Consider the following 72,089-nt stretch of genomic DNA (forward strand, 5'->3'; position numbering starts at 1 on the left):
CTTTCACACACACTTATCTCTCAGAACTGAGCATGTGGAGAGACGTTCGTTCATATAGCACAAGGGGAACGGGTTTCAGGAGAAACTTTTACTCTGGATTCTCAGTCTGTTTCCTAGTGCCGGTTTGAAGTTCCTGCAGTTTTCACTGTAAAACCAAGTTGGAGCTAGTACCTCCATTATATATGTATGGAGTGGAGTTTGCAACTGAAAAGAAACTTTGTGTTCCCAACAAGCTAGGTGAAAGACGGCTTTCACACACAATTATCTCTCAGAACTTAGCATGTGGAGAGACGTTCGTTCATATAGCACAAGGGGAACGGGTTTCAGGAGAAACTTTTACTCTGGATTCTCAGTCTGTTTCCTAGTGCCGGTTTGAAGTTCCTGCAGTTTTCACTCTAAAACCAAGTTGGAGCTAGTAACTCCCCATATATATGTATGAAGTGGAGTTTGCAACTGAAAAGAATCTTTGTGTTCCCATCAAGTTAGGTGAACAACGGCTTTCACACACAATTATCTCTCAGAACTGAGTATGTGGGTAGACGTTCGTTCATCTAGCACAAAGGGAACGGGTTGCAGGAGAATCTATTACTCTGGTTTCTCAGTTTGTTTCCTACTGCTGTTATGAAGTTCCTGCAGTTTTCACTGTAAAACAGTGTTGGACATAGTACCTCCCCATATATATGTATGGATTGGTGTTTGCAAGTGAAAAGAAATTTTGGAGTAACAACAAGCTAGGTGAAGGACGGCTTTCACACACACTTATCTCTCAGAACTGAGCATGTGGAGAGAAGTTCGTTCATCTAGCACACAGGTAACGGGTTGCAGGAAAAAATTTTACTCTGGATTCTAAGTCTGTTTCCTATTGCCAGTTTGAATTTCCTGCAGTTTTCACTGTAAAACCGTGTTGGAGCTTGTACCTCCCCATATATATGTATGGTGTGGACTTTGCAACTGAAAAGAAACATGTGTTCCCAAAAAGCTAGATGAAGGACGGCTTTCACACACACTTATCTCTCAGAACTGAGCATGTGGAGAGACTTTCTTTCATCTAGCACAAAGGGAACGGGTTGCAGGAGAAACTTTTACTCTCGTCTCTCAGTCTGTTTCCTATTGCCGGGTTGAAGTTCCTGCAGTTTTCACTGTAAAGCCGAGTTGGTGCTAGTACCTACCCATATATATGTATGGAGTGGAGTTTGCAAGTGAAAAGAAAATTTGTTTTCCCAACAAGCAAGGTGAAGGACGGCTTTCACACACACTTATCTCTCAGAACTGAGCATGTGGAGAGACGTTCGTTCATCTAGCACAAAGGGAACAGTTTGCAGGAGAAACTTTTACTCTAGTTTCTCAGTCTGTTTCCTAGTGTCAGTTTGAAGTTCCTGCAGTTTTCATTGTAAAACCGAGTTGGAGCTTGTACCTCCTCATATATATGTATGGAATGGAGTTTGAAAGCGAAAAGAAACTTTGGTTTCCAACAAACAAGATGAAGGATGGCTTTCACACACACTTATCTCTCAGAACTGAGCATGTGGAGTGACGTTCGTTTATCTAGCACAAAGGGAACGGGTTGCAGGAGAAACTTTTACTCTGGGTTCTCAGTCTGTTTCCTAGTGCCGGTTTGAAGTTCCTGCAGTTTTCACTGTAAAAAAGAGTTGGAGCTAATACCACCCCATATATATGTATGGAGTGGAGTTTGCAACTGAAATAAACTTTGTGTTCCCAACAAGCTAGGTGAAGGACGGCATTCACACGCACTTATCTCTCAGAACTGAGCATGTGGAGAGACGTTCGTTCATCTAGCACTAAGGGAACGGGCTGCAGGAGAAACTTTTACTCTGTTATCTCAGGCTGTTTCCTAGTGCTGGTTTGAAATTCCTGCAGTTTTCACTGTAAAACCGAGTTGGAGCTAGTACCTCCCAGTATATATGTATGAAGTTGGGTTTGCAACTGAAAAGAAACTTTGTGTTCCCAACAAGCTAGGTGATGGATGGCTTTCACACACACTTATATCTCAGAACTGATCATGTGGAGAGACGTTCGTTCATCTAGCACAGCGGGAACGGGTTGCAGGGGAAACTTTTACTCTGGTTTCTCAGTGTGTTTCCTAGTGCCGGTTTTAATTTCCTGCTGTTTTCACTGTAAATCCGATATGGAGCTAGTACATTCCCATATACATATATGGGGTGGTGTTTGCAACTGAAAAGAAACTTTGTGTTCCCAGCAATCTAGGTGAAGGACGGCTTACATACACACTTGTCTCTCAGAACTGTGCATGTGGAGAGACTTTCTTTCATCTAGCACAAAGGGAACGGGTTACAGGAGAAACTTTTACTCTGGTTTCTCAGTCTGTTTCCTAGTGCCGGTTTGAATTCCTGCAGATTTCACTGTAAAACCGAGTTGGAGCTAGTAGCTACCCATATATATGTATGGAGTGGAGTTTGCAAGTGAAAAGAAACTTTGGGTTCCAAACAAGCTAGGTGAAGTACGGCTTTCACACACACTTATCTCTCAGAACTGAGCATGTGGAGTGACGTTCGTTTATCTAGCACAAAGGGAACGGGTTGCAGGAGAAACTTTTACTCTGGGTTCTCAGTCTGTTTCCTAGTGCCGGTTTGAAATTCCTGCAGTTTTCACTGTAAAAAAGAGTTGGAGCTAATACCACCCCATATATATGTATGGAGTGGAGTTTGCAACTGAAATAAACTTTGTGTTCCCAACAAGCTAGGTGAAGGACGGCTTTCACACGCACTTATCTCTCAGAACTGAGCATGTGGAGAGACGTTCGTTCATCTAGCACTAAGGGAACGGGCTGCAGGAGAAACTTTTACTCTGGTATCTCAGGCTGTTTCCTAGTGCTGGTTTGAAATTCCTGCAGTTTTCACTGTAAAACCGAGTTGGAGCTAGTACCTCCCAGTATATATGTATGAAGTTGGGTTTGCAACTGAAAAGAAACTTTGTGTTCCAAAAAAGCTAGGTGATGGATGGCTTTCACACACACTTATATCTCAGAACTGATCATGTGGAGAGACGTTCGTTCATCTAGCACAGCGGGAACGGGTTGCAGGGGAAACTTTTACTCTGGTTTCTCAGTGTGTTTCCTAGTGCCGGTTTTAATTTCCTGCTGTTTTCACTGTAAATCCGATATGGAGCTAGTACATCCCCATATACATATATGGGGTGGAGTTTGCAACTGAAAAGAAACTTTGTGTTCCCATCAAGTTAGGTGAACAACGGCTTTCACACACACTTATCTCTCAGAAATGAGCATGTGGAGAGACGTTCGTTCATCTAGCACAGCGGGAACGGGTTGCAGGGGAAACTTTTACTCTGGTTTCTCAGTGTGTTTCCTAGTGCCGGTTTTAATTTCCTGCTGTTTTCACTGTAATTCCGATATGGAGCTAGTACATCCCCATATACATATATGGGGTGGAGTTTGCAACTGAAAAGAAACTTTGTGTTCCCATCAAGTTAGGTGAACAACGGCTTTCACACACACTTATCTCTCAGAACTGAGTATGTGGGTAGACGTTCGTTCATCTAGCACAAAGGGAACGGGTTGCAGGAGAATCTATTACTCTGGTTTCTCAGTTTGTTTCCTACTGCTGTTATGAAGTTCCTGCAGTTTTCACTGTAAAACAGTGTTGGACATAGTACCTCCCCATATATATGTATGGATTGGTGTTTGCAAGTGAAAAGAAACTTTGGAGTAACAACAAGCTAGGTGAAGGACGGCTTTCACACACACTTATCTCTCAGAACTGAGCATGTGGAGAGAAGTTCGTTCATCTAGCACACAGGTAACGGGTTGCAGGAAAAAATTTTACTCTGGATTCTCAGTCTGTTTCCTATTGCCAGTTTGAATTTCCTGCAGTTTTCACTGTAAAACCGTGTTGGAGCTTGTACCTCCCCATATATATGTATGGTGTGGAGTTTGCAACTGAAAAGAAACATGTGTTCCCAAAAAGCTAGATGAAGGACGGCTTTCACACACACTTATCTCTCAGAACTGAGCATGTGGAGAGACTTTCTTTCATCTAGCACAAAGGGAACGGGTTGCAGGAGAAACTTTTACTCTCGTCTCTCAGTCTGTTTCCTATTGCCGGGTTGAAGTTCCTGCAGTTTTCACTGTAAAGCCGAGTTGGTGCTAGTACCTACCCATATATATGTATGGAGTGGAGTTTGCAAGTGAAAAGAAAATTTGTTTTCCCAACAAGCAAGGTGAAGGACGGCTTTCACACACACTTATCTCTCAGAACTGAGCATGTGGAGAGACGTTCGTTCATCTAGCACAAAGGGAACAGTTTGCAGGAGAAACTTTTACTCTAGTTTCTCAGTCTGTTTCCTAGTGTCAGTTTTAAGTTCCTGCAGTTTTCACTGTAAAACCGAGTTGGAGCTTGTACCTCCTCATATATATGTATGGAATGGAGTTTGAAAGCGAAAAGAAACTTTGGTTTCCAACAAACAAGATGAAGGATGGCTTTCACACACACTTATCTCTCAGAACTGAGCATGTGGAGTGACGTTCGTTTATCTAGCACAAAGGGAACGGGTTGCAGGAGAAACTTTTACTCTGGGTTCTCAGTCTGTTTCCTAGTGCCGGTTTGAAGTTCCTGCAGTTTTCACTGTAAAAAAGAGTTGGAGCTAATACCACCCCATATATATGTATGGAGTGGAGTTTGCAACTGAAATAAACTTTGTGTTCCCAACAAGCTAGGTGAAGGACGGCTTTCACACGCACTTATCTCTCAGAACTGAGCATGTGGAGAGACGTTCGTTCATCTAGCACTAAGGGAACGGGCTGCAGGAGAAACTTTTACTCTGGTATCTCAGGCTGTTTCCTAGTGCTGGTTTGAAATTCCTGCAGTTTTCACTGTAAAACCGAGTTGGAGCTAGTACCTCCCAGTATATATGTATGAAGTTGGGTTTGCAACTGAAAAGAAACTTTGTGTTCCAAAAAAGCTAGGTGATGGATGGCTTTCACACACACTTATATCTCAGAACTGATCATGTGGAGAGACGTTCGTTCATCTAGCACAGCGGGAACGGGTTGCAGGGGAAACTTTTACTCTGGTTTCTCAGTGTGTTTCCTAGTGCCGGTTTTAATTTCCTGCTGTTTTCACTGTAAATCCTATATGGAGCTAGTACATCCCCATATACATATATGGGGTGGAGTTTGCAACTGAAAAGAAACTTTGTGTTCCCATCAAGTTAGGTGAACAACGGCTTTCACACACACTTATCTCTCAGAACTGAGTATGTGGGTAGACGTTCGTTCATCTAGCACAAAAGGAACGGGTTGCAGGAGAATCTATTACTCTGGTTTCTCAGTTTGTTTCCTACTGCTGTTATGAAGTTCCTGCAGTTTTCACTGTAAAACAGTGTTGGACATAGTACCTCCCCATATATATGTATGGATTGGTGTTTGCAAGTGAAAAGAAACTTTGGAGTAACAACAAGCTAAGTGAAGGACGGCTTTCACACACACTTATCTCTCAGAACTGAGCATGTGGAGAGAAGTTCGTTCATCTAGCACACAGGTAACGGGTTGCAGGAAAAAATTTTACTCTGGATTCTCAGTCTGTTTCCTATTGCCAGTTTGAATTTCCTGCAGTTTTCACTGTAAAACCGTGTTGGAGCTTGTACCTCCCCATATATATGTATGGTGTGGAGTTTGCAACTGAAAAGAAACATGTGTTCCCAAAAAGCTAGATGAAGGACGGCTTTCACACACACTTATCTCTCAGAACTGAGCATGTGGAGAGACTTTCTTTCATCTAGCACAAAGGGAACGGGTTGCAGGAGAAACTTTTACTCTCGTCTCTCAGTCTGTTTCCTATTGCCGGGTTGAAGTTCCTGCAGTTTTCACTGTAAAGCCGAGTTGGTGCTAGTACCTACCCATATATATGTATGGAGTGGAGTTTGCAAGTGAAAAGAAAATTTGTTTTCCCAACAAGCAAGGTGAAGGACGGCTTTCACACACACTTATCTCTCAGAACTGAGCATGTGGAGAGACGTTCGTTCATCTAGCACAAAGGGAACAGTTTGCAGGAGAAACTTTTACTCTAGTTTCTCAGTCTGTTTCCTAGTGTCAGTTTGAAGTTCCTGCATTTTCACTGTAAAACCGAGTTGGAGCTTGTACCTCCTCATATATATGTATGGAATGGAGTTTGAAAGCGAAAAGAAACTTTGGTTTCCAACAAACAAGATGAAGGATGGCTTTCACACACACTTATCTCTCAGAACTGAGCATGTGGAGTGACGTTCGTTTATCTAGCACAAAGGGAACGGGTTGCAGGAGAAACTTTTACTCTGGGTTCTCAGTCTGTTTCCTAGTGCCGGTTTGAAGTTCCTGCAGTTTTCACTGTAAAAAAGAGTTGGAGCTAATACCACCCCATATATATGTATGGAGTGGAGTTTGCAACTGAAATAAACTTTGTGTTCCCAACAAGCTAGGTGAAGGACGGCATTCACACGCACTTATCTCTCAGAACTGAGCATGTGGAGAGACGTTCGTTCATCTAGCACAAATGGAACGGGTTGCAGGAGAAACTTTTACTCTGGTTTCTCAGTCTGTTTCCTACTGCTTTTATGAAGTTCCTGCAGGTTTCTCTGTAAAACCGTGTTGGACATAGCACCTCCCCATATATATGTATGGAGTGGAGTTTGCAAGTGAAAAGAAACTTTGGAGTAACAACAAGCTAGGTGAAGGACGGCTTTCACACACACTTATCTCTCAGAACTGAGCATGTGGAGAGAAGTTCGTTCATCTAGCACACAGGGAACGGGTTGCAGGAAAAAATTTTACTCTGGTTTCTCAGTCTGTTTCCTATTGCCGGTTTGAATTTCCTTCAGTTTTCACTGTAAAACCGTGTTGCAGCTTGTACCTCCCCATATATATGTATGGTGTGGAGTTTGCAACTGAAAAGAAATGTGTGTTCCCAACAAGCTAGGTGAAGGACGGATTTCACACACACTTATCTCTCAGAAATGAGCATGTGGAGAGACGTTCGTTCATCTAGCACAAAGGGAACGGGTTGCAGGAGAAACTTTTACTCTCGTCTCTCAGTCTGTTTCCTAGTGCCGGGTTGAAGTTCCTGCAGTTTTCACTGTAAAACCGAGTTGGAGCTTGTACCTCCACATATATATGTATGGAGTGGAGTTTGCAAGTGAAAAGAAACTTTGTGTTCCCATCAAGCTAGGTGAATGACGGCTTTCACACACACTTTTCTCTCAGAACTGAGCATGTGGAGAGACGTTCGTTTATCTAGCACAAAGGGAACGGGTGCAGGAGAAACTTTTACTCTGGTTTCTCAGTCTGTTTCCTAGTGCCGGTTTGAAGTTCCTGCAGTTTTCACTGTAAAACCGAGTTGGAGCTAGTACCTCCACATATATATGTATGGAGTGGAGTTTGCAACTGAAAAGAAACTTAGTGTTCCCAACAAGCTAGTTGAAGGACGGCTTTCTCACACACTTAACTCTCAGAACTGAGCACGTGGAGGGACGTTCGTTCATCTAGCACAAAGGGAACGGTTTGCAGGGGAAACTTTTACTCTGGTTTCTCAGTCTGTTTCCTAGTGCGGGTTTGAATTTCCTGCAGTTTTCACTGTAAAATCAAGTTGGAGCTAGTACCTCCCTATATATATGTATGGAGTGGAGTTTGCAACTGAAAAGAAACTTTGTGTTCCCAACAAGCTAGGTGAAGGACGGCTTTCACACACACTTATCTCTCAGAACTGAGCATGTGGAGAGACGTTCGTTCATATAGCACACGGGGAACGGGTTTCAGGAGAAAGTTTTACTCTGGATTCTCAGTCTGTTTCCTAGTGCCGGTTTGAAGTTCCTGCAGTTTTCACTGTAAAACCAAGTTGGAGCTTGTACCTCCCATTATATATGTATGGAGTGGAGTTTGCAACTGAAAAGAAACTTTGTGTTCCCAACAAGCTAGGTGAAGGACGGCTTTCACACACAATTATCTCTCAGAACTGAGCATGTGGAGAGACGTTCGTTCATATAGCACAAGGGGAACGGGTTTCAGGAGAAACTTTTACTCTGGATTCTCAGTCTGTTTCCTAGTGCCGGTTTGAAATTCCTGCAGTTTTCACTCTAAAACCAAGTTGGAGCTAGTACCTCCCCATATATATGTATGAATTGGAGTTTGCAACTGAAAAGAATCTTTGTGTTCCCATCAAGTTAGGTGAACAACGGCTTTCACACACAATTATCTCTCAGAACTGAGTATGTGGGTAGACGTTCGTTCATCTAGCACAAAGGGAACGGGTTGCAGGAGAATCTATTACTCTGGTTTCTCAGTTTGTTTCCTACTGCTGTTATGAAGTTCCTGCAGTTTTCACTGTAAAACAGTGTTGGACATAGTACCTCCCCATATATATGTATGGATTGGAGTTTGCAAGTGAAAAGAAACTTTGGAGTAACAACAAGCTAGGTGAAGGACGGCTTTCACACACACTTATCTCTCTGAACTGAGCATGTGGAGAGAAGTTCGTTCATCTAGCCCACAGGGAACGGGTTGCAGGAAAAAATTTTACTCTGGTTTCTCAGTCTGTTTCCTATTGCCAGTTTGAATTTCCTGCAGTTTTCACTGTAAAACCGTGTTGGAGCTTGTACCTCCCCATATATATGTATGGTGTGGAGTTTGCAACTTAAAAGAAACATGTGTTCCCAAAAAGCTAGGTGAAGGACGGCTTTCACACACACTTATCTCTCAGAACTGAGCATGTGGGGAGACTTTCATTCATCTAGAACAAAGGGAACGCGTTGCAGTAGAAACTTTTACTCTCGTCTCTCAGTCTGTTTCCTATTGCCGGGTTGAAGTTCCTGCAGTTTTCACTGTAAAGCCGAGTTGGTGCTAGTACCTACCCATATATATGTATGGAGTGGAGTTTGCAAATGAAAAGAAAATTAGTTTTCCCAACAAGCAAGGTGAAGGACGGCTTTCACACACACTTATCTCTCAGAACTGAGCATGTGGTGAGACGTTCGTTCATCTAGCACAAAGGGAACAGTTTGCAGGAGAAACTTTTACTCTAGATTCTCAGTCTGTTTCCTAGTGTCAGTTTGAAGTTCCTGCAGTTTTCACGGTAAAACCGAGTTGGAGCTAGTACCAACCCATATATATGTATGGATTGGAGTTAGCAAGTGAAAAGATACTTGGTGTTCCCAACAAGCTAGGTGAAGGACGGCTTTCACACACACTTATCTCTCAGAACTGAGCATGTGGAGAGACGTTCGTTCATCTAGCACAAAGGGAACGGGTTGCATTAGAAACTTTTACCCTGGTTTCTCAGTCTGTTTCCTAGTGCCGGTTTGAAGTTCCTGCAGTTTTCACTATACAACCGAGTTGGAGCTAGTTCCTCCCCATATATATGTATGGAGTGGAGTTTGCAACTGAAAAGAAACTTTGTGTTCCCAACAAGCTAGGTGAAGGACGGCTTACATACACACTTGTCTCTCAGAACTGAGCATGTGGAGAGACTTTCGTTCATCTAGCACAAAGGGAACGGGTTACAGGAGAAACTTTTACTCTGGATTCTCAGTCTGTTTCCTAGTGCCGCGTTGAAGTTCCTGCAGTTTTCACTGTAAAATCGAGTTGGAGCTTGTACCTCCTCATATATATGTATGGATTGGAGTTTGCAAGTGAAAAGAAACTTTGGAGTAACAACAAGCTAGGTGAAGGACGGCTTTCACACACACTTATCTCTCTGAACTGAGCATGTGGAGAGAAGTTCGTTCATCTAGCACACAGGGAACGGGTTGCAGGAAAAAATTTTACTCTGGTTTCTCAGTCTGTTTCCTATTGCCAGTTTGAATTTCCTGCAGTTTTCACTGTAAAACCGTGTTGGAGCTTGTACCTCCCCATATATATGTATGGTGTGGAGTTTGCAACTTAAAAGAAACATGTGTTCCCAAAAAGCTAGGTGAAGGACGGCTTTCACACACACTTATCTCTCAGAACTGAGCATGTGGGGAGACTTTCATTCATCTAGAACAAAGGGAACGCGTTGCAGGAGAAACTTTTACTCTCGTCTCTCAGTCTGTTTCCTATTGCCGGGTTGAAGTTCCTGCAGTTTTCACTGTAAAGCCGAGTTGGTGCTAGTACCTACCCATATATATGTATGGAGTGGAGTTTGCAAGTGAAAAGAAAATTAGTTTTCCCAACAAGCAAGGTGAAGGACGGCTTTCACACACACTTATCTCTCAGAACTGAGCATGTGGTGAGACGTTCGTTCATCTAGCACAAAGGGAACAGTTTGCAGGAGAAACTTTTACTCTAGTTTCTCAGTCTGTTTCCTAGTGTCAGTTTGAAGTTCCTGCAGTTTTCACGGTAAAACCGAGTTGGAGCTAGTACCAACCCATATATATGTATGGAGTGGAGTTAGCAAGTGAAAAGATACTTGGTGTTCCCAACAAGCTAGGTGAAGGACGGCTTTCACACACACTTATCTCTCAGAACTGAGCATGTGGAGAGACGTTCGTTCATCTAGCACAAAGGGAACGGGTTGCATTAGAAACTTTTACCCTGGTTTCTCAGTCTGTTTCCTAGTGCCGGTTTGAAGTTCCTGCAGTTTTCACTATAAAACCGAGTTGGAGCTTGTTCCTCCCCATATATATGTATGGAGTGGAGTTTGCAACTGAAAAGAAACTTTGTGTTCCCAACAAGCTAGGTGAAGGACGGCTTACATACACACTTGTCTCTCAGAACTGAGCATGTGGAGAGACTTTCGTTCATCTAGCACAAAGGGAACGGGTTACAGGGGAAACTTTTACTCTGGATTCTCAGTCTGTTTCCTAGTGCCGCGTTGAAGTTCCTGCAGTTTTCACTGTAAAATCGAGTTGGAGCTTGTACCTCCTCATATATATGTATGGAATGGAGTTTGAAAGTGAAAAGAAACTTTGGTTTCCAACAAACAAGATGAAGGATGGCTTTCACACACACTTATCTCTCAGAACTGAGCATGTGGAGAGACGTTCGTTCATCTAGCACAAAGGGAACGAGTTGCAGGAGAAACTTTTACTCTGGTTTCTCTGTCTGTTTCCTAGTGCTGGTTTGAAGTTCCTGCAGATTTCACTGTAAAACCGAGTTGGAGCTAGTAGCTACCCATATATATGTATGGAGTGGAGTTTGCAAGTGAAAAGAAACTTTGGGTTCCAAACAAGCTAGGTGAAGTACGACTTTCACACACACTTATCTCTGAGAACTGAGCATGTGGAGAGACGTTCGTTCAACTAGCACAAAGGGAACGGGTTGCAGGAGAAACTTTTACTCTGGGTTCTCAGTCTGTTTCCAAGTGCCGGTTTGAAGTTCCTGCAGTTTTCACTGTAAAAAAGAGTTGGAGCTAATACCACCCCATATATATGTATGGAGTGGAGTTTGCAACTGAAATAATCTTTGTGTTCCCAACAAGCTAGGTGATGGATGGCTTTCACACACACTTATATCTCAGAACTGATCATGTGGAGAGACGTTCGTTCATCTAGCACTAAGGGAACGGGCTGCAGGAGAAACTTTTACTCTGGTATCTCAGGCTGTTTCCTAGTGCTGGTTTGAAATTCCTGCAGTTTTCACTGTAAAACCGAGTTGGAGCTAGTACCTCCCAGTATATATGTATGAAGTTGGGTTTGCAACTGAAAAGAAACTTTGTGTTCCCAACAATCTAGGTGATGGATGGCTTTCACACACACTTATATCTCAGAACTGATCATGTGGAGAGACGTTCGTTCATCTAGCACACAGGGAACGGGTTGCAGGGGAAACTTTTACTCTGGTTTCTCAGTGTGTTTCCTAGTGCCGGTTTTAATTTCCTGCTGTTTTCACTGTAAATCCGATATGGAGCTAGTACATCCCCATATACATATATGGGGTGGAGTTTGCAACTGAAAAGAAACTTTGTGTTCCCAGCAATCTAGGTGAAGGACGGCTTTCACACACACTTATCTCTCAGAACTGAGCATGTGGAGACACGTTTTTTCATCTAGCACAAAGGGAACGGTTTGCAGGAGAAACTATTACTCTGGTTTCTCGGTCTGTTTCCTAGTGCCGGTTTGAAGTTCCTGCAGTTATCACTGTAAAACCGAGTTGGAGCTAGTACCTCCCCATATATATGTATGGAGTGGAGTTTGCAACTGAATAGAAACTTTGTGTTACAAAAAAGCTAGGTGAAGGACGGCTTTCACACACACTTATCTCTCAGAACTGAGCATGTGGAGAGACGTTCGTTCATCTAGCACACAGGGAACGGTTTGCAGGAAAAACTTTTACTCTGGTTTCTCAGTCTGCTTCCTATTGCCGGTATGAAGTTCCTGCAGTTTTCACTGTAAAATCGTGTTGGAGCTAGTACCTCCCCATATATATGTATGGAGTGAAGTTTGCAAGTGAAAAGAACTTTGGGGTCTCAACAAGCTAGGTGAAGTTCGGCTTTAACACACACTTATCTCTCAGATCTGAGCATGTGGAGAGACGTTCGTTCATCTTGCACAAAGGGAATGGGTTGCAGGAGAAACTTTTACTCTGGTTTCTCAGTCTGTTTTCTGGTGCCAGTTAGAATTTCCTGCAGTTTTCACTGTAAAATCGAGTTGGAGCTTGTACCTCCCCATATATATGTATGGATTGGAGTTTGCAACTGAAAAGAATCTTTGTGTTCCCAACAAGTTAGGTGAACAACGGCTTTCACACACACTTATCTCTCAGAACTGAGCATGTGGAGAGACTTTCGTTCATCTAGCACAAATTGAACGGGTTGCAGTAGAAACTATTACTCTGGTTTCTCAGTCTGTTTCCTACTTCCGGTATGAATTTCCTGCAGTATTCATTGTAAAACCGTGTTGGACCTAGTACCACACCATATATATGTATGGAGTGGAGTTTGCAAGTGAAAAGAAACTTTGGGTTCCCAACAAGCTAGGTGAAGAACGGCTTTCACACACACTTATCTCTCAGAACTGAGCATGTGGAGAGACGTTCGTTCATCTAGCACACAGGGAACGGGTTGCAGGGAAAACTTTTACTCTGGTTTCTCAAATTGTTTCCTATTGCCAGTTTGAATTTCCTGCAGTTTTCACTGTAAAACCGTGTTGGAGCTTGTACCTCCCCATATATACGTATGAAGTGGAGTTAGCAAGTGAAAAGAAACTTTGGGGTCCCAACAAGCTAGGTGAAGGATGGCTTTCACACACACTTATCTCTCAGAACTGAGCATGTGGAGAGACGTTCGTTCATCTAGCACAAAGGGAACGGGTTGCAAGAGAAACTTTTACTCTGGTTTCTCAGTCTGTTTCCTAGTGCCGGTTTGAATTTCCTGCAGTTTTCACTCTAAAACAGTGTTGGAGCCATTACTTCCCCATATATATGTATGGAGTGGTGTTGCCACCTGAAAAGAAACTTTGTGCTCCCTACAAGCTAGGTGAAGGATGGCTTTCACACACACTTATCTCTCAGAACTGAGCATGTGGAGAGACGTTCGTTCATCTAGCACACAGGGAACGGTTTGCAGGAAAAACTTTTACTCTGTTTTTTCACTCTGTTTCCTAATGCCGGTATGAATTTCCTGCAGAATTCATTGTAAAACCGTGTTGGACCTAGTACCACCCCATATATATTTATGGAGTGGATTTTGCAAGTGAAAAGAAACTTTGGGGTCCCAACAAGCTAGGTGAAGAACGGCTTTCACACACACTTATCTCTCAGAAATGAGCATGTGGAGAGACGTTCGTTCATCTAGCACACAGGGAACGGGTTGCAGGAAAAAATTTACTCTGGTCTCTCAGTCTGTTTCCTATTGCCGGTTTGAATTTCCTGCAGTTTTCACTGTAAAACCGTGTTGGAGCTTGTACCTACCCATATATATGTATGGAGTGGAGTTTGCAAGTGAAAAGAACTTTGGGGTCTCAACAAGCTAGGTGAAGGACGGCTTTCACACACAATTTTCTCTCAGAACTGAGCATGTTGAGAGACGTTCGTTCATCTTGCACAAAGGGAACAGGTTGCAGGAGAAACTTTTACTCTGTATTCTCAGTCTGTTTCCTAGTGCCGGTTTGAATTTCCTACAGTTTTCACTCTAAAACCAAGTTGGAGCTAGTACCTACCCATATATATGTATGAAGTGGAGTTTGCAAATGAAAAGAAACTTTGTGTTCCCAACAAGCTAGGTGAAGTTCGGCTTTAACACACACTTATCTCTCATATCTGAGCATGTGGAGAGACGTTCGTTCATCTTGCACAAAGGGAATGGGTTGCAGGAGAAACTTTTACTCTGGTTTCTCAGTCTGTTTTCTGGTGCCAGTTAGAATTTCCTGCAGTTTTCACTGTAAAATCGAGTTGGAGCTTGTACCTCCCCATATATATGTATGGATTGGAGTTTGCAACTGAAAAGAATCTTTGTGTTCCCAACAAGTTAGGTGAAGGATGGCTTTCACACACACTTATCTCTCAGAACTGAGCATGTGGAGAGACGTTCGTTCATCTAGCACAAAGGGAACGGGTTGCAAGAGAAACTTTTACTCTGGTTTCTCAGTCTTTTTCCTAGTGCCGGTTTGAATTTCCTGCAGTTTTCACTCTAAAACAGTGTTGGAGCCATTACCTCCCCATATATATGTATGGAGTGGTGTTGCCACCTGAAAAGAAACTTTGTGCTCCCTACAAGCTAGGTGAAGGATGGCTTTCACACACACTTATCTCTCAGAACTGAGCATGTGGAGAGACGTTCGTTCATCTAGCACACAGGGAACGGTTTGCAGGAAAAACTTTTACTCTGTTTTTTCACTCTGTTTCCTAATGCCGGTATGAATTTCCTGCAGTATTCATTGTAAAACCGTGTTGGACGTAGTACCACCCGATATATATTTATGGAGTGGAGTTTGCAAGTGAAAAGAAACTTGGGGTTCCCAACAAGCTAGGTGAAGAACGGCTTTCACACACACTTATCTCTCAGAAATGAGCATGTGGAGAGACGTTCGTTCATCTAGCACACAGGGAACGGGTTGCAGGAAAAAATTTACTCTGGTCTCTCAGTCTGTTTCCTATTGCTGGTTTGGATTTCCTGCAGTTTTCACTGTAAAACCGTGTTGGAGCTTGTACCTACCCATATATATGTATGAAGTGGAGTTTGCAAATGAAAAGAAACTTTGTGTTCCCAACAAGCTAGGTGAAGTTCGGCTTTAACACACACTTATCTCTCATATCTGAGCATGTGGAGAGACGTTCGTTCATCTTGCACAAAGGGAATGGGTTGCAGGAGAAACTTTTACTCTGGTTTCTCAGTCTGTTTTCTGGTGCCAGTTAGAATTTCCTGCAGTTTTCACTGTAAAATCGAGTTGGAGCTTGTACCTCCCCATATATATGTATGGATTGGAGTTTGCAACTGAAAAGAATCTTTGTGTTCCCAACAAGTTAGGTGAAGGATGGCTTTCACACACACTTATCTCTCAGAACTGAGCATGTGGAGAGACGTTCGTTCATCTAGCACAAAGGGAACGGGTTGCAAGAGAAACTTTTACTCTGGTTTCTCAGTCTTTTTCCTAGTGCCGGTTTGAATTTCCTGCAGTTTTCACTCTAAAACAGTGTTGGAGCCATTACCTCCCCATATATATGTATGGAGTGGTGTTGCCACCTGAAAAGAAACTTTGTGCTCCCTACAAGCTAGGTGAAGGATGGCTTTCACACACACTTATCTCTCAGAACTGAGCATGTGGAGAGACGTTCGTTCATCTAGCACACAGGGAACGGTTTGCAGGAAAAACTTTTACTCTGTTTTTTCACTCTGTTTCCTAATGCCGGTATGAATTTCCTGCAGTATTCATTGTAAAACCGTGTTGGACGTAGTACCACCCGATATATATTTATGGAGTGGAGTTTGCAAGTGAAAAGAAACTTGGGGGTCCCAACAAGCTAGGTGAAGAACGGCTTTCACACACACTTATCTCTCAGAAATGAGCATGTGGAGAGACGTTCGTTCATCTAGCACACAGGGAACGGGTTGCAGGAAAAAATTTACTCTGGTCTCTCAGTCTGTTTCCTATTGCTGGTTTGGATTTCCTGCAGTTTTCACTGTAAAACCGTGTTGGAGCTTGTACCTACCCATATATATGTATGGAGTGGAGTTTGCAAGTGTAAAGAAACTTTGGTGTCCCAACAAGTTAGGTGAACAACGGATTTCACACACACTTATCTCTCAGAACTGAGCATGTGGAGAGACGTTCGTTCATCTAGCACAAAGGGAACGGGTTGCAGGAGAAATTTTACTCTGGTTTCTCAGTCTGTTTTCTAGTGCTGGATTTAAGTTCCTGCAGTTTTCACTCTAAAACCGAGTTGGAGTTATTACCTCCCCATATATATGTATGGAGTGGAGTTGCAACTGAAAAGAAACTTTGTATTCCCAACAAGGTAGTTGAAAGTCGGCTTTCACACACAATTATCTCTCAGAACTGAGCATGTGGAGAGACGTTCGTTCATCTAGCACTAAGGGAACGGTTGCAGGGGAAACTTTTACTCTGGTTTCTTAGTCTGTTTTCTAGTGCCAGTTTGAATTTCCTGCAGTTTTCACTGTAACATGGAGTTGGAGCTAGTACCTCCCCATATATATGTATGGAGTGGAGTTTGCAACTGAAAAGAATCTTTGTGTTCCCAACAAGTTAGTTGAAGGACGGCTTTCACACACACTTATCTCTCAGAACTGAGCATGTGGTGAAACGTTCGTTCATCTAGCCCAAAAAGAATGGGTTGCCAGAGAATCTATTACTCTGGTTTCTCAGTCTGTATCCTACGGCCTGTATGAAGTTCCTGCAGTTTTCACACTAAAACAGTTTTGGAGCTAGTACCTCCCCATATATATGTATGGAGTGGAGTTCCAAATGAAAAGAAACTTTGTGTTCCCAACAAGCTATGTGAAGGACGGCTTTCACACACACTTATCTCTCAGAACTGAGCATGTGGAGAGACGTTCGTTCATCTAGCACAAATGGAACGGGTTTCAGGAGAAACTTTTTCTCTGGTTTCTCAGTCTGTTTCCTAGTGCCGGTTTGAAGTTCCTGCAGTTTTCACTGTAAAAGCGAGTTGGGGCTAGTTCCTCCCCATATATATGTATGGAGTGGAGTTTGCATCTGAAAAGAATCTTTGTGTTCCCAACAAGCTAGGTTAAGGACGACTTTCACACACACTTATCTCTCAGAACTGAGCATGTGGAGAGACTTTCGTTCATCTAGCACAAAGGGATCGGGTTGCAGGGAAAATATTTACTCTGGATTCTCAGTCTTTTTCCTACTGCCGGTTTGAACTTCCTGCAGTTTTCATTGTAAAACCGAGTTGGAGCTAGTACCTCCCGATCTATATGTATGGATTGGAGTTTGCAAGTGAAAAGAAACTTTGTGTTCCAAACAAGCTAGGTGAAGTACGGTTTCACACACACTTATTTCTCAGAACTGAGCATGTGGAGAGACGTTCGTTCAACTAGCACAAAGGGAACGGGTTGCAGGAGAAACTAATACTCTGGATTCTCAGTCTGTTTCCTAGTGCCGGTATGAAGTTCCTGCAGTTTTCATTGTAAAACAGAGTTGGAATTAGTACCTCCCCATATATACGTATGGAGTGGGGTTTGCAACTGAAAAGAAACTTTGTGTTCCCAACAAGCTATGTGAAGGACGGCTTTCACACACACTTATCTCTCAGAACTGAGCATGTGGAGAGACTTTCGTTTATCTAGCACAAATGGAACGGGTTGCATAAGAAACTTTTAATCTGGTTTCTCAGTCTGTTTCTTAGTGTCGGTTTGAAGTTCCTGCAGTTTTCACTGTAAAACCGATTTGGAGCTAGTACCTCCCCATATATATGTATGGAGTGGATTTTGCAACTGAAAAGAAACTTTGTGTTCCCAACAAGTTATGGTAACAACGGCTTTCACACACACGTATCTCTCAGAACTGAGCATGTGGAGAGACGTTCGTTCATCTACAACAAAGGGAACGGGTTGCAGGTTAAACTTTTATTCTGGATTCTCAGTCTATTTCCTAGTGCCGGTTTGAAGTTCCTGCAGTTTTCACTGTAAAAGCGAGTTGGGTCTAGTTCCTCCCCATATATATGTATGGAGTGGAGTTTGCATCTGAAAAGAATCTTAGTGTTCCCAACAAGCTAGGGTAATGTCGGATTTCACACACACTTATCTCTCAGAACTGAGCATGTGGAGAGACTTTCGTTCATCTAGCTCAAAGGTAACGGGTTGCAGGAAAAACAATTACTCTGGTTGCTCAGTCTTTTTCCTACTGCTGGTTTGAACTTCCTGCAGTTTTCACTGTAAAACCGAGTTGGAGTTGGTACTTCCCCATATATATGTATGGATTGGAGTTTGCAAGTGAAAAGAAACTTTGTGTTCCCAACAAGCTATGTGAAGGTATTCTTTCACACACACTTATCTCTCAGAACTGAGCATGTGGAGAGACGTTCGTTCATCTAGCACAAAGGGAACGGGTTGCAGGAGAAATTTTTACTATGGATTCTCAGTCTGTTTCCTATTGCCGGTTTGAAGTTCCTGCAGTTTTCACTGTAAAACCGAGTTGGAGCTAGTACCTCCCCATATATAAGTATGGAGTGGAGTTTTCATCTGAAAAGAAACGTTGGGTTCCCAACAAGCTATTTTAAGGACGGTTTCACACATACTTATCTCTCAGAACTGAGCATGTGGAGAGACGTTCTTTCGTCTAGCACAAAGGGAACTGGTTGCAGGAAATACTTTTACTCTGGTTTCTCAGTCTGTTTCCTACTGCCGGTTTGAAGTTTCTGCAGTTTTCACTGTAAAACCGAGTTTGAGCTAGTACCTCCCCATATATATGTATGGAGTGGAGTTTGCAACTGAAAAGAAACTTTGTGTTCCCAACAAGCTAGTTTAAGGATGGCTTTCACACACACATATCTCTCAGACCTGAGCTTGTGGAGAGACGTTCGTTCATCTAGCACAAAGGGAAAGGTTTTGAGGAGAAACTTTTACTCTGGATTCTCAGTCTGTTTCCTAGTGCCCGTTTGAATTTCCTGCAATTTTCACTGTAAAACCGAGTTGGAACTAGTACCTCCCCATATATATATGGAGTGGAGTTTGCAACTGAAAACAAAATTTGTGTTCCCAACAAGCTAGGTGAAGGACGGCTTTCACACACACTTATATCTCAGAACTGAGCATGTGGTGAGAAGTTCGTTCATCTAGCACAAAATTTATGGGTTGCAGGGGAAATTATTACTCTGGTTTCTAAGTCTGATTCCTACTGACGGTATGAAGTTCCTGCAGGTTTCATTGTAAAACCGTGTTGGAGCTAGTACCTCCCCATATATATGTATGGAGTGGAGTTTGCAAGTGAAAAGAAACTTTGGGTTCCCAACAAGCTATGTGAAGGACGGCTTTCACACACACTTATCTCTCAGAACTGAGCATGTGGAGAGAAGTTCGTTCATCTACCACAAAGGGAACGGGTTGCAGGAGAAACTTTTACTCTGGTTTCTCAGTCTGTTTCCTAGTGTCGGTTTGAATTCCTGCAGATTTCACTGTAAAACCGAGATGGAGCTAGTACCTCCCCATATATATGTATGGAGTGGAGTTTACAACTGAAAAGAAACTTTGTGTTTCCAACAAGCTAGGTGAAGGACAGCTTTCACACACACTTATCTCTCAGAACTGAGCATGTGGAGAGAAATTTGTTCACCTAGAACAAAATGAACCTGTTGCAGGAGAAACTTTTACTCTGGTATCTCAGTCTGTTTCCTAGTGCCGGTTTGAAGTTCCTGAAATATTCACTGTAAAACCGAGTTGGAGCTAGTACCTCCCCATATATATGTATGGAGTGGAGTTTGCACCTGAAAAGAAACTTTGTGTTCCCAACAAGCTAGGTGAAGGACGGCTTTCACACAAACGTATCTCTCAGAACTGAGCATGTGGAGAGACGTTCGTTCATCTAGCACAAAGGGAACGGGTTGCAGGTGAAACTTTTACTCTGGATTCTCATTCTGTTTCCTAGTGCCGGTTTGAAGTTCCTGCATTTTTCACTGTAAAAGCGAGTTGGGGCTAGTTCCTCCCCATATATATGTATGGAGTGGTGTTTGTATCTGAAAAGAATCTTTGTGTTCAAAACAAGCTATGTTAAGGACGGCTTTCACACACATTTATCTCTCAGAACTGAGCATGTGGAGAGACGTTCGTTCATCTAGCACAAAGGGAACGGGTTGCAGGAAAAACATTTACTCTGGTATCTCAGTCTTTTTCCTACTGCCAGTTTGAACTTCCAGCAGTTTTCACTGTAAAACCGAGTTGGAGCTAGTACCAACCCATATATATATATGGATTGGAGTTTGCAAGTGAAAAGAAACTTTGTGTTCCCAACAAGCTTGGTGAAGGACTGCTTTCACATACACTTATCTCTCAGAACTGAGCATGTGGAGAGACGTTCGTTCATCTAGCACAAAGGGAACGGGTTGCAGGAGAAACTTTTACTCTGGATTCTCAGTCTGTTTCCTAGTGCCGGTATGAAGTTCCTGCAGTTTTCATTGTAAAACAGAGTTGGAACTAGTACCTCCCCATATATACGTATGGAGTGGGGTTTGCAACTGAAAAGAAACTTTGTGTTCCCAACAAGCTATGTGAAGGACGGCTTTCACACACACTTATCTCTCAGAACTGAGCATGTGGAGAGACTTTCGTTTATCTAGCACAAATGGAACGGGTTGCATAAGAAACTTTTAATCTGGTTTCTCAGTCTGTTTCTTAGTGTCGGTTTGAAGTTCCTGCAGTTTTCACTGTAAAACCGATTTGGAGCTAGTACCTCCCCATATATATGTATGGAGTGGATTTTGCAACTGAAAAGAAACTTTGTGTTCCCAACAAGTTATGGTAAGAACGGCTTTCACACACACGTATCTCTCAGAACTGAGCATGTGGAGAGACGTTCGTTCATCTACAACAAAGGGAACGGGTTGCAGGTTAAAATTTTACTCTGGATTCTCAGTCTATTTCCTAGTGCCGGTTTGAAGTTCCTGCAGTTTTCACTGTAAAAGCGAGTTGGGTCTAGTTCCTCCCCATATATATGTATGGAGTGGAGTTTGCATCTGAAAAGAATCTTAGTGTTCCCAACAAGCTAGGGTAATGTCGGATTTCACACACATTTATCTCTCAGAACTGAGCATGTGGAGAGACTTTCGTTCATCTAGCTCAAAGGTAACGGGTTGCAGGAAAAACAATTACTCTGGTTGCTCAGTCTTTTTCCTACTGCTGGTTTGAACTTCCTGCAGTTTTCACTGTAAAACAGAGTTGGAGTTTGTACCTCCCCATATATATGTATGGATTGGAGTTTGCAAGTGAAAAGAAACTTTGTGTTCCCAACAAGCTATATGAAGGTATTCTTTCACACACACTTATCTCTCAGAACTGAGCATGTGGAGAGACGTTCGTTCATCTAGCAAAAAGGGAACGGGTTGCAGGAGAAATTTTTACTATGGATTCTCAGTCTGTTTCCTATTGCCGGTTTGAAGTTCCTGCAGTTTTCACTGTAAAACCGAGTTGGAGCTAGAACCTCCCCATATATATGTATGGAGTGGAGTTTTCATCTGAAAAGAAACGTTTTGTTCCCAACAAGCTAGGTTAAGGACGGTTTCACACATACTTATCTCTCAGAACTGAGCATGTGGAGAGACGTTCTTTCGTCTAGCACCAAGGGAACTGGTTGCAGGAAATACTTTTACTCTGGTTTCTCAGTCTGTTTCCTACTGCCGGTTTGAAGTTTCTGCAGTTTTCACTGTAAAACCGAGTTGGAGCTAGTACCTCCCCATATATATGTATGGAGTGGAGTTTGCAACTGAAAAAAAACTTTGTGTTCCCAACAAGCTAGTTTAAGGATGGCTTTCACACACACATATCTCTCAGAACTGAGCTTGTGGAGAGACGTTCGTTCATCTAGCACAAAGGGAAAGGTTTTGAGGAGAAACCTTTACTCTGGATTCTCAGTCTGTTTCCTAGTGCCCGTTTGAATTTCCTGCAATTTTCACTGTAAAACCGAGTTGGAACTAGTACCTCCCCATATATATATGGAGTGGAGTTTGCAACTGAATACAAAATTTGTGTTCCCAACAAGCTAGTTGAAGGACGGCTTTCACACAGACTTATCTCTCAGAACTGAGCATGTGGTGAGAAGTTCGTTCATCTAGCACAAAATTTATGGGTTGCAGGGGAAATTATTACTCTGGTTTCTAAGTCTGATTCCTACTGACGGTATGAAGTTCCTGCAGGTTTCATTGTAAAACCGTGTTGGAGCTAGAACCTCCCCATATATATGTATGGATTGGAGTTTGCAAGTGAAAAGAAACTTTGGGTTCCCAACAAGCTATGTGAAGGACGGCTTTCACACACACTTATCTCTCAGAACTGAGCATGTGGAGAGAAGTTCGTTCATCTAGCACAAATGGAACGGGTTGCAGGAGAAACTTTTACACTGGTTTCTCAGTCTGTTTCCTAGTGCCGGTTTGAAGTTCCTGCAGATTTCACTGTAAAACCGAGTTGGAGCTAGTACCTCCCCATATATATGTATGGAGTGGAGTTTACAACTGAAAAGAAACTTTGTGTTCCCAACAAGCTAGGTTAAGGACGGCTTTCACACACACTTATCTCTCAGAACTGAGCATGTGGAGAGAAATTTGTTCACCTAGAACAAAATGAACCTGTTGCGGGAGAAACTTTTACTCTGGTATCTCAGTCTGTTTCCTTGTGCCGGTTTGAAGTTCCTGCAATATTCACTGTAAAACCGAGTTGGAGCTAGTACCTCCCCATATATATGTATGGAGTGGAGTTTGCACCTGAAAAGAAACTTTGTGTTCCCAACAAGCTAGGTGAAGGACGGCTTTCACACAAACTTATCTCTCAGAACTGAGCATGTGGAGAGACGTTCGTTCATCTAGCACAAAGGGAACGGGTTGCAGGTGAAACTTTTACTCTGGATTCTCATTCTGTTTCCTAGTGCCGGTTTGAAGTTCCTGCATTTTTCACTGTAAAAGCGAGTTGGGGCTAGTTCCTCCCCATATATATGTATGGAGTGGATTTTGTATCTGAAAAGAATCTTTGTGTTCAAAACAAGCTATGTTAAGGACGGCTTTCACACACACTTATCTCTCAGAACTGAGCATGTGGAGAGACGTTCGTTCATCTCGCACAAAGGGAACGGGTTGCAGGAAAAACATTTACTCTGGTATCTCAGTCTTTTTCCTACTGCCAGTTTGAACTTCCAGCAGTTTTCACTGTAAAATCGAGTTGGAGCTTGTACCAACCCATATATATATATGGATTGGAGTTTGCAAGTGAAAAGAAACTTTGTGTTCCCAACAAGCTAGGTGAAGGACTGCTTTCACATACACTTATCTCTCAGAACTGAGCATGTGGAGAGACGTTCGTTCATCTAGCACAAAGGGAACGGGTTGCAGGAGAAATTTTTACTATGGATTCTCAGTCTGTTTCCTATTGCCGGTTTGAAGTTCCTGCAGTTTTCACTGTAAAACCGAGTTGGAGCTAGTACCTCCCCATATATATGTATGGAGTGGAGATTGCATCTGAAAAGAAACGTTGTGTTCCCAACAAGCTAGGTTAAGGACGGTTTCACACACACTTATCTCTCTGAACTGAGCATGTGGAGAGACGTTCGTTCATCTAGCACAAAGGGAACGGGTTGCAGGAGAAATTTTTACTCTGGATTCTCAGTATGTTTCCTAGTGCCGGTTTGAAGTTCCTGCAGTTTTCACTGTAAAAGCGAGTTGGGGCTAGTTCCTCCCCATATATATGTATGGAGTGGAGTTTGTATCTGAAAAGAATCTTTGTTTTCCCAACAAGCTAGTTTAAGGACGGCTTTCAGACACACGTATCTCTCAGAACTGAGCATGTGGAGAGACGTTCGTTGATCTAGCACAAAAGGAACGGGTTGCAGGAAAAACATTTACTCTGGTTTCTCAGACTTTTTCCTACTGTCGGTTTGAACTTCCTGCAGTTTTCACTGTAAAACCGAGTTGGAGCTAGTACCTCCCCATATATATGTATGGATTGGAGTTTGCATGTGAAAAGAAACTTTGTGTTCCCAACAAGATAGGTGAAGGACTGCTTTCACATACACTTATCTCTCAGAACTGAGCATGTGGAGAGACGTTCGTTCATCTAGCACAAAGGGAACGGGTTGCAGGAGAAACTTTTACTCTGGATTCTCAGTCTGTTTCCTAGTGCCGGTATGAAGTTCCTGCAGTTTTCATTGTAAAACAGAGTTGGAACTAGTACCTCCCCATATATACGTATGGAGTGGGGTTTGCAACTGAAAAGAAACTTTGTGTTCCCAACAAGCTATGTGAAGGACGGCTTTCACACACACTTATCTCTCAGAACTGAGCATGTGGAGAGACTTTCGTTTATCTAGCACAAATGGAACGGGTTGCATAAGAAACTTTTAATCTGGTTTCTCAGTCTGTTTCTTAGTGTCGGTTTGAAGTTCCTGCAGTTTTCACTGTAAAACCGATTTGGAGCTAGTACCTCCCCATATATATGTATGGAGTGGATTTTGCAACTGAAAAGCAACTTTGTGTTCCCAACAAGTTATGGTAAGAACGGCTTTCACACACACGTATCTCTCAGAACTGAGCATGTGGAGAGACGTTCGTTCATCTACAACAAAGGGAACGGGTTGCAGGTTAAACTTTTACTCTGGATTCTCAGTCTATTTCCTAGTGCCGGTTTGAAGTTCCTGCAGTTTTCACTGTAAAAGTGAGTTGGGTCTAGTTCCTCCCCATATATATGTATGGAGTGGAGTTTGCATCTGAAAAGAATCTTAGTGTTCCCAACAAGCTAGGGTAATGTCGGATTTCACACACACTTATCTCTCAGAACTGAGCATGTGGAGAGACTTTCGTTCATCTAGCTCAAAGGTAACGGTTTGCAGGAAAAACAATTACTCTGGTTGCTCAGTCTTTTTCCTACTGCTGGTTTGAACTTCCTGCAGTTTTCACTGTAAAACCGAGTTGGAGTTTGTACCTCCCCATATATATGTATGGATTGGAGTTTGCAAGTGAAAAGAAACTTTGTGTTCCCAACAAGCTATGTGAAGGTATTCTTTCACACACACTTATCTCTCAGAACTGAGCATGTGGAGAGACGTTCGTTCATCTAGCAAAAAGGAACGGGTTGCAGGAGAAATTTTTACTATGGATTCTCAGTCTGTTTCCTATTGCCGGTTTGAAGTTCCTGCAGTTTTCACTGTAAAACAGAGTTGGAGCTAGTACCTCCCCATATATATTTATGGAGTGGAGTTTGCAACTGAAAAGAAACTTTGTGTTCCCAACAAGCTAGTTTAAGGATGGCTTTCACACACACATATCTCTCAGAACTGAGCTTGTGGAGAGACGTTCGTTCATCTAGCACAAAGGGAAAGGTTTTGAGGAGAAACTTTTACTCTGGATTCTCAGTCAGTTTCCTAGTGCCCGTTTGAAGTTCCTGCAATTTTCACTGTAAAACCGAGTTGGAACTAGTACCTCCCCATATATATATGGAGTGGAGTTTGCAACTGAAAACAAAATTTGTGTTCCCAACAAGCTAGGTGAAGGACGGCTTTAACACACACTTATCTCTCAGAACTGAGCATGTGGTGAGAAGTTCGTTCATCTAGCACAAAATTTATGGGTTGCAGGGGAAATTATTACTCTGGTTTCTAAGTCTGATTCCTACTGACGGTATGAAGTTCCTGCAGGTTTCATTGTAAAACCGTGTTGGAGCTAGTACCTCCCCATATATATGTATGGAGTGGAGTTTGCAAGTGAAAAGAAACTTTGGGTTCCCAACAAGCTATGTGAAGGACGGCTTTCACACACACTTATCTCTCAGAACTGAGCATGTGGAGAGAAGTTCGTTCATCTAGCACAAAGGGAACAGGTTGCAGGAGAAACTTTTACTCTGGTTTCTCAGTCTGTTTCCTAGTGCCGGTTTGAAGTTCCTGCAGATTTCACTGTAAAACCGAGTTGGAGCTAGTACCTCCCCATATATATGTATGGAGTGGAGTTTACAACTGAAAAGAAACTTTGTGTTCCCAACAAGCTAGGTGAAGGACGGCTTTCACACAAACGTATCTCTCAGAACTGAGCATGTGGAGAGACGTTCGTTCATCTAGCACAAAGGGAACGGGTTGCAGGTGAAACTTTTACTCTGGATTCTCATTCTGTTTCCTAGTGCCGGTTTGAAGTTCCTGCATTTTTCACTGTAAAAGCGAGTTGGGTCTACTTACTCCCCATATATATGTATGGAGTGGAGTTTGTATCTGAAAAGAATCTTTGTGTTCAAAACAAGCTATGTTAAGGACGGCTTTCACACACACTTATCTCTCAGAACTGAGCATGTGGAGAGACGTTCGTTCATCTAGCACAAAGGGAACGGGTTGCAGGAAAAACATTTACTCTGGTATCTCAGTCTCTTTCCTATTGCCGGTTTGAAGTTCCTGCAATTATCACTGTAAAACCGGTTTGGAGCTAGTACCTCCCCATATATATGTATGGAGTGGAGATTGCATCTGAAAAGAAACTTTGTGTTCCCAACAAGCTAGGTTAAGGATGGTTTCACACACACTTATCTCTCAGAACTGAGCATGTGGAGAGACGTTCGTTCATCTAGCACAAAGGGAACGGGTTGCAGGAGAAACTTTTATTCTGGATTCTCAGTCTGTTTCCTAGTGCCGGTTTGAAGTTCCTGCAGTTTTCACTGTAAAAGCGAGTTGGGGCTAGTACCTCCCCATATATATGTATGGAGTGGAGTTTGTATCTGAAAAGAATCTTTGTGTTCCCAACAAGCTAGTTTAAGGACGGCTTTCAGACACACGTATCTCTCAGAACTGAGCATGTGGAGAGACGTTCGTTGATCTAGCACAAAAGGAACGGGTTGCAGGAAAACATTTACTCTGGTTTCTCAGTCTTTTTCCTACTGTCGGTTTGAACTTCCTGCAGTTTTCACAGTAAAACCGAGTTGGAGCTAGTACCTCCCCATATATATGTATGGATTGGAGTTTGCATGTGAAAAGAAACTTTGTGTTCCCAACAAGCTAGGTGAAGGACTGCTTTCACATACACTTATCTCTCAGAACTGAGCATGTGGAGAGACGTTCGTTTATCTAGCACAAATGGAACGGGTTGCATAAGAAACTTTTAATCTGGTTTCTCAGTCTGTTTCTTAGTGTCGGTTTGAAGTTCCTGCAGTTTTCACTGTAAAACCGATTTGGAGCTAGTACCTCCCCATATATATGTATGGAGTGGATTTTGCAACTGAAAAGAAACTTTGTGTTCCCAACAAGTTATGGTAAGAACGGCTTTCACACACACGTATCTCTCAGAACTGAGCATGTGGAGAGACGTTCGTTCATCTAGCACAAAGGGAACGGGTTGCAGGTGAAACTTTTACTCTGGATTCTCATTCTGTTTCCTAGTGCCGGTTTGAAGTTCCTGCATTTTTCACTGTAAAAGCGAGTTGGGTCTACTTACTCCCCATATATATGTATGGAGTGGAGTTTGTATCTGAAAAGAATCTTTGTGTTCAAAACAAGCTATGTTAAGGACGGCTTTCACACACACTTATCTCTCAGAACTGAGCATGTGGAGAGACGTTCGTTCATCTAGCACAAAGGAACGGGTTGCAGGAAAAACATTTACTCTGGTATCTCAGTCTTTTTCCTACTGCCAGTTTGAACTTCCAGCAGTTTTCACTGTAAAACCGAGTTGGAGCTAGTACCAACCCATATATATATATGGATTGGAGTTTGCAAGTGAAAAGAAACTTTGTGTTCCCAACAAGCTAGGTGAAGTACTGCTTTCACATACACTTATCTCTCAGAACTGAGCATGTGGAGAGACGTTCGTTCATCTAGCACAAAGGGAACGGGTTGCAGGAAAATCTTTTACTATGGATTCTCAGTCTCTTTCCTATTGCCGGTTTGAAGTTCCTGCAGTTTTCACTGTAAAACCGGGTTGGAGCTAGTACCTCCCCATATATATGTATGGAGTGGAGATTGCATCTGAAAAGAAACTTTGTGTTCCCAACAAGCTAGGTTAAGGACGGTTTCACACACACTTATCTCTCAGAACTGAGCATGTGGAGAGACGTTCGTTCATCTAGCACAAAGGGAACGGGTTGCAGGAGAATCTTTAACTCTGGATTCTCAGTCTGTTTCCTATTGCCGGTTTGAAGTTCCTTCAGTTTTCACTGTAAAACCGAGTTGGAGCTAGTACCTCCCCATATATATGTATGGATTGGAGTTTTCAACTGCAAAGAAACTTTGTGTTCCCAACAAATTATGTGAAGAACGGCATTCACACACACTTAACTCTCAGAACTGAGCATGTGGAGAGACGTTCGTTCATCTAGCAAAATGGGAACTGTTTGCAGGAGAAACTTTTACTCTGGTGTCTCAGTATGTTTCCTACTGCCGGTATGAAATTCCTGCAGTTTTCACTGTAAAACCGTGTTGGAGCTAGTACCTCCCCATATATATGTATGGAGTGGAGTTTGCAAGTGAAAAGAAACTTGGTGTTCCCAACAAGCTAGGTGAATTACGGCTTTCACACACACTTATCTCTCAGAACTGAGCATGTGGAGAGACGATCGTTCATCTAGCACAAAGGGAACGTTTTGCAGGAGAAACTTTTTCTCTGGTTTCTCAGTCTCTTTCCTAGTGCCGGTTTGAAGTTCCTGCAGTTTGCACTTTAAAACCGAGTTGGAGCTAGTACTTCCCCATATATATCTATGGAGTGGAGTTTGCATCTGAAAATAAACTTTGTGTTCCCAACAAGCTAGGTTAAAGACGGCTTTCACACACACTTATCTCTCAGAACTGAGCATGTGGAGAGACTTTCGTTCATCGAGCACAAAGGGAACGCGTTGCAGGAAAACTTATACTCTGGTTTCTCAGTCTGTTTCCTAGTGCCGGTTTGAAGTTCCTGCAGTTTTCACTGTAAAACCGAGTTGGAGCTAGTACCTCCCCATGTATATGTATGGAGTGGAGTTTGCATCTGAAAAGAAACTATGTTTTCCCAACAATCTAGGTAAAGGACGGCTTTCACATACACTTATCTGTCAGAAATGAGCATGTGGAGAGACTTTCGTTCATCTAGCACAAAGGGAACGGGTTGCAGGAGAAACTTTTACTCTGGTTTCTCAGTCTGTTTCCTAGTGCCGGGTTGAACTTCCTGCAGTTTTCACAGTAAAACCGTGTTGGAGCTAGTACCACCCCATATAAATGTATGGATTGGAGTTTTCAACTGAAAAGAAACTTTGTGTTCCCAACAAGTTAGTTGAACAACGGCTTTCACACACACATATCTCTCAGAACGGAGCATGTGGTGAGACGTTCGTTCATCTAGCACAATGGGAACGGGTTGCAGGAGATTCTTTTACTCTGGTTTCTCAGACTGTTTCCTACTGCCGTTATGAAGTTCCTGCAGTTTTCACTGTAAAACCGTGTTGGAGCTAGTACCTCCCCTTATATATGTATGGAGTGGGGTTTGCAACTGGAAAGAAACTTTGGGTTCCCAACAAGATAGGTGAAGGACGGCTTTCACTCACAATTATCTCTCAGAACTGAGCATGTGGAGAGACGTTCGTTCATCTAGCACAAAGGGAACGGGTTGCAGGTGAAACTTTTACTCTGGATTCTCACTCTGTTTCCTAGTGCCGGTTTGAAGTTCCTGCAGTTTTCACTGTAAAACAGAGTTGGAGCTACTACCTCCCCATATATATATATGGAGTGGAGTATGCAAGTGAAAAGAATCTTTGTGTTCCCAACAAGCTATGTGAAGTACTGCTTTCACACCCACTTATCTCTCAGAACTGATTATGTGGAGAGACGTTCGTTCATCTAGCACAAAGGGAACGGTTTGCAGGAGAAACTTTTACTCTGGATTCTCAGTCTGTTTAATAGTGCCGGTTTGAACTTAATGCAGTTTTCACTGTAAAACCGAGTTGGAGCTAGTACCTCCCCAATATATGTATGGAGTGGAGTTTGCACCTGAAAAGAAACTTTGTGTTCCCAACAAGCTAGTTGAAGGACGGCTTTCACACACACTTATATCTCAGAACTGAGCATGTGGAGAGACATTCGTTCATGTAGCAAAAAGGGAACTGTTTGCAGGAGAAACTTTACTCTGGTTTCTCAGTCTGTTTCCTACTGCCGGTATGAAGTTCCTGCAGTTTTCACTGTAAAACCGAGTTGGAACTAGTACCTCCCCATATATATATGGAGTGGAGTTTGCAACTTAAAACAAAATTTGTGTTCCCAACAAGCTAGGTGAAGGACGGCTTTAACACACACTTATCTCTCAGAACTGAGCATGTGGTGAGAATTTCGTTCATCTAGCACAAAATTTATGGGTTGCAGGGGAAATTATTACTCTGGTTTCTAAGTCTGATTCCTACTGACGGTATGAAGTTCCTGCAGGTTTCATTGTAAAACCGTGTTGGAGCTAGTACCTCCCCATATATATATGGAGTGGAGTTTGCAACTGAAAACAAAATTTGTGTTCCCAACAAGCTAGGTGAAGGACGGCTTTAACACACACTTATCTCTCAGAACTGAGCATGTGGTGAGAAGTTCGTTCATCTAGCACAAAATTTATGGGTTGCAGGGGAAATTATTACTCTGGTTTCTAAGTCTGATTCCTACTGACGGTATGAAGTTCCTGCAGGTTTCATTGTAAAACCGTGTTGGAGCTAGTACCTCCCCATATATATGTATGGAGTGGAGTTTGCAAGTGAAAAGAAACTTTGGGTTCCCAACAAGCTATGTGAAGGACGGCTTTCACACACACTTATCTCTCAGAACTGAGCATGTGGAGAGAAGTTCGTTCATCTAGCACAAAGGGAACAGGTTGCAGGAGAAACTTTTACTCTGGTTTCTCAGTCTGTTTCCTAGTGCCGGTTAGAAGTTCCTGCAGATTTCACTGTAAAACCGAGTTGGAGCTAGTACCTCCCCATATATATGTATGGAGTGGAGTTTACAACTGAAAAGAAACTTTGTGTTCCCAACAAGCTAGGTGAAGGACGGCTTTCACACACACTTATCTCTCAGAACTGAGCATGTGGAGAGAAATTTGTTCACCTAGAACAAAATGAACCTGTTGCAGGAGAAACTTTTACTCTGGTATCTCAGTCTGTTTCCTAGTGCCGGTTTGAAGTTCCTGCAATATTCACTGTAAAACCGAGTTGGAGCTAGTACCTCCCCATATATATGTATGGAGTGGAGTTTGCACCTGAAAAGAAACTTTGTGTTCCCAACAAGCTAGGTGAAGGACGGCTTTCACACAAACGTATCTCTCAGAACTGAGCATGTGGAGAGACGTTCGTTCATCTAGCACAAAGGGAACGTGATGCAGGTGAAACTTTTACTCTGGATTCACATTCTGTTTCCTAGTGCCGGTTAGAAGTTCCTGCATTTTTCACTGTAAAACCGAGTTGGGTCTAGTTACTCCCCATATATATGTATGGAGTGGAGTTTGTATCTGAAAAGAATCTTTGTGTTCAAAACAAGCTATGTTAAGGAAGGCTTTCACACACACTTATCTCTCAGAACTGAGCATGTGGAGAGACGTTCGTTCATCTAGCACAAAGGGAACGGGTTGCAGGAAAAAAATTTACTCTGGTGTCTCAGTCTTTTTCCTACTGCCAGTTTGAACTTCCAGCAGTTTTCACTGTAAAATCGAGTTGGAGCTAGTACCAACCCATATATATATATGGATTGGAGTTTGCAAGTGAAAAGAAACTTTGTGTTCCCAACAAGCTAGGTGAAGGACTGCTTTCACATACACTTATCTCTCAGAACTGAGCATGTGGAGAGACGTTCGTTCATCTAGCACAAAGGGAACGGGTTGCAGGAGAATCTTTTACTATGGATTCTCAGTCTCTTTCCTATTGCCGGTTTGAAGTTCCTGCAGTTTTCACTGTAAAACCGGGTTGGAGCTAGTACCTCCCCATATATATGTATGGAGTGGAGATTGCATCTGAAAAGAAACTTTGTGTTCCCAACAAGCTAGGTTAAGGACGTTTTCACACACACTTATCTCTCAGAACTGAGCATGTGGAGAGACGTTCGTTCATCTAGCACAAAGGGAACGGGTTGCAGGAGAATCTTTAACTCTGGATTCTCAGTCTGTTTCCTATTGCCGGTTTGAAGTTCCTGCAGTTTTCACTGTAAAACCGAGTTGGAGCTAGTACCTCCCCATATATATGTATGGAGTGGAGATTGCATCTGAAAAGAAACGTTTTGTTCCCAACAAGCTAGGTTAAGGACGGTTTCACACACACTTATCTCTCTGAACTGAGCATGTGGAGAGAAATTTGTTCACCTAGAACAAAATGAACCTGTTGCAGGAGAAACTTTTACTCTGGTATCTCAGTCTGTTTCCTAGTGCCGGTTTGAAGTTCCTGCAATATTCACTGTAAAAGCGAGTTGGAGCTAGTACCTCCCCATATATATGTATGGAGTGGAGTTTGCACCTGAAAAGAAACTTTGTGTTCCCAACAAGCTAGGTGAAGGACGGCTTTCACACAAACGTATCTCTCAGAACTGAGCATGTGGAGAGACGTTCGTTCATCTAGCACAAAGGGAACGGGTTGCAGGTGAAACTTTTACTCTGGATTCTCATTCTGTTTCCTAGTGCCGGTTTGAAGTTCCTGCATTTTTCACTGTAAAAGCGAGTTGGGTCTAGTTACTCCCCATATATATGTATGGAGTGGAGTTTGTATCTGAAAAGAATCTTTGTGTTCAAAACAAGCTATGTTAAGGACGGCTTTCACACACACTTTTCTCTCAGAACTGAGCATGTGGAGAGACGTTCGTTCATCTAGCACAAAGGGAACGGGTTGCAGGAAAAAAATTTACTCTGGTGTCTCAGTCTTTTTCCTACTGCCAGTTTGAACTTCCAGCAGTTTTCACTGTAAAATCGAGTTGGAGCTAGTACCAACCCATATATATATATGGATTGGAGTTTGCAAATGAAAAGAAACTTTGTGTTCCCAACAAGCTAGGTGAAGGACTGCTTTCACATACACTTATCTCTCAGAACTGAGCATGTGGAGAGACGTTCGTTCATCTAGCACAAAGGGAACGGGTTGCAGGAGAATCTTTTACTATGGATTCTCAGTCTCTTTCCTATTGCCGGTTTGAAGTTCCTGCAGTTTTCACTGTAAAACCGGGTTGGAGCTAGTACCTCCCCATATATATGTATGGAGTGGAGATTGCATCTGAAAAGAAACTTTGTGTTCCCAACAAGCTAGGTTAAGGACGTTTTCACACACACTTATCTCTCAGAACTGAGCATGTGGAGAGACGTTCGTTCATCTAGCACAAAGGGAACGGGTTGCAGGAGAATCTTTATCTCTGGATTCTCAGTCTGTTTCCTATTGCCGGTTTGAAGTTCCTGCAGTTTTCACTGTAAAACCGAGTTGGAGCTAGTACCTCCCCATATATATGTATGGAGTGGAGATTGCATCTGAAAAGAAACGTTTTGTTCCCAACAAGCTAGGTTAAGGACGGTTTCACACACACTTATCTCTCTGAACTGAGCATGTGGAGAGACGTTCGTTCATCTAGCACAAAGGGAACGGGTTGCAGGAGAAACTTTTACTCTGGATTCTCTGTCTGTTTCCTAGTGCCGGTTTGAAGTTCCTGCAGTTTTCACTGTAAAAGCGAGTTGGGGCTAGTTCCTCCCCATATACATGTATGGAGTGGAGTTTGTATCTGAAAAGAATCTCTGTGTTCCCAACAAGCTTTGTTAAGGACGGCTTTCACACACATTTATCTCTCAGAAATGAGCATGTGGAGAGACGTTCGTTCATCTAACACAAAGGGAACGGGTTGCAGGAAAAACATTTACTCAGGTATCTCAGTCTTTTTTCTACTACCGGTTTGAACTTCCTGCAGTTTTCACTGTAAAACTGAGTTGGAGTTAGTACCTACCCATATATATGTATGGATTGGAGTTTGCATCTGAAAAGAAACGTTTTGTTCCCAACAAGCTAGGTTAAGGACGGTTTCACACACACTTATCTCTCAGAACTGAGCATGTGGAGAGACGTTCATTCATCTAGCACAAAGGGAACGGGTTGCAGGAGAAACTTTTACTGTGGATTCTCAGTCTGTTTCCTATTGCCGGTTTGAAGTTCCTTCAGTTTTCACTGTAAAACCGAGTTGGAGCTAGTACCTCCCCATATATATGTATGGATTGGAGTTTTCAACTGCAAAGAAACTTTGTGTTCCCAACAAATTATGTGAAGAACGGCATTCACACACACTTAACTCTCAGAACTGAGCATGTGGAGAGACGTTCGTTCATCTAGCACAAAGGGAACGGGTTGCAGGAAAAAAATTTACTCTGGTGTCTCAGTCTTTTTCCTACTGCCAGTTTGAACTTCCAGCAGTTTTCACTGTAAAATCGAGTTGGAGCTAGTACCAACCCATATATATATATGGATTGGAGTTTGCAAGTGAAAAGAAACTTTGTGTTCCCAACAAGCTAGGTGAAGGACTGCTTTCACATACACTTATCTCTCAGAACTGAGCATGTGGAGAGACGTTCGTTCATCTAGCACAAAGGGAACGGGTTGCAGGAGAATCTTTTACTATGGATTCTCAGTCTCTTTCCTATTGCCGGTTTGAAGTTCCTGCAGTTTTCACTGTAAAACCGGGTTGGAGCTAGTACCTCCCCATATATATGTATGGAGTGGAGATTGCATCTGAAAAGAAACTTTGTGTTCCCAACAAGCTAGGTTAAGGACGTTTTCACACACACTTATCTCTCAGAACTGAGCATGTGGAGAGACGTTCGTTCATCTAGCACAAAGGGAACGGGTTGCAGGAGAATCTTTAACTCTGGATTCTCAGTCTGTTTCCTATTGCCGGTTTGAAGTTCCTGCAGTTTTCACTGTAAAACCGAGTTGGAGCTAGTACCTCCCCATATATATGTATGGAGTGGAGATTGCATCTGAAAAGAAACGTTTTGTTCCCAACAAGCTAGGTTAAGGACGGTTTCACACACACTTATCTCTCTGAACTGAGCATGTGGAGAGAAATTTGTTCACCTAGAACAAAATGAACCTGTTGCAGGAGAAACTTTTACTCTGGTATCTCAGTCTGTTTCCTAGTGCCGGTTTGAAGTTCCTGCAATATTCACTGTAAAAGCGAGTTGGAGCTAGTACCTCCCCATATATATGTATGGAGTGGAGTTTGCACCTGAAAAGAAACTTTGTGTTCCCAACAAGCTAGGTGAAGGACGGCTTTCACACAAACGTATCTCTCAGAACTGAGCATGTGGAGAGACGTTCGTTCATCTAGCACAAAGGGAACGGGTTGCAGGTGAAACTTTTACTCTGGATTCTCATTCTGTTTCCTAGTGCCGGTTTGAAGTTCCTGCATTTTTCACTGTAAAAGCGAGTTGGGTCTAGTTACTCCCCATATATATGTATGGAGTGGAGTTTGTATCTGAAAAGAATCTTTGTGTTCAAAACAAGCTATGTTAAGGACGGCTTTCACACACACTTATCTCTCAGAACTGAGCATGTGGAGAGACGTTCGTTCATCTAGCACAAAGGGAACGGGTTGCAGGAAAAAAATTTACTCTGGTGTCTCAGTCTTTTTCCTACTGCCAGTTTGAACTTCCAGCAGTTTTCACTGTAAAATCGAGTTGGAGCTAGTACCAACCCATATATATATATGGATTGGAGTTTGCAAGTGAAAAGAAACTTTGTGTTCCCAACAAGCTAGTTTAAGGACGTTTTCACACACACTTATCTCTCAGAACTGAGCATGTGGAGAGACGTTCGTTCATCTAGCACAAAGGGAACGGGTTGCAGGAGAATCTTTATCTCTGGATTCTCAGTCTGTTTCCTATTGCCGGTTTGAAGTTCCTGCAGTTTTCACTGTAAAACCGAGTTGGAGCTAGTACCTCCCCATATATATGTATGGAGTGGAGATTGCATCTGAAAAGAAACGTTTTGTTCCCAACAAGCTAGGTTAAGGACGGTTTCACACACACTTATCTCTCTGAACTGAGCATGTGGAGAGACGTTCGTTCATCTAGCACAAAGGGAACGGGTTGCAGGAGAAACTTTTACTCTGGATTCTCTGTCTGTTTCCTAGTGCCGGTTTGAAGTTCCTGCAGTTTTCACTGTAAAAGCGAGTTGGGGCTAGTTCCTCCCCATATACATGTATGGAGTGGAGTTTGTATCTGAAAAGAATCTCTGTGTTCCCAACAAGCTTTGTTAAGGACGGCTTTCACACACATTTATCTCTCAGAAATGAGCATGTGGAGAGACGTTCGTTCATCTAACACAAAGGGAACGGGTTGCAGGAAAAACATTTACTCTGGTATCTCAGTCTTTTTTCTACTGCCGGTTTGAACTTCCTGCAGTTTTCACTGTAAAACTGAGTTGGAGTTAGTACCTACCCATATATATGTATGGATTGGAGTTTGCATCTGAAAAGAAACGTTTTGTTCCCAACAAGCTAGGTTAAGGACGGTTTCACACACACTTATCTCTCAGAACTGAGCATGTGGAGAGACGTTCATTCATCTAGCACAAAGGGAACGGGTTGCAGGAGAAACTTTTACTGTGGATTCTCAGTCTGTTTCCTATTGCCGGTTTGAAGTTCCTTCAGTTTTCACTGTAAAACCGAGTTGGAGCTAGTACCTCCCCATATATATGTATGGATTGGAGTTTTCAACTGCAAAGAAACTTTGTGTTCCCAACAAATTATGTGAAGAACGGCATTCACACACACTTAACTCTCAGAACTGAGCATGTGGAGAGACGTTCGTTCATCTAGCAAAAAGGGAACTGTTTGCAGGAGAAACTTTTACTCTGGTGTCTCAGTCTGTTTCCTACTGCCGGTATGAAGTTCCTGCAGTTTTCACTGTAAAACCGTGTTGGAGCTAGTACCTCCCCATATATATGTATGGAGTGGAGTTTGCAAGTGAAAAGAAACTTGGGGTTCCCAACAAGCTAGGTGAATTACGGCTTTCACACACACTTATCTCTCAGAACTGAGCATGTGGAGAGACGATCGTTCATCTAGCACAAAGGGAACGTTTTGCAGGAGAAACTTTTTCTCTGGTTTCTCAGTCTCTTTCCTAGTGCCGGTTTGAAGTTTCTGCAGTTTGCACTTTAAAACCGAGTTGGAGCTAGTACTTCCCCATATATATCTATGGAGTGGAGTTTGCATCTGAAAATAAACTTTGTGTTCCCAACAAGCTAGGTTAAGGACGGCTTTCACACACACTTATCTCTCAGAACTGAGCATGTGGAGAGACTTTCGTTCATCTAGCACAAAGGGAACGCGTTGCAGGAAAACTTATACTCTGGTTTCTCAGTCTGTTTCCTAGTGCCGGTTTGAAGTTCCTGCAGTTTTCACTGTAAAACCGAGTTGGAGCTAGTACCTCCCCATGTATATGTATGGAGTGGAGTTTGCATCTGAAAAGAAACTTTGTTTTCCCAACAATCTAGGTAAAGGACGGCTTTCACATACACTTATCTGTCAGAAATGAGCATGTGGAGAGACTTTCGTTCATCTAGCACAAAGGGAACGGGTTGCAGGAGAAACTTTTACTCTGGTTTCTCAGTCTGTTTCCTAGTGCCGGGTTGAAGTTCCTGCAGTTTTCACAGTAAAACCGTGTTGGAGCTAGTACCACCCCATATAAATGTATGGATTGGAGTTTTCAACTGAAAAGAAACTTTGTGTTCCCAACAAGTTAGTTGAACAACGGCTTTCACACACACATATCTCTCAGAACGTAGCATGTGGTGAGACGTTCGTTCATCTAGCACAATGGGAACGGGTTGCAGGAGATTCTTTTACTCTGGTTTCTCAGACTGTTTCCTACTGCCGTTATGAAGTTCCTGCAGTTTTCACTGTAAAACCGTGTTGGAGCTAGTACCTCCCCTTATATATGTATGGAGTGGGGTTTGCAACTGAAAAGAAACTTTGGGTTCCCAACAAGATAGGTGAAGGACGGCTTTCACTCACAATTATCTCTCAGAACTGAGCATGTGGAGAGACGTTCGTTCATCTAGCACAAAGGGAACGGGGTGCAGGTGAAACTTTTACTCTGGATTCTCACTCTGTTTCATAGTGCCGGTTTGAAGTTCCTGCAGTTTTCACTGTAAAACAGAGTTGGAGCTACTACCTCCCCATATATATATATGGAGTGGAGTATGCAAGTGAAAAGAAACTTTGTGTTCCCAACAAGCTATGTGAAGTACTGCTTTCACACCCACATATCTCTCAGAACTGATTATGTGGAGAGACGTTCGTTCATCTAGCACAAAGGGAACGGTTTGCAGGAGAAACTTTTACTCTGGATTCTCAGTCTGTTTAATAGTGCCGGTTTGAAGTTAATGCAGTTTTCACTGTAAAACCGAGTTGGAGCTAGTACCTCCCCATATATATGTATGGAGTGGAGTTTGCACCTGAAAAGAAACTTTGTGTTCCCAACAAGCTAGTTGAAGGACGGCTTTCACACACACTTATATCTCAGAACTGAGCATGTGGAGAGACATTCGTTCATCTAGCAAAAAGGGAACTGTTTGCAGGAGAAACTTTACTCTGGTTTCTCAGTCTGTTTCCTACTGCCGGTATGATGTTCCTGCAGTTTTCACTGTAAAACCGAGTTGGAGCTAGTACCTCCCCATATATATGTATGGAGTGGAGTGTGCACCTGAAAAGAAACTTTGTGTTCCCAACAATCTATTTTAAGGACGGTTTCACACAAATTTATCTCTCAGAACTGAGCATGTGGAGAGACGTTCGTTCATCTAGCACAAAGGTAATGGGTTTTAGGAGAAACTTTTACTCTGGATTCTCAGCCTTTTTCCTAGTGCCGGTATGAAGTTCCTGCAGTTTTCACTGTAAAACCGAGTTGGAGCTTGTACCTCCCCTTATGTATGTATGGAGTGGATTTTGCATCTGAAAAGAAACTTTGTGTTCCCAACAATCTAGGTTAAGGACGGTTTCACACACACTTATCTCTCAGAACTGAGAATGTGGAGAGACGTTCGTTCATCTAGCACAAAGGGAACGGGTTGCAGGAAAAAATTTACTCTGGTTTCTCAGTCTGTTTCCTAGTGCCGGTTTGAAGTTCCTGCAGTATTCACTGTAAAACCGAGTTGGAACTAGTACCTCCTCATATATATGTATGGAGTGGAATTTGCAACTGAAAAAAAAATTTGTGTTCCCAACAAGCTAGTTGACTGACGGCTTTCACACACACTTATCTCTCAGAACTGAGCATGTGGAGAAATGTTCTTTCATTTAGCACAAAGGAAACGGGTTGCAGGTGAAACTTTTACTCTGGGTTCTCAGTCTGTTTCCTAGTGTCAGTTTGAAATTCATGCACTTTTCACTGTAAAACAGAGTTCGAGCTTGTACCTCCCCATATATATGTATGGAGTGGAGTTTGCAACTGAAAAGAAACTTTGTGTTCCCAACAAGCTAGGTGAAGGACGGCTTTCACACCCAATTATCTCTCAGAACTCAGCACGAGGAGAGACGTTCGTTCATCTAGGCCAAAGTGAACGGTTTGCAGGAGAAACTTTTACTCTGGTTTCTCAGTCTGTTTCCTAGTGCCGGTTTGAAGTTCCTGCATTTTTCAAAGTAAAACCGAGTTGGAGATAGTACCACCCCATATATTTGTATGGAGTGGACTTTGCATCTGAAAAGAAACTTTTTGTTCCCAACAAGCTAGGTTAAGTACGGCTTTCACACACACTTATCTCTCAGAAATGAGCATGTGGAGAGACTTTCGTTCATCTAGCACAAAGGGAACGGGTTGCAGGAAAAACTTTTACTCTGGTATCTCAGTCTGTTTCCTACTGCCGGTTTGGAGTTCCTGAAGTTTTCACTGTAAAACCGAGTTGGAGCTAGTACCTCCCGATATATATGTATGGAGTGGAGTTTGCAACTGAAAAGAAACTTTGTGTTCCCAACAAGCAAGGTGAAGGACGGCTTTCACACGCATTTATCTCTCAGAACTGAGCATGTGGAGAGACGTTCGTTCATCTAGCACAAAGGGAAAAGGTTGCAGGGGAAACTTTTACTCTGGCTTCTCAGTCTGTTTCCTAGTGCCGGTTTGAAGTTCCTGCTGTTTTCACTGTAAAACCGTGTTGGAGCTAGTACCTCCCCGTATATATGTATGGAGTGGAGTTTGCAACTGAAAAGAAATATGTGTTCCCAACAAGCTAGTTAAAGGACCGCTTACACACATTATATCTCAGAACTGAGCATGTGGAGAGACGTTCGTTCATCTAGCAAAAAGGGAACGTGTTGCAGGAGAAACTTTTACTCTGGTTTCTCAGTCTGTTTCCTAGTGCCGGGTTGATGTTCCTGCAGTTTTCACTGTAAAACATAGTTGGAGCTAGTACCTCCCCATACATATGTATTGAGTGGAGTTTGCAAGTGAAAAGAAACTTTGTGTTCCCAACAAGCTAGGTGAAGGACGGCTTTCACACACACTTATCTCTCAGAACTGAGCATGTGGAGAGACGTTCGTTCATCTAGAACAAAGGGAACAGTTTGCAGGAGAAACTTTTACTCTAGTTTCTCAGTCTGTTTCCTAGTGCCGGTTTGAAGTTCCTGCATTTTTCAAAGTAAAACCGAGTTGGAGATAGTACCACCCCATATATTTGTATGGAGTGGACTTTGCATCTGAAAAGAAACTTTTTGTTCCCAACAAGCTAGGTTAAGGACGGCTTTCACACACACTTATCTCTCAGAAATGAGCATGTGGAGAGACGTTCGTTCATCTAGCACAAAGGGAATGGGTTGCAGGAAAAACTTTTACTCTGGTGTCTCAGTCTGTTTCCTACTGCCGGTTTGGAGTTCCTGAAGTTTTCACTGTAAAACCGAGTTGGAGCTAGTACCATCCCATATATATGTATGGAGTGGAGTTTGCAACTGAAAAGAAACTTTGTGTTCCCAACAAGCTAGGTGAAGGACGGCTTTCACACGAATTTATCTCTCAGAACTGAGCATGTGGAGAGACGTTCGTTCATCTAGCACAAAGGGAAAAGTTTGCAGGGGAAACTTTTACTCTGGCTTCTCAGTCTGTTTCCTAGTGCCGGTTTGAAGTTCCTGCTGTTTTCACTGTAAAACCGTGTTGGAGCTAGTACCTCCCCGTATATATGTATGGAGTGGAGTTTGCATCTGAAAAGAAATATGTGTTCCCAACAAGCTAGGTAAAGGACCGCTTACACACATTATATCTCAGAACTGAGCATGTGGAAAGACGTTCGTTCATCTAGCACAAAGGGAACGTTTTGCAGGAGAAACTTTTACTCTGGTTTCTCAGTCTGTTTCCTAGTGCCGGGTTGATGTTCCTGCAGTTTTCACTGTAAAACATAGTTGGAGCTAGTACCTCCCCATATATATGTTTTCAGTGGAGTTTGCAAGTGAAAAGAAACTTTGTGTTCCCAACAAGCTAGGTGAAGGACGGCTTTCAGACACACGTATCTCTCAGAACTGAGCATGTGGAGAGACGTTCGTTGATCTAGCACAAAAGGAACGGGTTGCAGGAAAAACATTTACTCTGGTTTCTCAGTCTTTTTCCTACTGTCGGTTTGAACTTCCTGCAGTTTTCACTGTAAAACCGAGTTGGAGCTAGTACCTCCCCATATATATGTATGGAGTGGATTTTGCAACTGAAAAGAAACTTTGTGTTCCCAACAAGTTATGGTAAGAACGGCTTTCACACACACGTATCTCTCAGAACTGAGCATGTGGAGAGACGTTCGTTCATCTACAACAAAGGGAACGGGTTGCAGGTTAAACTTTTAATCTGGATTCTCAGTCTATTTCCTAGTGCCGGTTTGAAGTTCCTGCAGTTTTCACTGTAAAAGTGAGTTGGGTCTAGTTCCTCCCCATATATATGTATGGAGTGGAGTTTGCATCTGAAAAGAATCTTAGTGTTCCCAACAAGCTAGGGTAATGTCGGATTTCACACACACTTATCTCTCAGAACTGAGCATGTGGAGAGACTTTCGTTCATCTAGCTCAAAGGTAACGGGTTGCAGGAAAAACAATTACTCTGGTTGCTCAGTCTTTTTCCTACTGCTGGTTTGAACTTCCTGCAGTTTTCACTGTAAAACCGAGTTGGAGTTTGTACCTCCCCATATATATGTATGGATTTGAGTTTGCAAGTGAAAAGAAACTTTGTGTTCCCAACAAGCTATGTGAAGGTATTCTTTCACACACACTTATCTCTCAGAACTGAGCATGTGGAGAGACGTTCGTTCATCTAGCACAAAGGGAACGGGTTGCAGGAAAAACTTTTACTCTGGTATCTCAGTCTGTTTCCTATTGCCGGTTTGGAGTTCCTGAAGTTTTCACTGTAAAACCGAGTTGGAGCTAGTACCTCCCGATATATATGTATGGATTGGAGTTTGCAACTGAAAAGAAACTTTGTGTTCCCAACAAGCAAGGTGAAGGACGGCTTTCACACGCATTTATCTCTCAGAACTGAGCATGTGGAGAGACGTTCGTTCATCTAGCACAAAGGGAAAAGGTTGCAGGGGAAACTTTTACTCTGGCTTCTCAGTCTGTTTCCTAGTGCCGGTTTGCAGTTCCTGCTGTTTTCACTGTAAAACCGTGTTGGAGCTGGTACCTCCCCGTATATATGTATGGAGTGGAGTTTGCAACTGAAAAGAAATATGTGTTCCCAACAAGCTAGTTAAAGGACCGCTTACACACATTATATCTCAGAACTGAGCATGTGGAGAGACGTTCGTTCATCTAGCAAAAAGGGAACGTGTTGCAGGAGAAACTTTTACTCTGGTTTCTCAGTCTGTTTCCTAGTGCCGGGTTGATGTTCCTGCAGTTTTCACTGTAAAACATAGTTGGAGCTAGTACCTCCCCATACATATGCATTGAGTGGAGTTTGCAAGTGAAAAGAAACTTTGTGTTCCCAACAAGCTAGGTGAAGGACGGCTTTCACACACACTTATCTCTCAGAACTGAGCATGTGGAGAGACGTTCGTTCATCTAGAACAAAGGGAACAGTTTGCAGGAGAAACTTTTACTCTAGTTTCTCAGTCTGTTTCCTAGTGCCGGTTTGAAGTTCCTGCATTTTTCAAAGTAAAACCGAGTTGGAGATAGTACCACCCCATATATTTGTATGGAGTGGACTTTGCATCTGAAAAGAAACTTTTTGTTCCCAACAAGCTAGGTTAAGGACGGCTTTCACACACACTTATCTCTCAGAAATGAGCATGTGGAGAGACGTTCGTTCATCTAGCACAAAGGGAACGGGTTGCAGGAAAAACTTTTACTCTGGTGTCTCAGTCTGTTTCCTACTGCCGGTTTGGAGTTCCTGAAGTTTTCACTGTAAAACCGAGTTGGAGCTAGTACCATCCCATATATATGTATGGAGTGGAGTTTGCAACTGAAAAGAAACTTTGTGTTCCCAACAAGCTAGGTGAAGGACGGCTTTCACACGAATTTATCTCTCAGAACTGAGCATGTGGAGAGACGTTCGTTCATCTAGCACAAAGGGAAAAGTTTGCAGGGGAAACTTTTACTCTGGCTTCTCAGTCTGTTTCCTAGTGCCGGTTTGAAGTTCCTGCTGTTTTCACTGTAAAACCGTGTTGGAGCTAGTACCTCCCCGTATATATGTATGGAGTGGAGTTTGCAACTGAAAAGAAATATGTGTTCCCAACAAGCTAGGTAAAGGACCGCTTACACACATTATATCTCAGAACTGAGCATGTGGAAAGACGTTCGTTCATCTAGCACAAAGGGAACCTTTTGCAGGAGAAACTTTTACTCTGGTTTCTCAGTCTGTTTCCTAGTGCCGGGTTGATGTTCCTGCAGTTTTCACTGTAAAACATAGTTGGAGCTAGTACCTCCCCATATATATGTTTTCAGTGGAGTTTGCAAGTGAAAAGAAACTTTGTGTTCCCAACAAGCTAGGTGAAGGACGGCTTTCAGACACACGTATCTCTCAGAACTGAGCATGTGGAGAGACGTTCGTTGATCTAGCACAAAAGGAACGGGTTGCAGGAAAAACATTTACTCTGGTTTCTCAGTCTTTTTCCTACTGTCGGTTTGAACTTCCTGCAGTTTTCACTGTAAAACCGAGTTGGAGCTAGTACCTCCCCATATATATGTATGGATTGGAGTTTGCATGTGAAAAGAAATTTTGTGTTCCCAACAAGCTAGGTGAAGGACTGCTTTCACATACACTTATCTCTCAGAACTGAGCATGTGGAGAGACGTTCGTTTATCTAGCACAAATGGAACGGGTTGCATAAGAAACTTTTAATCTGGTTTCTCAGTCTGTTTCTTAGTGTCGGTTTGAAGTTCCTGCAGTTTTCACTGTAAAACCGATTTGGAGCTAGTACCTCCCCATATATATGTATGGAGTGGATTTTGCAACTGAAAAGAAACTTTGTGTTCCCAACAAGTTATGGTAAGAACGGCTTTCACACACACGTATCTCTCAGAACTGAGCATGTGGAGAGACGTTCGTTCATCTACAACAAAGGGAACGGGTTGCAGGTTAAACTTTTAATCTGGATTCTCAGTCTATTTCCTAGTGCCGGTTTGAAGTTCCTGCAGTTTTCACTGTAAAAGTGAGTTGGGTCTAGTTCCTCCCCATATATATGTATGGAGTGGAGTTTGCATCTGAAAAGAATCTTAGTGTTCCCAACAAGCTAGGGTAATGTCAGATTTCACACACACTTATCTCTCAGAACTGAGCATGTGGAGAGACTTTCGTTCATCTAGCTCAAAGGTAACGGGTTGCAGGAAAAACAATTACTCTGGTTGCTCAGTCTTTTTCCTACTGCTGGTTTGAACTTCCTGCAGTTTTCACTGTAAAACCGAGTTGGAGTTTGTACCTCCCCATATATATGTATGGATTGGAGTTTGCAAGTGAAAAGAAACTTTGTGTTCCCAACAAGCTATGTGAAGGTATTCTTTCACACACACTTATCTCTCAGAACTGAGCATGTGGAGAGACGTTCGTTCATCTAGCAAAAAGGGAACGGGTTGCAGGAGAAATTTTTACTATGGATTCTCAGTCTGTTTCCTATTGCCGGTTTGAAGTTCCTGCAGTTTTCACTGTAAAACCGAGTTGGAGCTAGTACCTCCCCATATATATGTATGGAGTGGAGTTTTCATCTGAAAAGAAACGTTGTGTTCCCAACAAGCTAGGTTAAGGACGGTTTCACACATACTTATCTCTCAGAACTGAGCATGTGGAGAGACGTTCTTTCGTCTAGCACAAAGGGAACTGGTTGCAGGAAATACTTTTACTCTGGTTTCTCAGTCTGTTTCCAACTGCCGGTTTGAAGTTTCTGCAGTTTTCACTGTAAAACCGAGTTGGAGCTAGTACCTCCCCATATATATGTATGGAGTGGAGTTTGCAACTGAAAAGAAACTTTGTGTTCCCAACAAGCTAGTTTAAGGATGGCTTTCACACACACATATCTCTCAGAAATGAGCTTGTGGAGAGACGTTCGTTCATCTAGCACAAAGGGAAAGGTTTTGAGGAGAAACTTTTACTCTGAATTCTCAGTCTGTTTCCTAGTGCCCGTTTGAAGTTCCTGCAATTTTCACTGTAAAACCGAGTTGGAACTAGTACCTCCCCATATATATATGGAGTGGAGTTTGCAACTGAAAACAAAATTTGTGTTCCCAAAAAGCTAGGTGAAGGACGGCTTTAACACACACTTATCTCTCAGAACTGAGCATGTGGTGAGAAGTTCGTTCATCTAGCACAAAATTTATGGGATTCAGGGGAAATTATTACTCTGGTTTCTAAGTCTGATTCCTACTGACGGTATGAAGTTCCTGCAGGTTTCATTGTAAAACCGTGTTGGAGCTAGAACCTCCCCATATATATGTATTGAGTGGAGTTTGCAAGTGAAAAGAAACTTTGGGTTCCCAACAAGCTATGTGAAGGACGGCTTTCACACACACTTATCTCTCAGAACTGAGCATGTGGAGAGAAGTTCGTTCATCTAGCACAAAGGGAACAGGTTGCAGGAGAAACTTTTACTCTGGTTTCTCAGTCTGTTTCCTAGTGCCGGTTTGAAGTTCCTGCAGATTTCACTGTAAAACCGAGTTGGAGCTAGTACCTCCCCATATATATGTATGGAGTGGAGTTTACAACTGAAAAGAAACTTTGTGTTCCCAACAAGCTAGGTGAAGGACGGCTTTCACACACACTTATCTCTCAGAACTGAGCATGTGGAGAGAAATTTGTTCACCTAGAACAAAATGAACCTGTTGCAGGAGAAACTTTTACTCTGGTATCTCAGTCTGTTTCCTAGTGCCGGTTTGAAGTTCCTGAAATATTCACTGTAAAACCGAGTTGGAGCTACTACCTCCCTATATATATGTATGGAGTGGAGTTTGCACCTGAAAAGAAACTTTGTGTTCCCAACAAGCTAGGTGAAGGACGGCTTTCACACAAACGTATCTCTCAGAACTGAGCATGTGGAGAGACGTTCGTTCATCTAGCACAAAGGGAACGGGTTGCAGGTGGAACTTTTACTCTGGATTCTCATTCTGTTTCCTAGTGCCGGTTTGAAGTTCCTGCATTTTTCACTGTAAAAGCGAGTTGGGTCTACTTACTCCCCATATATATGTATGGAGTGGAGTTTGTATCTGAAAAGAATCTTTGTGTTCAAAACAAGCTATGTTAAGGACGGCTTTCACACACACTTATCTCTCAGAACTGAGCATGTGGTGAGACGTTCGTTCATCTAGCACAAAGGGAACGGGTTGTAGGAGAATCTTTTACTATGGATTCTCAGTCTCTTTCCTATTGCCGGTTTGAAGTTCCTGCAGTTTTCACTGTAAAACCGGGTTGGAGCTAGTACCTCCCCATATATATGTATGGAGTGGAGATTGCATCTGAAAAGAAACTTTGTGTTCCCAACAAGCTAGGTTAAGGACGGTTTCACACACACTTATCTCTCAGAACTGAGCATGTGGAGAGACGTTCGTTCATCTAGCACAAAGGGAACGGGTTGCAGGAGAATCTTTAACTCTGGATTCTCAGTCTGTTTCCTATTGCCGGTTTGAAGTTCCTTCAGTTTTCACTGTAAAACCGAGTTGGAGCTAGTACCTCCCCATATATATGTATGGATTGGAGTTTTCAACTGCAAAGAAACTTTGTGTTCCCAACAAATTATGTGAAGAACGGCATTCACACACACTTAACTCTCAGAACTGAGCATGTGGAGAGACGTTCGTTCATCTAGCAAAATGGGAACTGTTTGCAGGAGAAACTTTTACTCTGGTGTCTCAGTCTGTTTCCTACTGCCGGTATGAAGTTCCTGCAGTTTTCACTGTAAAACCGTGTTGGAGCTAGTACCTCCCCATATATATGTATGGAGTGGAGTTTGCAAGTGAAAAGAAACTTGGGGTTCCCAACAAGCTAGGTGAATTACGGCTTTCACACACACTTACCTCTCAGAACTGAGCATGTGGAGAGACGATCGTTCATCTAGCACAAAGGGAACGTTTTGCAGGAGAAACTTTTTCTCTGGTTTCTCAGACTCTTTCCTAGTGCCGGTTTGAAGTTCCTGCAGTTTGCACTTTAAAACGGAGTTGGAGCTAGTACTTCCCCATATATATCTATGGAGTGGAGTTTGCATCTGAAAATAAACTTTGTGTTCCCAACAAGCTAGGTTAAGGACGGCTTTCACACACACTTATCTCTCAGAACTGAGCATGTGGAGAGACTTTCGTTCATCTAGCACAAAGGGAACGCGTTGCAGGAAAACTTATACTCTGGTTTCTCAGTCTGTTTCCTAGTGCCGGTTTGAAGTTCCTGCAGTTTTCACTGTAAAACCGAGTTGGAGCTAGTACCTCCCCATGTATATGTATGGAGTGGAGTTTGCATCTGAAAAGAAACTATGTTTTCCCAACAATCTAGGTAAAGGACGGCTTTCACATACACTTATCTGTCAGAAATGAGCATGTGGAGAGACTTTCGTTCATCTAGCACAAAGGGAACGGGTTGCAGGAGAAACTTTTACTCTGGTTTCTCAGTCTGTTTCCTAGTGCCGGGTTGAAGTTCCTGCAGTTTTCACAGTAAAACCGTGTTGGAGCTAGTACCACCCCATATAAATGTATGGATTGGAGTTTTCAACTGAAAAGAAACTTTGTGTTCCCAACAAGTTAGTTGAACAACGGCTTTCACACACACATATCTCTCAGAACGGAGCATGTGGTGAGACGTTCGTTCATCTAGCACAATGGGAACGGGTTGCAGGAGATTCTTTTACTCTGGTTTCTCAGACTGTTTCCTACTGCCGTTATGAAGTTCCTGCAGTTTTCACTGTAAAACCGTGTTGGAGCTAGTACCTCCCCTTATATATGTATGGAGTGGGGTTTGCAACTGAAAAGAAACTTTGGGTTCCCAACAAGATAGGTGAAGGACGGCTTTCACTCACAATTATCTCTCAGAACTGAGCATGTGGAGAGACGTTCGTTCATCTAGCACAAAGGGAACGGGTTGCAGGTGAAACTTTTACTCTGGATTCTCACTCTGTTTCCTAGTGCCGGTTTGAAGTTCCTGCAGTTTTCACTGTAAAACAGAGTTGGAGCTACTACCTCCCCATATATATATATGGAGTGGAGTATGCAAGTGAAAAGAAACTTTGTGTTCCCAACAAGCTATGTGAAGTACTGCTTTCACACCCACTTATCTCTCAGAACTGATTATGTGGAGAGACGTTCGTTCATCTAGCACAAAGGGAACGGTTTGCAGGAGAAACTTTTACTCTGGATTCTCAGTCTGTTTAATAGTGCCGGTTTGAAGTTAATGCAGTTTTCACTGTAAAACCGAGTTGGAGCTAGTACCTCCCCATATATATGTATGGAGTGGAGTTTGCACCTGAAAAGAAACTTTGTGTTCCGAACAAGCTAGTTGAAGGACGGCTTTCACACACACTTATATCTCAGAACTGAGCATGTGGAGAGACATTCGTTCATGTAGCAAAAAGGGAACTGTTTGCAGGAGAAACTTTACTCTGGTTTCTCAGTCTGTTTCCTACTGCCGGTATGAAGTTCCTGCAGTTTTCACTGTAAAACCGAGTTGGAACTAGTACCTCCCCATATATATATGGAGTGGAGTTTGCAACTTAAAACAAAATTTGTGTTCCCAACAAGCTAGGTGAAGGACGGCTTTAACACACACTTATCTCTCAGAACTGAGCATGTGGTGAGAAGTTCGTTCATCTAGCACAAAATTTATGGGTTGCAGGGGAAATTATTACTCTGGTTTCTAAGTCTGATTCCTACTGACGGTATGAAGTTCCTGCAGGTTTCATTGTAAAACCGTGTTGGAGCTAGTACCTCCCCATATATATATGGAGTGGAGTTTGCAACTGAAAACAAAATTTGTGTTCCCAACAAGCTAGGTGAAGGACGGCTTTAACACACACTTATCTCTCAGAACTGAGCATGTGGTGAGAAGTTCGTTCATCTAGCACAAAATTTATGGGTTGCAGGGGAAATTATTACTCTGGTTTCTAAGTCTGATTCCTACTGACGGTATGAAGTTCCTGCAGGTTTCATTGTAAAACCGTGTTGGAGCTAGTACCTCCCCATATATATGTATGGAGTGGAGTTTGCAAGTGAAAAGAAACTTTGGGTTCCCAACAAGCTATGTGAAGGACGGCTTTCACACACACTTATCTCTCAGAACTGAGCATGTGGAGAGAAGTTCGTTCATCTAGCACAAAGGGAACAGGTTGCAGGAGAAACTTTTACTCTGGTTTCTCAGTCTGTTTCCTAGTGCCGGTTTGAAGTTCCTGCAGATTTCACTGTAAAACCGAGTTGGAGCTAGTACCTCCCCATATATATGTATGGAGTGGAGTTTACAACTGAAAAGAAACTTTGTGTTCCCAACAAGCTAGGTGAAGGACGGCTTTCACACACACTTATCTCTCAGAACTGAGCATGTGGAGAGAAATTTGTTCACCTAGAACAAAATGAACCTGTTGCAGGAGAAACTTTTACTCTGGTATCTCAGTCTGTTTCCTAGTGCCGGTTTGAAGTTCCTGCAATATTCACTGTAAAACCGAGTTGGAGCTAGTACCTCCCCATATATATGTATGGAGTGGAGTTTGCACCTGAAAAGAAACTTTGTGTTCCCAACAAGCTAGGTGAAGGACGGCTTTCACACAAACGTATCTCTCAGAACTGAGCATGTGGAGAGGCGTTCGTTCATCTAGCACAAAGGGAACGGGTTGCAGGAAAAAAATTTACTCTGGTGTCTCAGTCTTTTTCCTACTGCCAGTTTGAACTTCCAGCAGTTTTCACTGTAAAATCGAGTTGGAGCTAGTACCAACCCATATATATATATGGATTGGAGTTTGCAAGTGAAAAGAAACTTTGTGTTCCCAACAAGCTAGGTGAAGGACTGCTTTCACATACACTTAACTCTCAGAACTGAGCATGTGGAGAGACGTTCGTTCATCTAGCACAAAGGGAACGGGTTGCAGGAGAATCTTTTACTATGGATTCTCAGTCTCTTTCCTATTGCCGGTTTGAAGTTCCTGCAGTTTTCACTGTAAAACCGGGTTGGAGCTAGTACCTCCCCATATATATGTATGGAGTGGAGATTGCATCTGAAAATAAACTTTGTGTTCCCAACAAGCTAGGTTAAGGACGTTTTCACACACACTTATCTCTCAGAACTGAGCATGTGGAGAGACGTTCGTTCATCTAGCACAAAGGGAACGGGTTGCAGGAGAATCTTTAACTCTGGATTCTCAGTCTGTTTCCTATTGCCGGTTTGAAGTTCCTGCAGTTTTCACTGTAAAACCGAGTTGGAGCTAGTACCTCCCCATATATATGTATGGAGTGGAGATTGCATCTGAAAAGAAACGTTTTGTTCCCAACAAGCTAGGTTAAGGACGGTTTCACACACACTTATCTCTCTGAACTGAGCATGTGGAGAGAAATTTGTTCACCTAGAACAAAATGAACCTGTTGCAGGAGAAACTTTTACTCTGGTATCTCAGTCTGTTTCCTAGTGCCGGTTTGAAGTTCCTGCAATATTCACTGTAAAACCGAGTTGGAGCTAGTACCTCCCCATATATATGTATGGAGTGGAGTTTGCACCTGAAAAGAAACTTTGTGTTCCCAACAAGCTAGGTGAAGGACGGCTTTCACACAAACGTATCTCTCAGAACTGAGCATGTGGAGAGACGTTCGTTCATTTAGCACAAAGGGAACGGGTTGCAGGTGAAACTTTTACTCTGGATTCTCATTCTGTTTCCTAGTGCCGGTTTGAAGTTCCTGCATTTTTCACTGTAAAAGCGAGTTGGGTCTACTTACTCCCCATATATATGTATGGAGTGGAGTTTGTATCTGAAAAGAAACTTTGTGTTCCCAACAAGCTAGGTGAAGGACTGCTTTCACATACACTTATCTCTCAGAACTGAGCATGTGGAGAGACGTTCGTTCATCTAGCACAAAGGGAACGGGTTGCAGGAGAATCTTTTACTATGGATTCTCAGTCTCTTTCCTATTGCCGGTTTGAAGTTCCTGCATTTTTCACTGTAAAACCGGGTTGGAGCTAGTACCTCCCCATATATATGTATGGAGTGGAGATTGCTTCTGAAAAGAAACTTTGTGTTCCCAACAAGCTAGGTTAAGGACGTTTTCACACACACTTATCTCTCAGAACTGAGCATGTGGAGAGACGTTCGTTCATCTAGCACAAAGGGAACGGGTTGCAGGAGAATCTTTATCTCTGGATTCTCAGTCTGTTTCCTATTGCCGGTTTGAAGTTCCTGCAGTTTTCACTGTAAAACCGAGTTGGAGCTAGTACCTCCCCATATATATGTATGGAGTGGAGATTGCATCTGAAAAGAAACGTTTTGTTCCCATCAAGCTAGGTTAAGGACGGTTTCACACACACTTATCTCTCTGAACTGAGCATGTGGAGAGACGTTCGTTCATCTAGCACAAAGGGAACGGGTTGCAGGAGAAACTTTTACTCTGGATTCTCTGTCTGTTTCCTAGTGCCGGTTTGAAGTTCCTGCAGTTTTCACTGTAAAAGCGAGTTGGGGCTAGTTCCTCCCCATATACATGTATGGAGTGGAGTTTGTATCTGAAAAGAATCTCTGTGTTCCCAACAAGCTTTGTTAAGGACGGCTTTCACACACATTTATCTCTCAGAAATGAGCATGTGGAGAGACGTTCGTTCATCTAACACAAAGGGAACGGGTTGCAGGAAAAACATTTACTCTGGTATCTCAGTCTTTTTTCTACTGCCGGTATGAACTTCCTGCAGTTTTCACTGTAAAACTGAGTTGGAGTTAGTACCTACCCATATATATGTATGGATTGGAGTTTGCATCTGAAAAGAAACGTTTTGTTCCCAACAAGCTAGGTTAAGGACGGTTTCACACACACTTATCTCTCAGAACTGAGCATGTGGAGAGACGTTCATTCATCTAGCACAAAGGGAACGGGTTGCAGGAGAAACTTTTACTGTGGATTCTCAGTCTGTTTCCTATTGCCGGTTTGAAGTTCCTTCAGTTTTCACTGTAAAACCGAGTTGGAGCTAGTACCTCCCCATATATATGTATGGATTGGAGTTTTCAACTGCAAAGAAACTTTGTGTTCCCAACAAATTATGTGAAGAACGGCATTCACACACACTTAACTCTCAGAACTGAGCATGTGGAGAGACGTTCGTTCATCTAGCAAAAAGGGAACTGTTTGCAGGAGAAACTATTACTCTGGTGTCTCAGTCTGTTTCCTACTGCCGGTATGAAGTTCCTGCAGTTTTCACTGTAAAACCGTGTTGGAGCTAGTACCTCCCCATATATATGTATGGAGTGGAGTTTGCAAGTGAAAAGAAACTTGGGGTTCCCAACAAGCTAGGTGAATTACGGCTTTCACACACACTTATCTCTCAGAACTGAGCATGTGGAGAGACGATCGTTCATCTAGCACAAAGGGAACGTTTTGCAGGAGAAACTTTTTCTCTGGTTTCTCAGTCTCTTTCCTAGTGCCGGTTTGAAGTTTCTGCAGTTTGCACTTTAAAACCGAGTTGGAGCTAGTACTTCCCCATATATATCTATGGAGTGGAGTTTGCATCTGAAAATAAACTTTGTGTTCCCAACAAGCTAGGTTAAGGACGGCTTTCACACACACTTATCTCTCAGAACTGAGCATGTGGAGAGACTTTCGTTCATCTAGCACAAAGGGAACGCGTTGCAGGAAAACTTATACTCTGGTTTCTCAGACTGTTTCCTAGTGCCGGTTTGAAGTTCCTGCAGTTTTCACTGTAAAACCGAGTTGGAGCTAGTACCTCCCCATGTATATGTATGGAGTGGAGTTTGCATCTGAAAAGAAACTTTGTTTTCCCAACAATCTAGGTAAAGGACGGCTTTCACATACACTTATCTGTCAGAAATGAGCATGTGGAGAGACTTTCGTTCATCTAGCACAAAGGGAACGGGTTGCAGGAGAAACTTTTACTCTGGTTTCTCAGTCTGTTTCCTAGTGCCGGGTTGAAGTTCCTGCAGTTTTCACAGTAGAACCGTGTTGGAGCTAGTACCACCCCATATAAATGTATGGATTGGAGTTTTCAACTGAAAAGAAACTTTGTGTTCCCAACAAGTTAGTTGAACAACGGCTTTCACACACACATATCTCTCAGAACGGAGCATGTGGTGAGACGTTCGTTCATCTAGCACAATGAGAACGGGTTGCAGGAGATTCTTTTACTCTGGTTTCTCAGACTGTTTCCTACTGCCGTTATGAAGTTCCTGCAGTTTTCACTGTAAAACCGTGTTGGAGCTAGTACCTCCCCTTATATATGTATGGAGTGGGGTTTGCAACTGAAAAGAAACTTTGGGTTCCCAACAAGATAGGTGAAGGACGGCTTTCACTCACAATTATCTCTCAGAACTGAGCATGTGGAGAGACGTTCGTTCATCTAGCACAAAGGGAACGGGGTGCATGTGAAACTTTTACTCTGGATTCTCACTCTGTTTCATAGTGCCGGTTTGAAGTTCCTGCAGTTTTCACTGTAAAACAGAGTTGGAGCTACTACCTACCCATATATATATATGGAGTGGAGTATGCAAGTGAAAAGAAACTTTGTGTTCCCAACAAGCTATGTGAAGTACTGCTTTCACACCCACATATCTCTCAGAACTGATTATGTGGAGAGACGTTCGTTCATCTAGCACAAAGGGAACGGTTTGCAGGAGAAACTTTTACTCTGGATTCTCAGTCTGTTTAATAGTGCCGGTTTGAAGTTAATGCAGTTTTCACTGTAAAACCGAGTTGGAGCTAGTACCTCCCCATATATATGTATGGAGTGGAGTTTGCACCTGAAAAGAAACTTTGTGTTCCCAACAAGCTAGTTGAAGGACGGCTTTCACACACACTTATATCTCAGAACTGAGCATGTGGAGAGACATTCGTTCATCTAGCAAAAAGGGAACTGTTTGCAGGAGAAACTTTACTCTGGTTTCTCAGTCTGTTTCCTACTGCCGGTATGAAGTTCCTGCAGTTTTCACTGTAAAACCGTGTTGGAGCTAGTACCTCCCCATATATATGTATGGAGTGGAGTTTGCAAGTGAAAAGAGACTTGGGGTTCCAAACAAGCTACGTGAATTACGGCTTTCACACACACTTATCTCTCAGAACTGAGCATGTGGAGAGACGTTCGTTCATCTAGCACAAAGGGAAAGTTTTGCAGGAGAAACTTTTTCTCTGGTTTCTCAGTCTCTTTCCTAGTGCCGGTTTGAAGTTCCTGCAATTTGCAATTTAAAACCGAGTTGGAGCTAGTACTTCCCCATATATATCTATGGAGTGGAGTTTGCATCTGAAAATAAACTTTGTGTTCCCAACAAGCTAGGTTAAGGACGGCTTTCACACACACTTATCTCTCAGAACTGAGCATGAGGAGAGACTTTCGTTCATCTAGCACACAGGTAACGCGTTGCAGGAAAACTTTTACTCTGGTTTCTCAGTCTGTTTCCTAGTGCCGGTTTGAAGTTCCTGCAGTTTTCACTGTAAAACCGATTTGGAGCTAGTACCTCCCCATATATATGCATGGAGTGGAGTTTGCAACTGAAAAGACTTATGTGTTCCCAACAAGCTAGGAAAAGGACCGCTTACACACACTTATCTCTCAGAACTGAGCATGTGGAGAGACGTTCTTTCATCTAGCACCAGTGGAACGTGTTACAGGAGAAACTTTTACTCTGGTTTCTCAGTCTGTTTCCTAGTGCCGGGTGGATGTTCCTGCAGTTTTCAATGTAAAACCGAGTTGGAGCTAGTATCTCCCCATATATATGTATTGAGTGGAGTTTGCAAGTGAAAAGAATCTTTGAGTTCCCAACAAGCTAGGTGAAGGGCAGCTTTCACTCACACTTATCTCTCAGAACTGAGCATGTGGAGAGACGTTCGTTCATCTAGCACAAAGGGAACAGTTTGCAGGAGAAAATTTTACTCTAGTTTCTCAGTCTGTTTCCTAGTGCCGGTTTGAAGTTCCTGCAGTTTTCACGGTAAAACCGTGTTGGAGCTAGTACCTACCCATATATATGTATGCAGTGGAGTTTGCAAGTGAAAAGAAACTTTGAGTTCCCAACAAGCTAGTTGAAGGGCGACTTCACACACACTTATCTCTCAGAACTGAGCATGTGGAGACACTTTCGTTCATCTAGCACAAAGGGAACGGGTTGCAGGAGAAACTTTTCCTCTGGTTTATCAGTCTGTTTCCTAGTGCCGGTTTGACGTTCCTGCAGTTTTCACTGTAAAACCGAGTTGGAGCTCGTACCTCCCCATATATATGTATGGAGAGGGGTTTGCAACTGAAAAGAAATAAGTGTTCCCTACAAGCTAGGTAAAGGACGGCTTTCACAGACACTTATCTCTCAGAAATGAGCATGTGGAGAGACGATCGTTCATCTAGCACAAAGGGAACGGGTTGCAGTAAAAACTTTTACTCTGGTATCTCAGTCTGTTTCCTACTGCCGATTTGAAATTCCTGCAGATATCACTGTAAAACAGAGTTGGAGCTAGTACCTCCCCTTATATATATATGGAGTGGAGTTTGCAAGTGAAAAGAAACTTTGTGTTCCCAACAAGCTAGGTGAAGTACTGCTTTCACACACACTTATCTCTCAGAACTGATCATTTTTGAGAGACGTTCGTTCATCTAGCACAAAGGGAATGGGTTGCAGGAGAAACTTTTACTCTGGATTCTCAGTCTGTTTCCTAGTGCCGGTTTGAAGTTCCTGCAGTTTTCACTGTAAAACCGAGTTGGAGCTAGTACATCCCCATATATATGTATGGAGTGGAGTGTGCACCTGAAAAGAAACTTTGTGTTCCCAACAATCTATTTTAAGGACGGTTTCACACAAATTTATCTCTCAGAACTGAGCATGTGGAGAGACGTTCGTTCATCTAGCACAAAGGTAATGGGTTTTAGGAGAAACTTTTACTCTGGATTCTCAGCCTTTTTCCTAGTGCCGGTATGAAGTTCCTGCAGTTTTCACTGTAAAACCGAGTTGGAGCTTGTACCTCCCCTATGTATGTATGGAGTGGAGTTTGCATCTGAAAAGAAACTTTGTGTTCCCAACAATCTAGGTTAAGGACGGTTTCACACACACTTATCTCTCAGAACTGAGAATGTGGAGAGACGTTCGTTCATCTAGCACAAAGGGAACGGGTTGCAGGAAAAAATTTACTCTGGTTTCTCAGTCTGTTTCCTAGTGCCGGTTTGAAGTTCCTGCAGTATTCTCTGTAAAACCGAGTTGGAACTAGTACCTCCTCATATATATGTATGGAGCGGAATTTGCAACTGAAAAAAAACTTTGTGTTCCCAACAACCTAGTTGACTGACGGCTTTCACACACACTTATCTCTCAGAACTGAGCATGTGGAGAAATGTTCTTTCATTTAGCACAAAGGAAACGGGTTGCAGGTGAAACTTTTACTCTGGGTTCTCAGTCTGTTTCCTAGTGTCAGTTTGAAATTCATGCACTTTTCACTGTAAAACAGAGTTCGAGCTTGTACCTCCCCATATATATGTATGGAGTGGAGTTTGCAACTGAAAAGAAACTTTGTGTTCCCAACAAGCTAGGTGAAGGACGGCTTTCACACCAAATTAACTCTCAGAACTCAGCACGAGGAGAGACGTTCGTTCATCTAGGCCAAAGTGAACGGTTTGCAGGAGAAACTTTTACTCTGGTTTCTCAGTCTGTTTCCTAGTGCCGGTTTGAAGTTCCTGCAGTTTTCACTGTAAAACCGAGTTGGAGCTTTTACCTCCCCATATATATTTATGGAGTGGAGTTTGCATCTGAAAAGAAACTTTGTGTTCCCAACAATCTAGGAGAAGGATGGCTTTCACACACAATTATCTCTCAGAACTGAGCATGTGGAGAGACGTTCGTTCATCTAGCACAAGGGGAACGGGTTGCAGGGAAACTTTTACTCTGGTTTCTCAGTCTGTTTCCTAGTGCCGGTTTGAAGTTCCTGCAGTTTTCAAAGTAAAACCGAGTTGGAGATAGTACCACCCCATATATTTGTATGGAGTGGACTTTGCATCTGAAAAGAAACTTTTTGTTCCCAACAAGCTAGGTTAAGTACGGCTTTCACACACACTTATCTCTCAGAAATGAGCATGTGGAGAGACGTTCGTTCATCTAGCACAAAGGGAACGGGTTGCAGGAAAAACTTTTACTCTGGTATCTCAGTCTGTTTCCTACTGCCGGTTTGGAGTTCCTGAAGTTTTCACTGTAAAACCGAGTTGGAGCTAGTACCTCCCGATATATATGTATGGAGTGGAGTTTGCAACTGAAAAGAAACTTTGTGTTCCCAACAAGCAAGGTGAAGGACGGCTTTCACACGCATTTATCTCTCAGAACTGAGCATGTGGAGAGACGTTCGTTCATCTAGCACAAAGGGAAAAGGTTGCAGGGGAAACTTTTACTCTGGCTTCTCAGTCTGTTTCCTAGTGCCGGTTTGAAGTTCCTGCTGTTTTCACTGTAAAACCGTGTTGGAGCTAGTACCTCCCCGTATATATGTATGGAGTGGAGTTTGCAACTGAAAAGAAATATGTGTTCCCAACAAGCTAGTTAAAGGACCGCTTACACACATTATATCTCAGAACTGAGCATGTGGAGAGACGTTCGTTCATCTAGCAAAAAGGGAACGTGTTGCAGGAGAAACTTTTACTCTGGTTTCTCAGTCTGTTTCCTAGTGCCGGGTTGATGTTCCTGCAGTTTTCACTGTAAAACATAGTTGGAGCTAGTACCTCCCCATACATATGTATTGAGTGGAGTTTGCAAGTGAAAAGAAACTTTGTGTTCCCAACAAGCTAGGTGAAGGACGGCTTTCACACACACTTATCTCTCAGAACTGAGCATGTGGAGAGACGTTCGTTCATCTAGAACAAAGGGAACAGTTTGCAGGAGAAACTTTTACTCTAGTTTCTCAGTCTGTTTCCTAGTGCCGGTTTGAAGTTCCTGCATTTTTCAAAGTAAAACCGAGTTGGAGATAGTACCACCCCATATATTTGTATGGAGTGGACTTTGCATCTGAAAAGAAACTTTTTGTTCCCAACAAGCTAGGTTAAGGACGGCTTTCACACACACTTATCTCTCAGAAATGAGCATGTGGAGAGACGTTCGTTCATCTAGCACAAAGGGAACGGGTTGCAGGAAAAACTTTTACTCTGGTGTCTCAGTATGTTTCCTACTGCCGGTTTGGAGTTCCTGAAGTTTTCACTGTAAAACCGAGTTGGAGCTAGTACCATCCCATATATATGTATGGAGTGGAGTTTGCAACTGAAAAGAAACTTTGTGTTCCCAACAAGCTAGGTGAAGGACGGCTTTCACACGAATTTATCTCTCAGAACTGAGCATGTGGAGAGACGTTCGTTCATCTAGCACAAAGGGAAAAGTTTGCAGGGGAAACTTTTACTCTGGCTTCTCAGTCTGTTTCCTAGTGCCGGTTTGAAGTTCCTGCTGTTTTCACTGTAAAACCGTGTTGGAGCTAGTACCTCCCCGTATATATGTATGGAGTGGAGTTTGCAACTGAAAAGAAATATGTGTTCCCAACAAGCTAGGTAAAGGTCCGCTTACACACATTATATCTCAGAACTGAGCATGTGGAAAGACGTTCGTTCATCTAGCACAAAGGGAACGTTTTGCAGGAGAAACTTTTACTCTGGTTTCTCAGTCTGTTTCCTAGTGCCGGGTTGATGATCCTGCAGTTTTCACTGTAAAACATAGTTGGAGCTAGTACCTCCCCATATATATGTATTCAGTGGAGTTTGCAAGTGAAAAGAAACTTTGTGTTCCCAACAAGCTAGGTGAAGGACGGCTTTCACACACACTTATCTCTCAGAACTGAGCATGTGGAGAGACGTTCGTTCATCTAGCACAAAGGGAACAGTTTGCAGGAGAAACTTTTACTCTAGTTTCTCAGTCTGTTTCCTAGTGCCGGTTTGAAGTTCCTGCAGTTTTCACTGAAAAACCGAGTTGGAGATAGTACCTCCCCATATATATGTATGGAGTGGAGTTTGCAACTGAGAAGAAACTTTGTTTTCCCAACAAGCTAGGTGAAGGGCGGCTTTCACACACACTTATTTGTCAGAACTGAGCATGTGGAGAGACGTTCGTTCATCTAGCACAAAGGGAACTTGTTGCAGGAGAAACTTTTACTCTGGTTTCTCAGTCTGTTTCCTAGTGCCGGTTTGAAGTTCCTGCAGTTTTCACTCTAAAACCGTGTTGGAGCTAGTAACTCCCCATATATATGTATGGAGTGGGGTATGCAACTGAAAAGAAATATGTGTTCCCAACAAGCTAGGTAAAGGGATGCTTTAACACACACTTATCTCTCAGAACTGAGCATGTGGAGAGACGTTCGTTCATCTAACACAAAGGGAACGGGTTGCAGGAGAAACTTTTACTCTGGTTTCTCAGTCTGTTTCCTACTGCCGGTTTGAAGTTCCTGCAGTTTTCACTGTAAACCCGAGTTGGAGCTAGTACCTCCCCTTATATATGTATGGAGTGGAGTTTGCAACTTGAAAGAAACTTTGTGTTCCCAACAAGCTAGGTGAAGGACGGCTTTCACACACACTTATCTCTCAGAAGTGAGCATGTGGAGAGACGTTGGTTCATCTAGCACAAAGGGAACAGTTTACAGGAGAAACTTTTACTCTGGATTCTCAGTTTGTTTCCTAGTGCCGGTTTGAAGTTCCTGCAGTTTTCACTGTAAAACCGAGTTGGAGCTAGTACCTCCCCATATATATGTATGGAGTGGAGTTTGCAATTGAAAAGAAACTTTGTGTTCCCAACAAGCTAGGTGTAGGAAGGCTTTCACACAAAATTATCTCTCAGAACTGAGCATGTGGAGAGACGGTCGTTCATCTAGCACAAAGGAACGGGTTGCAGGAAAAACTTTTACTCTGGTATCTCAGTCTGTTTCCTACTGCCGGTTTGGAGTTCCTGAAATTTTCACTGTAAAACCGAGTTGGAGCTAGTACCACCCGATGTATATCTATGGAGTGGAGTTTGCAACTGAAAAGAAACTTTGTGTTCCCAACAATCTAGGTGAAGGACGGCTTTCACACGCATTTATCTCTCAGAACTGAGCATGTGGAGAGACGTTCGTTCATCTAGCACAAAGGGAAAAGTTTGCAGGGGAAACTTTTACTCTGGCTTCTCAGTCTGTTTCCTAGTGCCGGTTTGAAGTTCCTGCTGTTTTCACTGTAAAACCGTGTTGGAGCTAGTACCTCCCCGTATATATGTATGGAGTGGAGTTTGCAACTGAAAAGAATTATGTGTTCCCAACAAGCTAGTTAAAGACCGCCTACACACATTATATCTCAGAACTGAGCATGTTGAGAGACGTTCGTTCATCTAGCACAAAGGGAACGTGTTGCAGGAGAAACTTTTACTCAGGTTTCTCAGTCTGTTTCCTAGTGCCGGGTTGATGTTCCTGCAGTTTTCACTGTAAAACCGAGTTGGAGCTAGTACCTCCCCATATATATGTATGGAGTGGAGTTTGCAATTGAAAAGAAACTTTGTGTTCCCAACAAGCTAGGTGTAGGAAGGCTTTCACACAAAATTATCTCTCAGAACTGAGCATGTGGAGAGACGGTCGTTCATGTAGCACAAAGGGAACGGGTTGCAGGAAAAACTTTTACTCTGGTATCTCAGTCTGTTTCCTAGTGCCGGTTTGAAGTTCCTGCAATTTTCACTGTAAACACGAGTTGGAGCTAGTACCTCCCAATATATATGTATGGAGAGGTGTTTGCAACTGAAAAGAAAGTTTGTGTTCCCAACAAGCTAGATGAAGTACGGCTTTCACACACTCTTATCTTTCAGAACTGTGCATGTGGAGAGACTTTCGTTCATCTAGCACAAAGGGAACGGGTTGCAGGAGAAAATTTTTCTCTGGTTTCTCAGTGTGTTTCCTAGTGCCGGTTTGAAGTTCCTGCAGTTTTTACTGTAAAACCGATTTGGAGCTAGTACCTCCCCATATATATGTATGGAGTGGAGTTTGCAACTGAAAAGAAACTTTGTGTTCCCAACAAGCTAGTTGAAGGATGGCTTCGCACACACTAGTCTCTCAGAACTGAGCAAGTGGAGAGACGTTCATTCATCTAGCACAAAGGGAACGTGTAGCCGGAGAAACTTTTACTCTGGTTTCTCAGTCTGTTGCCTAGTGCCTGTTTTAAGTTCCTGCAGTTTGCACTGTAAAACCGAGTTGGAGCTAGTTCCTCCCCATATATATGTATGGAGTGGAATTTGCAACTGAAAAAAAACTTTGTGTTCCCAACAAGCTAGTTGACTGACGGCTTTCACACACACTTTTCTCTCAGAACTGAACATGTGGAGAGATGTTGGTTCATTTAGCACAAAGGGAACGGGTTGCAGGTGAAACTTTTACTCTGGGTTCTCAGTCTGTTTCCTAGTGTCAGTTTGAAATTCCTGCACTTTTCACTGTAAAACTGAGTTCGAGCTAGTACCTCCCCATATATATGTATGGAGTGGAGTTTGCAACTGAAAAGAAACTTTGTGTTCCCAACAAGCTAGGTTAAGTACGGCTTTCACACACAATTATCTCTCAGAATTGAGCATGTGGAGAGACGTTCGTTCATCTAGCACAAAGGGAACGGGTTGCAGGGAAAACTTTTACTCTGGTATCTCAGTGTGTTTCCTACTGCCGGTTTGGAGTTCCTGAAGTTTTCACTGTAAAACCGAGTTGGAGCTAGTACCTCCCGATATATATGTATGGAGTGGAGTTTGCAACTGAAAAGAAACTTTGTGTTCCCAACAAGCTAGGTGAAGGACGGCTTTCACACGCATTTATCTCTCAGAACTGAGCATGTGGAGAGACGTTCGTTCATCTAGCACAAAGGGAAAAGGTTGCAGGGGAAACTTTTACTCTGGCTTCTCAGTCTATTTCCTAGTGCCGGTTTGAAGTTCCTGCTGTTTTCACTGTAAAACCGTGTTGGAGTTAGTACCTCCCCGTATATATGTATGGAGTGGAGTTTGCAACTGAAAAGAAATATGTGTTCCCAACAAGCTAGTTAAAGGACCGCTTACACACATTATATCTCAGAACTGAGCATGTGGAGAGACGTTCGTTCATCTAGCACAAAGGGAACAGTTTGCAGGAGAAACTTTTACTCTAGTTTCTCAGTCTGTTTCCTAGTGCCGGTTTGAAGTTCCTGCATTTTTCAAAGTAAAACCGAGTTGGAGATAGTACCACCCCATATATTTGTATGGAGTGGACTTTGCATCTGAAAAGAAACTTTTTGTTCCCAACAAGCTAGGTTAAGTGCGGCTTTCACACACACTTATCTCTCAGAAATGAGCATGTGGAGAGACGTTCGTTCATCTAGCACAAAGGGAACGGGTTGCAGGAAAAACTTTTACTCTGGTATCTCAGTCTGTTTCCTACTGCCGGTTTGGAGTTCCTGAAGTTTTCACTGTAAAACCGAGTTGGAGTTAGTACCACCCGATATATATGTATGGAGTGGAGTTTGCAACTGAAAAGAAACTTTGTGTTCCCAACAAGCTAGGTGAAGGACGGCTTTCACACGCATTTATCTCTCAGAACTGAGCATGTGGAGAGACGTTCGTTCATCTAGCACAAAGGGAAAAGTTTGCAGGGGAAACTTTTACTCTGGCATCTCAGTCTGTTTCCTAGTGCCGGTTTGAAGTTCCTGCTGTTTTCACTGTAAAACCGTGTTGGAGCTAGTACCTCCCCGTATATATGTATGGAGTGGAATTTGCAACTGAAAAGAAATATGTGTTCCCAACAATCTAGGTAAAGGACCGCCTACACACATTATATCTCAGAACTGAGCATGTGGATAGACGTTCGTTCATCTAGCACAAGGGGAACGTGTTGCAGGAGAAACTTTTACTCTGGTTTCTCAGTCTGTTTCCTAGTGCCGGGTTGATATTCCTGCAGTTTTCACTGTAAAACATAGTTGGAGCTAGTACCTCCCCATATATATGTATTGAGTGGAGTTTGCAAGTGAAAAGAAACTTTGTGTTCCCAACAAGCTAGGTGAAGGACGGCTTTCACACACACTTATCTCTCAGACCTGAGCATGTGGAGAGACGTTCGTTCATCTAGCACAAAGGGAACGGGTTGCAGGAGAAACTTTTACTCTAGTTTCTCAGTCTGTTTCCTAGTGCCGGTTTGAAGTTCCTGCAGTTTTCACTGAAAAACCGAGTTGGAGATAGTACCTCCCCATATATATGTATGGAGTGGAGTTTGCAACTGAGAAGAAACTTTGTGTTCCCAACAAGCTAGGTGAAGGGCGGCTTTCACACACACTTATTTGTCAGAACTGAGCATGTGGAGAGGCGTTCGTTCATCTAGCACAAAGGGAACGTGTTGCAGGAGAAACTTTTACTCTGGTTTCTCAGTCTGTTTCCTAGTGCCGGTTTGAAGTTCCTGCAGTTTTCACTCTAAAACCGTGTTGGAGCTAGTAACTCCCCATATATATGTATGGAGTGGAGTATGCAACTGAAAAGAAATATGTGTTCCCAACAAGCTAGGTAAAGGGATGCTTTAACACACACTTATCTCTCAGAACTGAGCATGTGGAGAGACGTTCGTTCATCTAACACAAAGGGAACGGGTTGCAGGAGAATCTTTTATTCTGGTTTCTCAGGCTGTTTCCTACTGCCGGTTTGAAGTTCCTGCAGTTTTCACTGTAAACCCGAGTTGGAGCTAGTACCTCCCCTTATATATGTATGGAGTGGAGTTTGCAACTGGAAAGAAACTTTGTGTTCCCAACAAGCTAGGTGAAGGACGGCTTTCACACACACGTATCTCTCAGAACTGAGCATGTGGAGAGACGTTCGTTCATCTAGCACAAAGGGAAATGTTTGCAGGGGAAACTTTTACTCTGGCTTCTCAGTCTGTTTCCTAGTGCCGGTTTGAAGTTCCTGCTGTTTTCACTGTAAAACCGTGTTGGAGCTAGTACCTCCCCGTATATATGTATGGAGTGGAGTTTGCAACTGAAAAGAAATATGTGTTCCCAACAAGCTAGTTAAAGGACCGCTTACACACATTATATCTCAGAACTGAGCATGTGGAGAGACGTTCGTTCATCTAGCACAAAGGGAACGTGTTGCAGGAGAAACTTTTACTCTGGTTTCTCAGTCTGTTTCCTAGTGCCGGGTTGATGTTCCTGCAGTTTTCACTGTAAAACATAGTTGGAGCTAGTACCTCCCCATATATATGTATTGAGTGGAGTTTGCAAGTGAAAAGAAACTTTGTGTTCCCAACAAGCTAGGTGAAGGACGGCTTTCACACACACTTATCTCTCAGAACTGAGCATGTGGAGAGACGTTCGTTCATCTAGCACAAAGGGAACAGTTTGCAGGAGAAACTTTTACTCTAGTTTCTCAGTCTGTTTCCTAGTGCCGGTTTGAAGTTCCTGCATTTTTCAAAGTAAAACCGAGGTGGAGATAGTACCACCCCATATATTTGTATGGAGTGGACTTTGCATCTGAAAAGAAACTTTTTGTTCCCAACAAGCTAGGTTAAGTGCGGCTTTCACACACACTTATCTCTCAGAAATGAGCATGTGGAGAGACGTTCGTTCATCTAGCACAAAGGGAACGGGTTGCAGGAAAAACTTTTACTCTGGTATCTCAGTCTGTTTCCTACTGCCGGTTTGGAGTTCCTGAAGTTTTCACTGTAAAACCGAGTTGGAGTTAGTACCACCCGATATATATGTATGGAGTGGAGTTTGCAACTGAAAAGAAACTTTGTGTTCCCAACAAGCTAGGTGAAGGACGGCTTTCACACGCATTTATCTCTCAGAACTGAGCATGTGGAGAGACGTTCGTTCATCTAGCACAAAGGGAAAAGTTTGCAGGGGAAACTTTTACTCTGGCTTCTCAGTCTGTTTCCTAGTGCCGGTTTGAAGTTCCTGCTGTTTTCACTGTAAAACCGTGTTGGAGCTAGTACCTCCCCGTATATATGTATGGAGTGGAATTTGCAACTGAAAAGAAATATGTGTTCCCAACAATCTAGGTAAAGGACCGCCTACACACATTATATCTCAGAACTGAGCATGTGGATAGACGTTCTTTCATCTAGCACAAAGTGAACGTGTTGCAGGAGAAACTTTTACTCTGGTTTCTCAGTCTGTTTCCTAGTGCCGGGTTGATATTCCTGCAGTTTTCACTGTAAAACATAGTTGGAGCTAGTACCTCCCCATATATATGTATTGAGTGGAGTTTGCAAGTGAAAAGAAACTTTGTGTTCCCAACAAGCTAGGTGAAGGACGGCTTTCACACACACTTATCTCTCAGAACTGAGCATGTGGAGAGACGTTCGTTCATCTAGCACAAAGGGAACGGGTTGCAGGAGAAACTTTTACTCTAGTTTCTCAGTCTGTTTCCTAGTGCCGGTTTGAAGTTCCTGCAGTTTTCACTGAAAAACCGAGTTGGAGATAGTACCTCCCCATATATATGTATGGAGTGGAGTTTGCAACTGAGAAGAAACTTTGTGTTCCCAACAAGCTAGGTGAAGGGCGGCTTTCACACACACTTATTTGTCAGAACTGAGCATGTGGAGAGGCGTTCGTTCATCTAGCACAAAGGGAACGTGTTGCAGGAGAAACTTTTACTCTGGTTTCTCAGTCTGTTTCCTAGTGCCGGTTTGAAGTTCCTGCAGTTTTCACTCTAAAACCGTGTTGGAGCTAGTAACTCCCCATATATATGTATGGAGTGGAGTATGCAACTGAAAAGAAATATGTGTTCCCACAAGCTAGGTAAAGGGATGCTTTAACACACACTTATCTCTCAGAACTGAGCATGTGGAGAGACGTTCGTTCATCTAACACAAAGGGAACGGGTTGCAGGAGAATCTTTTACTCTGATTTCTCAGGCTGTTTCCTACTGCCGGTTTGAAGTTCCTGCAGTTTTCACTGTAAACCCGAGTTGGAGCTAGTACCTCCCCTTATATATGTATGGAGTGAAGTTTGCAACTGGAAAGAAACTTTGTGTTCCCAACAAGCTAGGTGAAGGACGGCTTTCACACACACTTATCTCTCAGAAGTGAGCATGTGGAGAGACGTTCGTTCATCTAGCACAAAGGGAACAGTTTACAGGAGAAACTTTTACTCTGGATTCTCAGTTTGTTTCCTAGTGCCGGTTTGAAGTTCCTGCAGTTTTCACTGTAAAACCGAGTTGGAGCTAGTACCTCCCCATATATATGTATGGAGTGGAGTTTGCAATTGAAAAGAAACTTTGTGTTCCCAACAAGCTAGTTGTAGGAAGGCTTTCACACAAAATTATCTCTCAGAACTGAGCATGTGGAGAGACGGTCGTTCATCTAGCACAAAGGGAACGGGATGCAGGAAAAACTTTTACTCTGGTATCTCAGTCTGTTTCCCAGTGCCGGTTTGAAGTTCCTGCAATTTTCACTGTAAACCCGAGTTGGAGCTAGTACCTCCCAATATATATGAATGGAGAGGTGTTTGCAACTGAAAAGAAATTTTGTGTTCCCAACAAGCTAGATGAAGGACGGCTTTCACACACTCTTATCTTTCAGAACTGAGCATGTGGAGAGACGTTCGTTCATCTAGCACAAAGGGAACGGGTTGCAGGAGAAAATTTTTCTCTGGTTTCTCAGTGTTTTTCCTAGTGCCGGTTTGAAGTTCCTGCAGTTTTTACTGTAAAACCGAGTTGGAGCTAGTACCTCCCCATATATATGTTTGGAATGGGGGTTGCAACTGAAAAGAAACTTTGTGTTCCCAACAAGCTAAATGAAGGGCGGCTTTCACACACACTTATCTCTCAGAACTGAGCATGTGGAGAGACGTTCGTTCATCTAGCACAAAGTAAACGGGTTGCAGGTGAAACTTTTACTCTGGTTTCTCAGTCTGTTTCCTAGTGCAGTTTTGTAATTCCTGCAATTTTCACTGTAAAACCGAGTTGGTGCTAGTACATCCCCATATATATGTATGGAGTGGAGGTTGCAACTGAAAAGAAACTTTGTGTTCCCAACAAGCTAGGTGAAGGACGGCTTTCACAGACACTTATCTCTCAGAACTGAGCATGTGGAGAGACGTTCGTTCATCTAGCACAAAGGGAACGGGTAGCAGGGGAAACTTTTACTCTGGTTTCTCAGTCTGTTTCCTAGTGCCGGTTTGAAGTTCCTGCAGTTTTCACTGTAAAACCGAGTTGGAGCTAGTACCTCCCCATATATATGTATGGAGTGGATTTGGTACCTGAAAAGAAACTTTGTGTTCCCAACAAGCTAGGTGAAGGAAGGCTTTCACATACAAATATCTCTCAGGAATGAGCATGTGGAGAGATGTTCGTTCATCAAGCACAAAGGGAACAGGTTGCAGGAGAAACTTTTACTCTGGTTTCTCAGTCTGTTTCCTAGTGCCGTTTTGAAGTTCCTGCAGTTATCACTGTAAAACCGACTTGGAGCTAGTACAACCCAATATATATATATGGAGTGGAGATTGCAACTGAAAAGAAACTTTGTGTTCCCAACAAGCTAGGTGAAGGACGGTTTTCACACACACTTATCTCTCAGAACTGAGCATGTGGTGAGACGTTCGTTCATCTAGCACAATGGGAACGGGTTGCAGGGGAAACATTTACTCTGGTTTCTCAGTCTTTTTCCTAGTGCCGGTTTGAATTTCCTTCAGTTTTCACTGTAAAACCGAGTTGGAGCTAGTACCTCCCCATCTATATGTATGGATTGGGGTTTGCAAGTGAAAAGAAACTTTGTTTTCCCAACAAGCTAGGTGAAGGACGGCTTTCACACACACTTATCTCTCAGAACTGAGCATGTGGAGAGACGTTCGTTCATCTAGCACACAGGGAACGGTTTGCAGGAAAATCTTTTACTCTGGTTTCTCAGTCTGTTTCCTAGTGCCTGTGTGAAGTTCCTGCAGTTTTCACTGTAAAACCGTGTTGGAGCTAGTACTTCCCTTATATATGTATGGAGTGGAGTTTGCAAGTGAAAAGAAACTTTGGGGTCCCAACAAGCTAGGTGAAGGGCGGGTTTCACACACACTTATCTCTCAGAACTGAGCATGTGTAGAGACGTACTTTCATCTAGCACAAAGGAACGGGTTGCAGGGGAAACTTTTACTCTGGTTTCTCAGTGTGTTTCCTAGTGCTGGTTTGAATTTCCTGCATTTTTCAATGTAAAACCGAGTTGGAGCTCGTACCTCCCCATATGTATGTATGGAGTGGAGTTTGCAACTGAAAAGAAATTTGTGTTCCCTTCAAGATAGGTAAAGGACGGCTTTCACAGACACTTATCTCTCAGAACTGAGCATGTGGAGAGAAGTTCATTCATCTAGCACAAAAGGAACGGGCTGCAGGAGAAAGTTTTACTCTGGATTCTCAGTCTGTTTCCTAGTGCCGGTTTGAAGTTCCTGCAGTTTTCACTGTAAAACCGTTTTGGAGCTAGTACCTCCCCATATATATTTATGGAGTAAAGTTTGCATCTCAAAAGTAACTTTGTGTTCCCAACAAGAAATTTGAAGGACGGCTTTCACACACACTTATCTCTCAGAACTGAGCATGTGGAGAGACGTTCGTTCATCTAGCACAAATGGAACGGGTTGCAGGAAAATCTTTTACTCTGGTTTCTCAGTCTGTTTCCTACTGCCGGTTTGAAGTTCCTGCAGTTTTCACTGTAAAACTGAGTTGGAGCTAGTACCTCCCCATTTATATGTATGGAGTGGAGTTTGCAAGTGAAAAGAAACTCTGTGTTCCCAAAAAGCTAGGTGAAGGACGGCTTTCACACACACTTATCTCTCAGAACTGAGCATGTGGAGAGACGTTCGTTCATCTAGCACAAAGGGAACGGGTTGCAGGGAAACTATTACTCTGGCCTCTCATTCTGTTTCCTAGTGCCGGGATGTAGTTCCTGCAGTTTTCACTGTAAAACCGAGTTGGAGCTCGTACCTCCCCATATATATGTATGGAGTGGGGTTTGCAACTGAAAAGAAATATGTTTTTCCTACAAGCTAGGAAAAGGACGGCTTTCACAGACACTTATCTCTCAGAACTGAGCATATGGAGAGACGTTCGTTCATCTAGCACAAAGGGAACGGGTTGCAGGGAAACTTTTACTCTGGTTTCTCAGTATGTTTCCTAGTGCCGGTTTGAAGTTCCTGCAGTTTTCACTGTAAAACCGAGTTGGAGCTATTACCTCCCCATATATATGTATGGAGTGGAGTTTGCAACTGAAAAGAAACTTTGTGTTCCCAACAAGCTAGGTGAAGGACGGTTTCACACACACTTATCTCTCAGAACTGAGCATGTGGAGAGACTTTCGTTCATCTAGCAAAAAGTGAACGGGTTACAGGAGAAACTTTTACTCTGGATTCTCAGTCTCTTTCCTAGTGCCGCGTAGAAGTCCCTGAAGTTTTCACTGTAAAACCGACTTGGAGCTAGTACTTCCTCATATATATGTATGGAATGGTGTATGCAAGTGAAAAGAAATTTTGGTTCCAACAACCTAGTTGAAGGACGGCTTTCCCACACAATTTTCTCTCAGAACTGAGCATGTGGAGAGACGTTCGTTCAGCTAGCCCAAAGGGAACGGGTTGCAGGAAAAACTTTTACTCTGGTTTCTCAGTCTGTTTCCTAGTGCCGTTTTGAAGTTCCTGCAGTTTTCACTGTAAAACCGAGTTGGAGCTAGTACCTCCCCATATATATGTATGGAGTGGTGTTTGCAACTGCAAAGAAACTTTGGGTTCCCAACAATATAGGTGAAGGACGGCTTTCACACACAATTAACTCTCAGAACTGAGCATGAGGAGAGACGTTCGTTCATCTAGCACAATGTGAATGATTTGCCGGAGAAACTTTTACTCGGCTTTCTCAGTCTGTTTCCTAGTTTCGGTTTGAAGTTCCTGCCGTTTGCACTGTAAAACCGAGTTGGAGCTACTACCTCCCCATATATATCTATGGAATGGAGTTTGCATCTGAAAATAAACTTTGTGTTCCCAACAAGCTAGTTTAAGGACGGCTTTCACACACACTTATCTCTCAGATCTGAGCATGTGGAGAGACTTTCGTTCATCTAGCACAAATGGAAAGGTTTGCAGGTAAAACTTTTACTCTGGTTTCTCAGTCTTTTTCCTAGTGCCGGTTTGAAGTTCCTGCAGTATTCACTGTAAAACCGAGTTGGAGCTTGTACCTCCCCATATATATTTATGGAGTGGAGTTTGCAACTGAAAAGAAACTTTGTGTTTCCAACAATCTAGGTGAAGGACGGTTTTCACACACAAATATCTCTCAGAACTGAGCATGTGGAGAGACGTTCGTTCATCTAGCACAAAGGGAACGGGTTGCAGGGAAACTTTTACTCTGGTTTCTCAGTCTGTTTCCTAGTGCCGTTTTGAAGTTAGTGAAGTTTTCAAAGTAAAACCGAGTTGGAGATAGTACCACCCCATATATTTGTATGGAGTGGACTTTGCATCTGAAAAGAAACTTTTTGTTCCCAACAAGCTAGGTTAAGTACGGCATTCACACACACTTATCACTCAGAAATGAGCATGTGGAGACACGTTCGTTCATCTAGCAAAAAGGGAACGGGTTGCAGGAGAAACTTTTACTCTGGTTTCTCTGTCTGTTTCCTAGTGCCGCTTTGAAGTTCCTGCAGTTTACACTGTAAAATAGTGTTGGAGCTAGTACCTCCCCATATATATGTATTGAATGGAATTTGCAAATGAAAAGAAACTTTGGGGACCCAACAAGCTAGGTGAAAGGCGGCTTTCACACACACTTATCTCTCAGAACTGAGCATGTGGAGAGACGTTCGTTCATCTAGCACACAGGGAACGGGTTGCAGGAAAAACTTTTACTCTGGTTTCTCAGTCTGTTTCCTATTGCCTGTGTGATGATATTGCAGTTTTCACTGTAAAACCGTGTTGGAGCTTGTACTTCCCCTTATATATGTATGGAGTGGAGTTTGCAAGTGAAAAGAAACTTTGGGGTCCCAACAAGCTAGGTGAAGGGCGGCTTTCACACACACTTATCTCTCAGAACTGAGCATGTGTAGAGACGTACTTTCATCTAGCACAATGGAACGGGTTGCAGGGGAAACTTTTACTCTAGTTTCTCAGTCTGTTTCCTAGTGCCGGTTTGTATTTCCTGCAGTTTTCACTGTAAAACCGAGTTGGAGCTAGAACCTCACCATATATATGTATGGAGTGGAGTTTGCAACTGAAAAGAAACTTTGTGTTCCCAACAATCTAGGTGAAGGACGGCTTTCACACACACTTATCTCTCAGAAATGAGCATGTGGAGAGACGTTCGTTCATCTAGCACAAAGGTAACTGGTTGCAGGAGAAACATTTACTCTGGTATCTCAGTCTGTTTCCTAGTGCCGGTTTGAAGTTCCTGCAGTTTTCAATGTAAAACCGAGTTTGAGCTCGTACCTCCCCATATATATGTATGGAGTGGAGTTTGCAACTGAAAATAAATATGTGTTTCCTACAAGCTAGGTAAAGGACGGCTTCCACAGACACTTATATCTCAGAACTGAGCATG

This window comes from Camelus dromedarius, unplaced genomic scaffold, assembly GCF_036321535.1.
Source record: "Camelus dromedarius isolate mCamDro1 unplaced genomic scaffold, mCamDro1.pat HAP1_SCAFFOLD_186, whole genome shotgun sequence".
NCBI lineage: Eukaryota > Metazoa > Chordata > Mammalia > Artiodactyla > Camelidae > Camelus > Camelus dromedarius.